Below are 58,067 nucleotides of genomic sequence, written 5' to 3'. Positions count from 1 at the left end.
TATATATATATACATTCATGCATGCATATATTGTATTTTAGAGACAGAGTTCTCTGTAGCTTTTGGAGCTTGTCCTGGAACTTGCTCTGTAGATCAAGCTGGCCTTAAACTCACAGAGATCTGCCTGTCTCTGCCTCCCGAGTGCTGGGATTAAAGGTGTGCATCACCACTACCCAGCTCAAAAATAATTTTTTTTTAATTAAAATGGCACTGCATGGTGGTGCATGCCTTTAATCCCAGCACTTGGAAATAGAAGCAGACAGATCTCTATGAGTTTGAGGCCAGCCTGGTCAATACAGTGAGTTCAAAGCCTTCAAACCCTATGTAGTAAGACCATTTCAAAACAACAAACAAACAAAATTTTAAATGTCACAGTTCTTCCTCTGGGGTCACTAAGAAAGGTGAGTGTAAGAAAGGGTAGAAGGACAGAGTTCCAAAGAAGATCAGGCAGTGCCCCAGAAACCCCAGAGCTGGGCAAGAGTCAACCCTTGTAGGAGATGAAGTGAGGGCTTTGGCTGAAGAACCAGCCGAGTGGTGTTGACACACCGGCTGTCAAGGTAGACAGGGCTGAGGGCTGAGGGTCCCAGCACGGGGCATCTCCCACTCCATCCCCAGGTTTTACTATACAGGGCAGTGTTGGGGGGAGCTGGGGCTAAGGAGCACAGCCTTTCCCCGGGGCCATGAGTTCTCATGCTCTGAAATTCCAGGAATTTGCTCAGTCTAAAAGTGAAGATGTCTTCCTGAGAATTGGGTGCAGTGAGTGATGTTCCAGCCCAGATGCTGCAAATGGCCAGCTCAGTACCCTTCTGTGGTGTGGCGGGGGCAGGGGGCTGACTGGGGAGACTAGGCTCCTCACAGAGGAGAGCCCGGAGTAATGAAAGTCTTCACCCAGTTCAACTACCTCAGATAACCCTGACCATCAAGTGGGCATTGTAGCCTCTGCAATGGAATACATAACAGGGACAGGAATCCTGAGGTCAAAGTCAGCCAGAACTGCATGAGACCCTATCCCAAAAAAATCGAGATTGAGCTGGGAAGATAAAAGAAAATGAGAATAAATCCCCCCTCTCTCAGGATTGATATATTTTAGATGTATGGGTCTTTGGCCTGCATGTATTTGCATGTATGTCTGTGTACCACATGAATGCCTGGTACCCACAGAGTCCAGAAGAGGGCATCAGATCCCCTGAACTGGAGTTCCAGACAGTTGTGAGCCACCATGTGGGTGCTAAGAATTGAGTCTGGGTCCTCTGGAAGAGCAGCCAGTTCTCAACTGCAGAGCCCTCTCTTTAGCCCCCAAACATGCTAGATTTTGAAGGAAGCCTGTAAAGTAAGACTTGAGATCGTTTCAAAGGCTTAAATATCTGTATTTAAGCAGAATCAGCCAGGCACTCTGGGGCACACCCGTAGTCCTGACATAGGGAAATCATTTGAGCCAGGGTTGATGTTTCCTTTTTAAATTAATTTCCGTGTTTAGGTGTTTTGCCTACCTGTACATATGTGCACCGTGTGTGTGTGTGTGTGTGTGTGTGTGTGTGTGTGGTGCCCTTGGAAGCTAGAAGAGGACTTTGGATCCTCTGGGACTGGCTGGTTTTGAGTCCCCATGTGTGTGCTGAGATTCAAACCCAGGTTTTCTGCAAGAAGAGTCAGGGCTCCTGAATTCTAGGGTTAAGTCAGGTGGTGGTGATACATGACTTTAATACAGCAGGTAGCCAGATCTCTTGAGTTCCAAGACAACCGGGGCTACACAGAGAAACCAGGTCTTGGAGAAAGAAAGGAAAGAAGGGAAGGAGGGAGGGAAGGAGGGAGGGAGGGAGAGGAAAAGAGGTGAGGGGAGAAAAAAAGAGAATTCTAGAGTACAGATATGTGCCATCGCACAAAATAGGTACTTTTTTTTTTTTTATGTTCTCGTGCAACCCAAGGTGGCTTTGAATTTGCTTTATAACCTTGAACTCCTGGTCCTCTGGGACCCTACCTGGTTTTATGCCATGCTGTGAGTGGAACTCAGGGCTTGGCACATTCTAGACAAGCATTCTACCAACCGAGCTACAGCCCCATCCCCAGAATAAATAATTTTTAAAAGAACAAATGACAGATGCTGGAGAAATGGTTCAGTGGTTAAGAGCCCTGGCTGCTTTTCCAGAGGTCCTGAGTTCAATTCCCAGCAACCACATGGTGGCTCACAACCATCTGTAATGAAGACTGAAACGCTCTTCTGGCCTGCAGGCAGACATGCAGACAGAGAACTCATACATAAAATTAAAAGTACATAAATAAAAGAACAAATGGTTTCAACAGATGCAAAAAACATCAACCCTTAAACTGGGAGAAGAATGGATACTCTGTCAGTGGTAAAGAAATTCCAAGAACATATAACGCTAACATGATAGTGATTTAGGGACTCAAGGTTTTCCCAGGCAGCCAGATGTTAGACATGAACGTCAGCCCTCCCTACATCCATCCCACCTGATTCCGGAGGTGCTACAGTCTGTATGTTCACAGAGTGCTCGGGTAGGAAGCCTAGAGACTCCCTCCACAGGCCTGGCTCTACAGAGGAAGCAGGAAGCGTTGAATGGGCCATTGAGAGGCCTGGGAATGCTGCAGGCTAGCTGAGAACAGACTCATCCGGAAGCCCGCTATCTCAGGGCTACTGCGCCTGTGCCGTGCCTACTCTGCAAGGAAACCTGAAAGCAGCCTCTGAAGACAGATTGCTGGCAGGCTGCCTGGCCACAGCCTTCGTCACTAATCCCACCCTGGGGCACAGGATGTGGATGAGTTGGGGGGGGGGGGGGGGGGAGGCTGTCTGCCAGGCTTTCGGAGTATACACAGAGAAGGGATCTGGCTGGGAGCAAAGAGGCTCGGCCCAGGATTCTTTATCCCCAAGTTCTAAGCCTCAGGGTGGGGGAGGAACAGTTGCCAGCCAGAGTTGTTCCCATGAGGAGGGATGAAGGAAGGGCAACCCTGGGTCTAGGGACTTGGGGAGTGGGTTTGGTCTACCTAGGAAGCCCCGAGGTCCTGACCCTGCTCACCCTCTCAGGCTCTTCTGTGGGGACTCAGGGACTACCCTGAAGTCCAAGCTCTGCATTGGTAGGGCCTGAGACTCAGAGACAGCTGGGGACCGCAGGTAAGCACTCTCTCGGGAATTGCAGGTCTGTGGTTCCCACCCACTTCTTGAGGGGCACTTTGAACAAACTCCAAAGAGGACAGAAGCAGCTCAGCCTCCTGTTCCCTAGAGCATCTGTGGCAGTGGTTCTCAACCTGTGGGTCGCACCCATGGGGATTAGCATATTGGATGGCCACATTACAATTCATAACAGTAGCAAAATAACAGTTATGAAGTAGCAATAAAAATAAGTTTATGGTTGGGGGTAGTCACAACAACATGAGGAGCCAAAGGGTTGCAGCATTAGGAAGGTTGAGAATTGCATGGGCTTCCAATATTACAACCTTGATCATAACAAGTGGCAGGATTAGTGTTGGGGTCTAGCTCTCCCTGACCTGCAAGCTCTTCAGAACAGCGGTGGCTCCTTCTGTACCCCAACCCCAACTCCCCAACCGCTAGGACTCCCCGTGGGTTTGTTACCCAAGTTAAAGTCTGGGCCCTGGCAGCCCCACAACAAGCCAAACTCAGCAAACTGTCTTCAACAGGCCAATTAAAGACAAGCGGAAAGGAGAAAAAGGTGTATTCAATGTGGCCACAGTGGGAAGATGAGCAAAGAGGTCCAGTGACTGTCTTGCATTCAAGTCCATCTGTGTCCTACCATGACATTTAGGATGACATAGAGGGGAAGAGGCATGCATAGCAAAGCAGCCCTGGTCAGTGTGTGGCCCTGGCCCTCATCACAGGCTACAACCAGTCTACAAAGTGGTCTGATAACCTATGAGAACTGTGTGAAGTCTCTTCCTGGGAGGCAAGCTCCTCCTCTGGCCAACCCCAGACTTCAGCCTTTTTCTTTTCTTCCCAGCATGAGATGCCTGGGACTATTCCAGAATCTTGGGGTGCAGTATCTCCATAGTCTGGCAGCCAAAGGGAGGGCCGCAGGAGTCTGTTCAGAATAGTTTTATCCCTGCCAGATTGTTGCAGGTTCAGGGAAGCCTTCGGAAGCCCTGCTCCGGAGGACTGGATAAGATTTACCCAACATGTGAGGTGTGGGTTGTGTCAGAAGGAAAAAACCTCCTGGTACAAACTCATCTAGGTGTGGTTCATTCAACTGCACCCCAAGATGCAGCCATGTTACTAAAAGTCCTTCGCTGGGGGAATGTGAATTGTGTCTATCTTCCCCTTCTCACAGGTCCCAATGGCAAATCATGGGTGTACGGAGCCTAGCGGACCTTAACGCAGCCCCGCTGGGAGGTCCACACCCAGCATGGATGATGGATGGTGGCCCTCTATGTCTATGAGGAGGGAAACCTTTCCACCTGTGTGCTGTTTTTTGTTTGTTAGCTTGTTTGTTTTTTGTTTGTCAACTTGGCATACGCTAGGGTCATCTTGGAAGAGGGAACTTCAATTAAGAAAGTGCCTCTATCAAATTGGCCTGTAGGCATGTCCTGCAACAGTAAGGTAAAATAAGCTCTTTCCTCCCCAATTTGCTTTTTTAGTTTTGGTATTTATCCCATCAACAGAAACCTAAGTAGGACAAAAATTGGTCCCAGAAACATGGGGTACTGCTGTGACCAACCTGACCATGTTGTTTTGGGAAGGACTGCAGAAGTGGTCAGAACTTTGGGTTAGAAAAGCCATTTAGTGCTCCGAACTTGGTGGGAAGCTCTATGGGAGCTTGAATGATAGGAATGCGAGAGCAACGCAGATGGCAGAGGCCTGACTGTGAAGGAACCTTTGAGAGTCCCTCAAAGACTCATTCATATATCCAATGCTCCTTTCTAGCTTCAGGGGGCACTGCATACATGTGGTGCATAGACATGTATGCAAGCAAAACATATACATATAAAAACAAAAATATATAAATCTATAAAGTGAGAGAGAGAATTTGTATTTTCTGATCAGTGCAGGCTGAAGAATCAGCTGCAGTTAGCAAGAGCCCACAGCACCCTAATCCACCACAGCATATCCTAGCCCCATCCTGAGATCCCAAAGGCACATGCAATTAGAATAGAATTGCATACAAGCAGCTTGATACTTAGTGGAGGCTCCAATGTCCTTCCCTACCCCCTCCTTCTAGAATAGCAAGAGTCAACAGGCCCAGCTGTGATGGTCTGTACAGACAGAACCCTTTCTAAGAAAATAACAGTTGTTTTCTTCAGAAGATGGTGTTGTCCAGCAAGCCTGTACCTCCAGAACCCAAGGATGAGCCCAGAACTTTCAGAGAGACATGGCCAGAGGCTGCCCTGGCCTAGAAACAGAATACGGAGCCCTCAGGTCTGGCTGAACTCCAGAATTATTCTCGTTCTCACAGGCCTTCTGCTCCTCTCACCAACATGGATCTGGCACACAGGTGAGATGTGCAAGGGTGGACCACACGAGTGAGGGACAGTTGCAAGGCACAGGCATGAAGCATTCACACAGAACACATGTGTGACACACAGGGGCAGGACACAGGCATGGAGCACAGGTGTGGGACACAGGTATAAGGAGCAGATGTGAAACACAGGTGCAGGGCACAGGTCTGGTGGACAATTGCAGGACCCTGGTGTGATGCACAGCTGTGGGGCACAGGTGCAGAGCACAGGCATGATGCACAGATGCGGAAGGCAGGTGCAGGGCACAGGTCTGGAGGACAATTGCAGGGCCCTGGTGTGATGCATAGCAGGTGCAGAGTGCAGGCATGATGCACAGATGCGCAGGGCACAAGTGCAGAGGGCAGGTGCAGGGCACAGGTGAGGAGGGCAGGTGCAGGGCACAGGTGCTATGCTCCAGTGTGAGCACCAGCTGTGTATTTCACGAAACTGCAGAGTGGGATCATTCAGCAGCATCCTTCCAAGCATCTACCACGCAGTCTGCAGAGACACAGCAGAAAAGCAGGCTGTCTGCTTTCAAGGACTTGCCATTCTAGGAGAGGAGGAAGAGAGGAGAGCATCTCAATAGCCACTCCTCTTCATTATGTTGCAGAACTCACAGGATGGCTGCACAGCCAGGACTGAGGCAGGCCTTCCCCTCAACCCCTCCACATAAAAAAAGGCCAAACCAAAGCCAGCCAATGAAACCACGGTCAAGACTCACAGGTTGAAGTGCAGAGGTCAGGCAGAGTGAGGAGGCAGATTTGCACAGACACTCCTTCCTCATCCACCGAGCCTTAGGGTCCCAGCATGCTTCATGGCAGCCGCCTTTTCATCTCAGACCCCTTGAGTGGAGAGGAGGGACTCCGCGGCAGGAAGGAAACCAGGAAACGGGAAGTGAGGTTGAGCGCTGCAGTGGTCACATTTGCCTCCCGATGATGAAGGAGTTCTGCCCGGAGAGAAGCATACGATGGGTCTAGAGGGTTCCAGTCCTCCCACTGGGTACCGGGAACACTTGGGAAATCAGCCATGCTTCCTCCTGTATCACTTTCCTCCTTTAAATAGCTTGTAAGCCCCAAGGGAAGGGGATCCAACTGATCTCGTCAATGCAGAGTTCTCAACAGGAGGCCACGGGGCAGAGACCCAGACACAGCATGGCTGGGCTTCAGGATCAGCAGTGTCTAGTCCAGCTTGAGTCCTGTATCCAGGATTCTCTGGCTGCTCCTACCAATGACCACACTTTGGGGCTCAAACCATCCAATTTTGGAGACTCTCCAGAGACTATCAGCAGGGCCACATTTCTCTTCTGGCTCTTATTTCCTTTGTCAGCTACTAGAGACACCTGCAGCCCTTGTCCCTCGTGTCACTTCCTTTCTGTTGTGCTGTCACTAGACTGTTGCCCTCCTCTCCTGAGGGCCCTGGTGATGGCTTCAATCCCAGTGTGATAATCTGGGCCAGGAGTCCCACCTCAACATCCCTGTGCACAGTCACGAAGTCTCTCCTGCTGTAAGGACCATGCTAGGTCAAAGGGACTGAGATGAGACCATCTCTGGGAGAAGATACCAGCACCGAGTGTGGCCCTGGCAGATCTCCTACCGTGGGCCTGTCTCCCTGACCCCAGCACACAGAGATATCAGTCCACCAGCTTCTACCCACTTTACAGAGGACCAAAGGTCCCGCTGGCCAAATGGGGTATTAGTAGACCCTCAGAGTCTGTGGAGGAAGTCAGGAGAAGGAAGCTTTGCACTTGAGGTAAGATACACCACACAATACTCATGAGGTGGAGGCAGGTGGATTGCTGTACATTTGAGGCCAGCATGAGCCACATGGAGAGTTCCAGGCCAGTCAGGACTGCATAGTCTCTCTCTCTCTCTCTCTCTCTCTCTCTCTCTCTCTCTCTCTCTCTCCATCTCCTATCTCTCTCTCTCATGCTCTCTCTCTCTTCCCCCTCTTTCTTTCACACACACACATACACAATGTATATCCTTCACACAAAAGCAATGAGCAAACTCAAAGATTCCTCCAATCCTCAGGCAGCCAGTGAACCAAACAAAATAAAGTCATGTGACCAACAGGAGCAATTGGCCTCTTGTAAGGGACAAAGCCTGAGAATCAGAGTGGATGGATCCTTAATCTGGCTGCAGGACCTAAACCATATGCTGTTTAGACAAAGAGTAACGTGAGGAAAGAGAACAGTCATGGACCGTGATGAGGTCAGTGAGTAGAGTGTTTGCCTACCATGCATGAGGCCTCCCTGCAATTTATCCCCAAAGAGCATAAAACTGGTATGGCGGCCTACCCACAATCCCAGCAATGGGGAGATGGAGCCAGGAGAGCTGGAAGACAAGGTCACCCTCAGCTACATAAGGATCTGAGTCCAGCCTGGAATACAGAAGATGGTCTCACAAAACAAATACATAGCCACACACAGGCCTGTCATTCCAGCACTTGAAAGAGAGATGCAGGAGGATTTCTATAAGTTTGAAACCAGCCAGGTATACTACACAGCAAGTTCCAGGCCAGTCTGGACAACATAGTGAGATTCTGTCTCTAAAAAACAAAACAAAATAATAAACAAAAAAAAAAGAGTAGAATAGAACAGAATAGGAAAAAGTACAATACAGAAGCTGGACAGTGGTGGAACACGTCTTTAATCCCAGCACTCGGGAGGCAGAGGCAAGTAGATCTCTGTGAGTTCAAGACCAGCCTGGTCTACAGAGCTAGTTCCAGGACAGGCTCCAAAGCTACAGAGAAACCTTGTCTCGAAAAACAAACAAACAAAAAAGGGAAAATACAGTGTCCGCATGAAATGCTGGGGAAGGGAAGCAGTGACTTTCATTGTGGGTGGGGATGGAAGTGGCAAAACAACCTGGAACACAGACGGTTCCTTACACCCTAAGCATATACGTACGCCATAACCCAGCAATCACACTCCTGGGCACTTTCCCAGACAAATGAAAACATATGTTCACACGAAAACCTATATACGAATGTTTATAGCAGCTTTGTTTTGCACTTTCCTCAAACTAGAAGCAATCCAGCTGTCCTTTAGCCAGGGATTGGCTAAATAAACAGTGTGTGCCCGTCCCCTGGAAGACAACTCCAAAAGCAAAACGAGGCAGGTTCTTGACACCTGAACCCAGTTTGAAGGAACACAAAGAGGGCCGTTGACTTCGAAATAACCTCACAACTGTTGGACGGATGATTTTCTTTTATATTTTTATTTACATTGTCATGGGGGAGGGCATGCTGGTCCATGGTCCATGCGTGGAGGCAACATCTTAGGAAGTGGATTTTCTCCATCTGCTTTACTGCAAAGCTGAATCTCGTTTCTGCCTCCAGACTACAGGATTCCAGGCTAGCTAGCTCTGTGAGTGCTGGGATTACAGATGCCATCCATGGGAATGGAACTCAGGTCTCAGGCTTGTGGGACAAGTGCTGTGAGCCACCTCCCTGGGCCAACATGTGACCTCTCTGAGCTGACAAGTTGTAGAAGTGGAGAACAAGGAAGGAAACAATGGCGTAAGAAACACAGGGTGTTCTTGCAGTGACCGAATGTCCTCTATCTTGATGGTAGCTTTTGTCTGTGTGCTGGTTATGACCAGCAGGGGAAATGGGTCCAAGAGAATTCTCCACTGTGTATCTTGTCTTTTTCTTTATTTTTATTAAACAGGGTCTCATGGAGCCCAGCTACATGCCCCTATTCCTTCTGCCTCTACTTCCCAAGTGCTCAAAGTGTACACCAACATGCCCAGTTCATTTTTTAAAAATATTTATTTGTTATGTATACAATATTCTGTCTGTGTATATGTCTGCAGGCCAGAAGAGGGCACCAGACCTCATTACAGATGGTTGTGAGCCACCATGTGGTTGCCGGGAATTGAATTCAGGACCTTTGGAAGGGCAGGCAATGCTCTTAACCACTGAGCTATCTCTCCAGCCCCCCCCCCCAGTTCATTTTTTTAACACTTATTTATTTATTGGAGATGAGGGATGTGACATGATGCCCTGTGTAAGTCAAAAGATAATTTTCCAATGGTGGTGCATGCCTTTAATCCTAGCACTCAGGAAGCAGAGGCAAGTGGATGTCTGTGAATTTGAGACCAGTCTGGTCTACAAAGCAAGTTCCAGGAGAGTCAAAGTTGTTACACAATGAAACTGTCTCGAAAAAAAATAAATAACTCTCAGGAGTTGGTTCTCTTCTTCCACTGCGGAGGTTTTGGGGTTCAGACTAAGGTCAGGCATAGTGGCAAGTGCATTCACTACTGAGCCATGGTGACAGCTGTGTTCTTTTTTTTTTTTTTAAGATATTCTTTATGTGCATGACTGTTTTGCCTGGGTGTATATGTGTGTGTACCATGTGTGTGCCTGGTGCCAGTGGAGACCAGAAGAGGATATCAGATACCCTGGAGAAGCGAAGCTACAGGCAGTTGTGATCCACCATGTGGGTGCTAGTGACTGAGCCTGGATCCTCTGCAAGAGCAGCCAGTGTTTTTAACTTTGGAGCCATCTCTCTAGGCCCCTGCATTATTTCTTATAACTTCATGTTATATCTACAAAAATCTCAAAATGATCCAGGCACGGTGGCACATGCCTTTAATCCCAGCACTGTGGAGGCAAAGACAGACAAATCTCTGTGAGTTTGTGGCCCGGGCTGCTGGACAGTTCCAGGCAAGCCAGGGCTACGTGGGTAAACTAAAAAGAACGTTTAATTTGAAAGAGAGGTGGTGAATGTGTGTGGTATCACACTTAGAGGGCACCTGGATGGCCTTAAGGTCCAGCATCACCATAACCTTTGCCCCCATGTCCCCATAGCACCTCGGGGACCTCAACCCCACCTCAGAACCCCTTTAAACACAGCCTACTCAGGCTAGATGCCTCATAAACACTTAGGTCCCAGGTTTTGCTCCAGCCTGGACCCTGCCATGTGAACCTTCCTCTGCCCTTCAGGAGCTTCCCTTACTCCTGGGCTGTGTGAACCCCTGAGTCTACTCAGGGTTTGTCTGGGTCAACCCCTCCTAGGGTGTGGTCACCAAGAAAGCTGGTACCTCAGCCGTACCAGAGGACACTAACATCTAAGTCTGGGTGATTTCATTCCAAATGAGCAAATGATGGGAGAGGAAATGTGTTGTGAGGAAGGACACAGATGGGCACAACTGCGTTCTAGAACTTTCAACCATATCTACACATGAAATACAATAACCAGGGACAGTCTGCACTGAGTCTCGCACCAGGAAGCCAGGACCCTGGATAGCTTGTTGAGCTGCAAAATGGGAATGGCACAGAGCCGTGGGACTGTGCTGGGTCCCCGGTAGACGAGGCAATCCGTGTTTTTCTTCTAATCAAGAGGATACTGGTGTCGCCAGATCGCTACAAGCTTTAAAAATCTTAGCCGGGATATTTGCAAATATGCCCGTGACTCAGGACAAGGACTGTCAGCTCACAGCTGGGAGATCTCCGAGGGCATTTATGTACCATCAGTGGGTGTGTTCTAGGGGGTTCTGGCCCAAGGGTGACCCGGGAAGCCCCCTACTGGAACACACAGCTTGCGCAATGCACGCAGTGGTATACCGGGAGGAGCCCGCGCTGCCCGGATGATGGGCGTGTCCGCAGCCCCTTAAGCGCCCTATTTCTTCTAGCTAGAGACAGAGCCTTCGCCGGCTGGGCGGGGCCTCTCAGGGGCGCGGGATCCGCGGGCGTGGTCTCTGGTGGGCGTGGTCTCTGCAGTTCCTCCCCCCCCCCCCCCAACCCCCCAGCCTGTCCTGGCTCTGCGCTGTGGTGGCTGCTGCGGCGGCGGCTCGGGGACCCAGGTGAGCGGCGGTCGGTTCTCGAGGCCGGGATGGAGGGAGGGTCCCGGGTCTGGCAGAGGGGGCGGCACGCTCGGTTGGAGAAAGCGAGGCCGGGGCGGCGCCGCGAGTGCATGTGTGCGTGTGCTCGAGAGTCCCGCCGAGCGCCCGAAGGTGGGATAGGGGTGGGGGCGACCTCTAGGCAGAAGCGGCCCCTGGAGAAGTATAGCCTCCCCGTTAACCTCCTGGGACCTTCCTCGTTCGTCTCTCAGAGGCCCCCGCCCCGCCCCCTTCTCTCGGTGTCTTGAGTTTCTCTCCATCTGTGTGGGTGGGTCCCGTTGGGGTCGGTACAGCCCTCTGCCCAGACGCCTAGCCATCCTATCAACCTCCCTCCATCCGAGCGTGTCTCCTCCCTATCGCAGCTGCCTCTTCCTCTCCATTGCCCCCCTTAATAGAGCAAACAAAGATGGTCGAGGGAGGGGGACTCTTGTTTCCAAGCTATTCCTGGCTCAGGTTGTGACCCCCCCCACACACACACATCCTCTGGTCTCTGGCCTGGGCCTCCAGCCACCTCCTGGCAGGGAGCTGGACAAGAGCAGTAGATAATCCCACACAGGCAGAGGCCCCAGGGTAGGAGCCCTTAGGGGGGTCTGTCACCCTCACTGGCCATTGACAGCAGGTAGGGACACCTGGCAGATCAGCCTGACCAAGGTCTGAGCCAGTGACCAAATATCACATGATTTCTGCATGCCATCTCATATGAGCAGGCCCTAATGCTTTCCAAGATTTTCCTTGCCAGAGCCAGGGTGAACAAGAAGCACAGGGCTGTGGGAGAGTCCCTGGCCTGCAAGCCCCAGGAAACCGACTCACTCCATCCTGCCCCCTGAGCTTCCAGATCGCCGTCTGGCATGGGTAGGAGTGACGCTATAAGGGACTGTGGAGATTGTGGCTTGATCTCAAAGTTAGGTGATTAGAGATACACTTGGCTAAGAGCGAGCCTGCACCTGCCTCTGTGTCCAGGATCCCAAAGGCTTGGGCCTGTTCCCTGGACTGCATACAGAGAGGCCAGCATCTCCCTGTGGCCCTCCTAGGATAGGCTTGGGGTTCTTCCAGTCAGGTCTCTAGCCATCCCTGGTCCTCTCTGAGGATGCTTGATTCACAGACTGCAAGCTCTTGGGTTATCCTGGGATGTTGCTGGGGCCCTAGGAATCTGCGTTTATCACATGGTCCCTCAACCCTGGTCAGGTGCACATTGAGGTGTGAGCCTCGTTGAGAGAAGGCTGGTGGACAATGGCTCAGTCTCAAGAAGGGTCCCTGTTAGTGGCCAAGGCTCGGCTGTGTCCCTGAGCTGGCCATTGCTCTCTGAGAACTTAAGTCCCGTTGTCAGGGGCTATGACCTCCTGAGTGCTCCTGCACTCAGTATCCACTGCTCTTTGTTGAATTGTGGGGCACAGGTTGCTATGAAACCAGGTGAAACTGAGCAAACTCTGAGGCCCACTGCCGAGTGAGTGTGTGGCTCTAGGCAAGTCGCTCTGCTTCTCTGATCCTCAGTGTCTCCATCTGAAAACAAGGAGTGTTTCTACCCACACTGGGTCCCTCAGGAGGATCCAGTGATGTGCCCAGAAGGTGGAGGTACCAGCCACCGGGTGGGTGGTGATTGTTTTCGGGATAACTGTGTTAATGGAGGGTACTAGGGACAGTTGCATTTCCTCAGCAGCAGGGAAAGTGTTTGTGCAGATGCTTGCTGGCGAATGGCTTTTGTTTCTAATGGGTAGCTTGAAAGGCCAGGGCTGGCCTGGCCGGAAATGCCTGGGGAGGCAGAGCAGGAGCTCAGTGTGATGCCAGCCACTGTGAGTAAAGCGGGGCCCGAGGGGTGACAGTGGAGCCACCTAGACGACGCCCCACCCAGTCAGAGAATCAACCCCAGGCCCCCTCTAGACGTCCCACATTCCAGAATGCCCATGAGACCTCCCTTAGGAAAGCGATCGGTTCTTAAAGACCTTCCCCAACCCCGCAGGTGGCTGGAGGGATGGGGGATGGGGCTGAGACCTACAGAGGGAGCAAGCCACACATGACAAAAGGATGCAGAGCTGGAGATTCAGAGGAGACTAACCCTGGTCCCCTGGGTTAAGCAGCAGGATCAGGGAATCCTGCCCTGAAGCTCAGGGTGGCCACAGGGACCCTCACTCCCCATCAGAGGCGGGAGATGGGAAGTCAGAGTTTGTCTGGAATGAGGAAGTGGCTCCATAATGGCAACGTGATGCTCCTCTCTGTTAACCGCATTCCTCTTTCGTGTCTCAAAACTGGATCTGGATGCGGGACTTTCTAAGAGACAGCAACTCAGCTGGGGCTGGGGCTCAATTAGTGGGTGCTTGCCTAGCATTGACAAGGCCCTGGGTTCGATGCCCCGCACCACAGAAGTCAGGCATGATGGTGCATACCTGTTACCCCAGCACTAGGGGGTCGGGGGGGGGGCAGAATGATCAGAACTCTACAGCTGCGAAGTGAGATTGAGACCCTGACATGTCTCCAAAGGGGCAAGGGGGGATGGAGTCACCTGCCCCAGGAAACTGCCTGGCCTCCCCCCACCCCCCACCCCCCATTCCCATGAGCTGTGGTCCTCTCCTGCAGAGAGCTGGAGTAGATGGTTTTGGGACTAAGTGGAGGCTCTGACCCGACTGTCGGGATCTAGTCTGCACACCTTCACTAGCCCCGGCCTTGGCATATTTCCCAGCCTCTGGCTGCCTCCTGTTTTGTCTATCAAGTGATAAGAATGGCCACCACATGCCTTATGTTCATCACGAGAACTAAAGGGTAGTCCCAGCCCAAGTCGTAGTGTTGTTGTGGATCTTGATATCGGTGCTGAGGTTGATGTAGGTGAGAGAAAGGAACACATATCCATGTAGTACAGGTACAAGGAACCTTCCGCAGCTCTGTGCCATCTGTCACCCCCCCCCCTCCCCAGGAGCTTCACTGCCCTGAGCCTACTATAAGCCTGGGTCTGACTCGAATGAACCAAAGCCATCCATCATGGTCACTTCTTGGTGGAGAGACATGGCTCCAGCTTGATTATGCCAGGTGTGAGGGAGCTCTCTTCCCTGTGATTGTTAGTCTAGGACTTGTCCGGATACCAATCCCTGTCTCCGTTCCCTGGACGGTGGCTGCTGCCGCCTGCGGGCATGCTGGATGTCAGCAACATCCTCAGTTCTTTATAGCACTGGTTATATCTGGTGTCCAGATATAACGTAACCTACGCATACCTTGTAGCTGCAAGGGAGTCCGAGAGACTGAGGGTCTGTTGCTCCTCTTTTAAAAGATGAATGGTGTTTCACAGAGATGAAATTCTCCAACTACATAGTGAGGCATGTGAGGAGGCCCCTTATTAGAAGATTGTCCAGTAGGCATACAGAGACTTTGTCCCATTTGGTTCTGCCCCAAAGCTTGACTCACCCTGAAAGGAACAAGTGTCCCTGTGTCTTGATCATCTGCTCTGAGCTAGGCTCCATGGGAGCTTCCCTGGCCTCTCTGCTCTCCCGACAGTCCATGAGGTTGTTGTGACTCTGCCCAGTTAGCAGATGGGCAAACTGAGACCCAGGGCCAACAAGGAGAAGGGCCAGGGCTTAGACCCAGATCTCTATAGCCAGCCACGTGACACTTGCCATACTGATATGCTTAAAGATAAGAACATGAAGCCTTGCTGTCAGGGGCCACCTTGTTGGCTCCTTGGATCCCAGCATGAGTCATATGCATTTTTCTAAAAGGTTCTCAAAGTTTGCCTACTAGATTGAGGCCATCATTAAATTATAAAAGCATTTCGTCAAGCAGAATGAATGAACCTGCATCCACGGGACAGTCCAGGAAGAAGACACAAGAGAATACCCAGCCTAGAAGACAGCCCTCCTCAACTCTAGGTCTGAGTTCGAGACCTGGCTCCATGCTGGACATGCTCTTTGAGTCTGAGGGGTTACTGCCTGTGCTTTAGTTTTCTCGTCTATAAAACAAGCTTTCTCCTCCATGTAGCTGCAGAGAGTGTGGTGAGCAGCCTGCAACACTGGGAGCCAGCATAGCCACTCTTGTCCTTAGGCATGCCCTAGCGAGGCAAATCACAGGCACACAGACCTGCCTCCGTCTTGCCCTCTGTAGGCCCTGGGAGGTTGCGCTATGGTGACCCCACTGTCCAGATGCAGGTGAGGTAGTGAGGTCATTATCCAGGACCCAGGTCACACAGCTGTAAGACAGTCTGACTCAGATGGGCCGAAAGCCATCTGTCATGGCTACGTCGTGGTCGGGAGATATGGCTTCTGCTTGGTTTTTCCAGATGTGAGGGAGCTCACGCCCCTCTGACTGTTAGTCTAGCACTTGGATTGTGGTGGTCACAGCCCCTGGTGCATGGTCTCAACTGTGCTAGGGGAAGACAGAGCTTTGATCTTGTATCTTGGGAGGGGCTGCAAGGCTCCTGTAGAGAGGGGAGACGCCCCCACTTATCGTTCATAGCTGTGTTCATCCTGCTCCTCTTCAGCCAGCGCCGGGACTGAGAGGAGAGAAGACCCTCCGGTGGGCCAGTCCTGTGTCCCCCATGACACCAGCCCAACTGTACACAGCCTGGAAGGAGACTCCAGCCTCACGCACCCATACCCTCAGACCTATGCCATTATTCTGAGAGTTTGAGTTTGGGCTCAAAACGGGGTCATACTCTGTAACCCAAGCTGGCCTGGAACTTGTTATATAATATAGTCCAGGCTGACTTCAACATCTGAGCAGTTCCCCTGCCTCAGACTCCTGTGTGCTGGGGTTAAGGATGAGCAACCACCACGCCCAGCTTCTGTTTTCATTTTTGGCATTTTTTCCCCCAATAGATTCTATCGTGGGGTTGTGTCTACAGTCCCCAGCCTAAATATGTCACCAGGTGGCACATGAATATGTGTCCTGCTTTTTCATAGGATGTCACTCTAACTTCTTCACTATTTCCTAGGCAATGCCCGGTTCCTACCACTCCTGAGTTCTTAGCCATGCAACACCCTGCACTGTGCACACCCTCTTCTGCAGATAGCCCTTTGCAGGATTCTCAGGGCACACAGATGTGACAGTCCTCTGCGTCTGTCAAGTGAGACCTAGAACACTGTATCTCGGTGGCCTTGGAAGGAGTGAGCCTTTGATGGGGTGTGATGGGAGGTGCCTGGCAAGCTGTGAAGGATCGCATGGTGGCTGAGTTGTTGGGATAGCCTTTCTTCTTACAAAAGTGGTTGTCCCTGCAAGAGGGGACCAGGTCTTACTTTCTGAGCCCACCTGACTTGATCTTCTATGGTTTCCCCGCTTAGATGAACCTCTGTATGGACAAAGGTCCAAGGATCACTGCATTCCACGACCTCATCTTGTCCCCCACGAGTGGGGAACACTAACCCCACTGTAGAGCCAGGTGCCAAGATAGGCCTTCCCAGGATTACGTGACAGGAAGGGACATGCAGGAAGGCTTCCTGAAGGAGGTGGCTAGCACGGAGCCAGCAGGTCGGAAGGTCAGAGTCTAGCTGGTATTCTAGGTAGAGTGAAGAAGGGGGTTTTATGTGAGGGGCGTGGCTAGGCCTCGCATCAGCAGGGTGCAGCCGGGTAGTGGAGTGGTGGGGTTGTATGCTGAGCTGCACTAAGATGCCCTGATGTCTCCTTGGATCAGGAATGAAAGGAGCTGTCCAGCTGCTCATCCTGGCACCCGCCTCTCTCATGACTTCAGGCCTGGACAGGAAGGGGTGTAGTATGGGCTCCACGGCTGTAGTCGCCCGCCTGGGACCTCTTCCATAAGCATGATAAAATATTTATCAGGAGGCAGGCAGCTGGGTTTCCCTGCACAGACTGCCATGGGCAGCTCCCACCGAAGCTGCCTGCAGCCTGCCCAAGTTCCGCTGAGTCACAGCCCAGGAGCCCTCTGCCCAGCCCTCCTGCTCGCTGTCCTCTGGCCTCATGGATTCTTCATAATATGTAAGCCATTGGGTAGCCCCATGACCAGGGCACCCAGCACAGTGAAAATGCTGACCCAACTTCAGGCCTCTCTGGACTGTGCAGGCCTCAGCCAAGGTCACGAGCAGACAGGCTACGGGCACCCCATCCCTCGCCCACCCTGCAGCCTCTGACTCCTGAGCAAGGTAGGTCCTTAGCCTCTGTAGGATGGAGACACTGAGGCCGTGTGCAGGTCAGATGGGTCGGATCTTTCAGGACCTGGTGGCCAGAGGAGACTTGGCATTATCTGTCTGACCCCAAGTCTGTCTCTGAGGAGTCGGACTCCGACAGGACCAGTTTCTGTGTCCATCCTGATGTGACAGTATTGGGACTTTCCTTTGGGATCAGCGACGACAGAAACAGCGGCAGATGGTGCCTTCCCTCTGGTGTGAGGAGTGGGAGCGTGCCCAGGCTGCTGAATCTTCTGTTCACCCATTCATAAAACTGTCTGCACATCCGGGCCAACCAGCTAGCTTGTGTCGTGTGTGCACACTGAGCTGTGTGACCTTGGATAGGCTGCTCTGCCTCTCCGAGGCTCAGTCTCAGATCTGTGACTTTTGGGGGATACATCTGGATCTCCTTCATGTCCTCATATCCCCGAGACCGGATAGTCCTCAGTGGGCCTTTGGAAAGGCTCCACTTGCCAGAAAGGCCCTGGCAAGGCCTGAGGTAGGTTTGCCAAGCAGCAGACCAGAGGCTTGAGGACAGAATTTGTTGGGCTGGATGGAAATGTCTCCGAGGTTGTCAAGTTCCCCAGGGAAAGTCTGTGGTCCCTGGAGCTGTTGCCACAGCATCTGGGGGTGAGACAGGGAGCTGGCCACACCAGCCACTAGTGGGGACCCTGTGGGCTGCCAAGCCAGCACCATGCCCCAGCTCTGGCCAGGCCATCACGCCCCTGGCTCCCTGTGGTGTCTGCTAACCCCATTCCCGCCTCCTCAGCTGCCCTTTGTAGCCCTCCCTCTGCTGCTGCGGCTTCTGTCTGTTCCTCCTCCAGAAGGGCACCGTATCTTCAAGCTTCTGCAGGAAGCTGTCCTGCTCCAGGGAGCCCTCCTGGCTGTTCAACTCCCCCTGCCCAGTCATGTGACCCAGTGCCCTCCCATGCCAGCCACGGGGTCCTTCTCCTGGCTATAAGAGATGATTGCTACAGCCCTCCCGTGCCACACAGGGCTCTGCGTGAAAGCACCTGGCCCTAGTAGCTCCGTGTGGGTTTCCTAGAGTGTCTGTTAGGTGAAGACAGGGACTGCGGGTGGCAGGTGTGCAGTGAAGGCATCGTGGAGCACAGTGAACCCCTGCCTGTCTGTACAGGCCCCAGCAAATGGCCTCTGTTGGCCTGGTTTTCAAGGGTAGAAGCTGGTGGTGGGTTGAGAATAAGGGCCTGGGAAGGCAGGTGGGCTTGGGGCAGAAGATTACCTTGCCCGATGTCCAGTGGGCAGGCCCAGTGTTGTCCACTCTAAGTAGCAGGCAGGGGAAGGGCAGGCTGGGCCTGTCACACCCCTAGTGGTGACTAACACATATGCTCAGCCTGGCATGGAAAAGTACGACAAGGAAATGCCCTGGTGGGGGCAAAGCTTTCTCTTGTGGCTCCTTTCTCTTCCATCTGCTTTTGAAAAATATCCTAGAGTTCCTTCGGTGACTTTGGATGCATTGAAAGTCCTGTGACAAACCCTGAATTCAGTGTCCACAAGGACATTCGGGGACACAACCTGACCACAACCTGATGGCCGAGACCGGCAAGCCGGGGTGTCAGGTCAGGTTCACCAGACGCAGCCTGATGGGAGAAGCTGGGCAGATAAACTGATGGAGGAAGCTAACCACCAGCCAATCTGATGGGAGGGGGTGACTGATGGTCTGACAAAGCCTAGTGGCTTGCCAAGGTGGCCCTGCAGATGAATTCCTGGAGCAGCAGTTCCACCCGCAGAACTGGGCATTTATCCCAGCATCCACATAAGGGACCTGTGCCTGTCGCTTCCAGATGTCTGCTCGAGAGAACTGCACAACCGAGGGCCAGCTCCCCTCAGTTAGGCCCCCAGGAGCCCTGTGCTTTGCAGAACACAGGCACAGTAGGTGTGGGATGCTCTTTCCCTGCGTGGAGAGACCAGCAGGCTCTGCTCAGCTCTGGGGAGGTGAGGGCCTGATTTAGCTAGCCTGCTTCAGCAGTCCAGCCTGGAGGGGAGGACCCTGAACTGCTTGGGAACGCACTGAGCTGTGCCGTTGCGTGTGATGGCTATACAGGTGGTTGGCCAGTAGGTGGCAGCCTATTTCAAGGTGTGTAATCACCGACCCCCCCCCCCCCACACACACACAAGCACCTACACTGTGAGGAGTGGGTCAGGGCAGAGGCCAGCGCAGACCACTTTGCTATGGCTACTGAGCAACCCCATCTGGTCCAGATGGTGTTAGGCTTTTTTTCACTTGGCAGCTCTGGGCCTCAGAATTACCTGGCTAGCACCGTGCAGCATAGGAGCCCCGCTGAGTATCACTGCCCATCTAGAGCTTATCCTCGGAGCTGGAGCCTGGCTCCTCCTGTTGGCCTGCTGACTTATTCATCCTCAGTACTCCAGTAGGGTGAGGAGGAGTGGCGCTACAGGGCTGTCACAGCATCTGTTAGATGGCAGATATACCCAAGTGAGTGTACCTCGGCGAAATGTACTCGGAGTGGGGAAATGAGGACTGTGCCTCATGGAACACCATGGGGGCTCCACTCTCAGAGGGAGCACTGTGAGGCTCCATGCTCAGAGGGAGCACTGCGGTGCTCCACCCTCAGAGCGAGCACTGGGGGGTCACCACTCTCAGAGGCACTATTGTTGGGGTTCTACCCTCAGAGGGAGCACTGTAGGGGCTGGTCATAGGAACTTTTCTGGACCATTTTGTCAGAGGAGCAGGAACAGGTGGTGCTGGCTAAGGTGTCTGGGGACAGGGAGCAGAGCATATCCCATGGAGGGAGGGAAGTGGAGAGGGAAGAAGATCATGTGACCAGTGACCAGGAGGAGGGATGAGAGCCAGAGGAGAAGAGGCCTAGCATGAGGAAGCCCTGCTCTGCAGTAGTTCAGAGTGGACCCTGGCCATCTACTTCCCTTCTCAGAGAACAGGAGCCCTGGCCCCAGGGGCACCCAGCCCAAGATCCTCAAAAAGCCAAGGGGGAGGAGGCCTGAAAAGAAGGCTGAACTGGGTCAAGGAGTCAGAGGGCTTCTGCCAAAACAGAGCCTGGCGGTTGGGCAAGCTGGAGCCAGAGGTGGCAGAAGTGGGCAGGCCAGCTGCATTAATGGTGTCAAAGTCAAATTGCACCGTATTTCTTTGCAGTGCTCAAATCCATGACACCCCAGTCCATAAAAATCAAAGGTATGGGGCCAACAAAGTGATTCTGTGCGTAAAAGTGGGGACCGTAGTTCGATTCCTGGAATCCACATGGTGGAAAGAGAGAATGTATTCCCACAAGCTGGCCTCTGACTTCTACATGTGTGTCAAGGTGTATGAGTATGCCCACACAATAAATAATTAAATTTAATAAAAATGTTTAAATTAAGAAGTATTTTGGCCAGGCTGCCATGGTACATGCCTTTAATCCCAGAATTTAGGATGATCTCTGTGAGTTCGAGGCCAGCCTGGTCTACAGAGTGAGTTCCAGGACAGGCTCCAAAGCTACAGAGAAATCCTGTCTCAAAAAAAAAAAAAAAAAAAAAAAAAAAAATGCTCTGATGAGCTAAGGACAAGACTTGGTCACAACCACATTGACCCCAGGCTGGGTCCTTTCCTTCTCAGAATCCCAGAATTCTTCAGTGAGGCCTAGCTGGACTGAGCAGAACCAAAAGCATGGAGTCACAGGATTAAAAATGCCAGACCTCGTGACCCGTGCATATGATACTTTTTGAGGCAAGAGAAGCACTAAGAGTTTGAATTCTGCTAGCCAAGGCTACCTAGCGAGTTCCAGCCTAGCCTGCACTACACTGTGAGATCATGTTTCATTAGAAAGATTTTACCTTATTTTTTACTTGTGTATGAGCATCATATGCAGGTGCTCACAGAGGCCAGTAGAGGGCGTCAGATCCCCTAGACTTCCAGGTGGTTATGCGTCCTCACCATGTGAGTAGTGGGAATTGAACTGTCTTCTGCATGAGCACCAAGTGCTCTTAACGGCTGAGCCATCGCTCTAGCTCTCCTGCAAAATGATTTAAACACATAAATAAGTAGCCCTGATCACAGTGTAGCCTGGGTGATCGCTTCTGTTCTGCAAGGTGGTCCCAAACTATTCCTGTTATGTGGGAAATGATCTCATTCCCGTAAGACATTAACTCCTGGTCCAGTATATGACCTGGCCACTCTAGAGGAGGCTCTCCTTTGGGGGTGTCCTGTCCCTTGAAGCTCTGAGTTTGCCATTGCTTGGGGTGCTTCTGTACCTTGTCATAACGATGGTTGTCTCTCAATGTTGTTGGGATTCAAGGTGACTGCAGGTTTAGGGCAGCGGTTGGGGACCTTTGGGTACCTTTCAAGGTCTGGAACAGGACATCGTAAAAGTTAACTATATCTGCCTTTGTTTGTGCTTTTAGCCTTGAAGTAAGATTTCTAAGGGAAAGGGTACAGCTTTTTGGCAACCCTTGAGTGACTGGCGTATCTATGCAGAGAAGTGAGCAGGTGACCCTGAGCGAAGGAGACAGACGAACCGAAACAAGGGATGCTGTACTTCCTTCCGCCTGTGTGCTTGTCAGCAAAAGTAGCTCTCGGGTGCCTGTTGCAAGGCTATGTCCCTGACATTAATGATTACTGTCTCAAAAACAAACAAACAAACAACCCTCCCCCCAAACATAGTCAGTGAGAGGTGGGGCCAAAGAGAGACCACTGCTCAATTCTGTGTATGTTTAATTGTTTTTCAGGGCAGAGTCTGGACAGTGCTGGGTGGGAAGCAGGCAGGATTCTGAGGACCCGGTGGAAATGGAGAACAGGGACTGGAGGGTTCAGGGGAGGAAACAGGATCCAAAGAATGCATACTGGGCCCTGCTTACCAGGCTTTGGAATTTGGAGTTTTCTGAGAAGGCACGGGACCTGATCTCAGGATTAGGCAGGCCGGGCAGGGGCCCATCTGGACGGGGCCAGGAATCCAAGCAGGTGGCAGAGGAAGTCCTGAGGCCAGAGGCTGCTGGTCCCTATAAAAACTCTGGGGGGCAGCAGAGAGCCAGGACCCCTAGAGCCCCAGCCACATTGCTTAGGCATCAGTGGTGGGTCCAGCTGTCCTCAAGTGAGTTCTGGTCTCACTGCCTGATATTAGGGAAGTTGGGGACAGAACGGGCAACAGGAACTCCAGCAGCAGTCCTAGCCCTGCCTCTCACCAGCTTGTGACCCTGTGGTGACCTCAGGATTTGGAACCTCAGATGGGCTTAAGTGGCTGGGGCTGGGTGTGGCAGGTAGCTGGGTAAATATTACTGCTTTTCTTGACCTTGGTGCCCAGATCCACTGGGGATCCCACCCTCCAGGGATTTTCTCCTTTACGGAGATTTTGAAGGACCCTAGTTTTGACTGCTGGGTTTGTCTCCACCTCTCCCCACCATGTGACTTGACCCCTCCCCCAACTCAGGGATCTCTAATCAGAAGAGCTTTTCTCAGATAATCATTTCTTGGGTGTGGAAGTCCAGGAGTGGGTGGCTTGGGGAACACCACTCTGTAAAGCAGCACCCTGCCCCTGGGAGGCCCCGGGTGGCATCAAGACAACCCCGGGTTGGCTCTTTGCGCTACAACCAGGAAGTGAGGGATACCGGTCAAGGGTTGGTTCTCCCTGTTCCTATCGCCCACGTTGGATCTGGATCCCTGACAGGGAGCAGCTCTTCCTACCTCGCAGGGCTGGGTACAAGGTTCAAACAGCCAGAGAGGAAACGGACTTTCTCCATTCAGAGCTCCTACCACGCCTGCGCCTGCGTGCTGTGTCTGCGCTCCTCTCCGGTAGCGCCAGCAGGAGCTGATTCCTAAGTCACTTTCATTCTTTCCAAGAATTCTTCTAAGAAAAAGCTACTGGCAAGAAGGTGCCTTGAGGAGAGCACAGAGCAGGAAGGCAAGCTGGCAACCTGCCGGTCCCCACTGCTGGCATGGGGCCTTCGTCCACGGAGTGGGGACAAGCCCCGTAGTCAAGCACCCACATGAAGCAGGGTCGCCATGTCCAAGGCTAATAGTTGCGGTGCGTTTGGCAGGGCAGGAGCAGATCTCCCTAAGGGAATCAAACCTTAACTTTCTGCCACTTCCAGATTCAGCTCCATGGGGAACCTCACTTCCCTCGGGGTGCTGAGGGACGGATCAGAACCAGGGTTCAAAACCACTCTCCCCAAAGAACCTTTGAAAACTGATGTCCAAGACCTTCACTGAGGATTAGAGGCAGAGAGTGTCTTGGGGTCACATGGTTATAGTGACGGTGGTGTCAGATCCGAGGGATCTCTGCTGGTCAGAATCCCACAGCAGCCAGCAACACAGGAGGGAAGACATATTTAGGACAGAGGACCAGGACCAGCCAGGCGAGGTTTCAGGAGGACCTGAGGGAAGGTAGCATGGAGTGAGGAGGCAGATGGCACTGTCTGTTGCTTCTCACAAGCCCAGTGGACGCCTGTCCTGTCTAGAACGCTGACTGGTCAGCTGGCTTTGGGGTACAGAGAGAAGGGCCTCCAAGAGCCTAGCTTCGTCTTACCCTATGGTGACAGGTTCCTGGACTTCTGCAGCCCTGGCTCACTGCCCCTTCCCATTGTTCCTCTCTAACAGGAGTTTCCAAGCTCCTGGAATGACGTACAACTTGTAATTTTCCTGTTTCACCATCTTCTGCACACCAAGGAAAGGATGAGACATGGCCCCGGGGGCACAGGCCAGAGAGGCAGAGCCAGGCATGTTCTTTAGCTACCTACTGGTCCTCTCCTGGGTATGTGGGACCCCGGGGTTAGGAGCCAACTCTGCCACGGCTGCTAGAGACATGGTACTAGTCAGCTTTGGGGAACTGCCAGGCCTTGCTAACGGGGCAAGTGCTCCCTCTAGGAACTCTCGGGAGGAGAGCCTAGTGAGGGTGTGTTTGGGGTGGGTAGGTAACCATGACTGAGCTGGGGCTCTGTCTCTCCTGCTCACCAGGCCAGGCTCCAGCTTCAGCCATGCCTCTTCGGCCACACAGATTTTGCTCATGTGTCCCAAAGCCTCCATTTCTCTCCTGGGACATGGGATCCCCTCACCTCCAGAGAACAGCACAGCCTTTGGAGCACCAGATGGGGCAGTGTGTTCAAGTCTTGCCTCTCTGCCCTGTCTCTTGTCCTTCCCACCCCTGGCAGGGACCCATCTTCAACTGGTTTCTTCAAATAAGCTCTCTGTCCCCTGTCATTGTCACGAGCAGGTGAAAGTGCACTGTGATCTTGTCCTAGTGGACAGAGGTCTGGATTGGAGAGTACTCCGCCCTGAGTGTGAACCATCTGGGCCAGCCCCTCAGTACCTTCATACCCCATCAGTTGGAGAGGGCTGTGGGGAGTGCGGGACCCTTACAGGCTTCAGTTTCTTCCTTGACCCTCACATTCTGAGAAGCTGCCCATCTCCCAAATGGATTCCCTGAGTCCCTAGAGGTCAGCTGACCTGGCAGCAAAATTAGATGGGCCCCAACCCCGGCTGCTCACTTGGGGTTCACTCCCAGCAAGACAGCCCTGATGTTCTTAGAGTCTCACTTCGTGGGCAGGATCCTGTCTCAGAGTCCTTGCTGGCCAGTTGGAGGTTGGATAACACTTGGATCCCATGAGAGGAAGCTGTGGTTCTGAGGTGGGGACACTGGCATCTTAGGGGATGTGTGAATGCCCTTTGCTGCCTACCGCCAACTCTCATCCGCGCTTCCTACCACCAGCCCCAACACGCGGCAGCACTGCACCCCCGCGTCTCTGTCACACTTCTGCATTGGGTGTGGGTGTAGCCAGTGTAAGTCTGCTGGGGCGGAGACAGCTCATTTCTTCACTCTCTCCGGAGATATTTTCTCTCCTCTTTTCCTTTCCTTGAGACATTGTCGCCTAAGAGTCTGTGATTCACTATGGAGCCCAGACTGGCTGCAAACTCAAGGCAATTCTCCTGTCTCAGCCTTCCAACTACCAAGATTACAGAGGAGCACCCCTACCCTTGGCTCTAGATATGTCTTCTGATTCTCACAACCGTGTACCCCATACCCCTATTCAGCATGTTATTTGTCCTTTTAGACCCTGGCTGTTCTCTAACCTCTTCCTCAGGACCCCCTGTAGCTCACTCCCCACCCCACACCCCTGTGGTCTCCCCTCACCTCTTCTTTTCCTCTGGTTGCTCTTTCAGAGCAGCCCAGACTGCCTCCCTGTTCCCAGCCAGCCACTCCTTCCAGGCAGGTAGCCAGAGGTCAGTCCTGCACCTTACCCTGCCCATCTGTGCTGGGTACAAGGTCAGGCTTCTCTGAAGAGCCCAGGGTTCTTCTGCAGTTACATCAGCGGTAGAGACAGGGCTGCCTCACGTCTGTCTATGCGTCTTGATTTCCACCAATATGGCCTAAAATATGAAATGAGTATATCTAGCCATTCCTATGGAGCACCTACTGTGTGCTAAGGATGGAGAATGGGGTTATGAGCATGTCACAGCCCCTGGCTCTGATAGGAAATGTCTAGAAAGCCATCCTAAGTCTGAACAAGGGCAGAGGCAGTCAGAAGGGGGAGATGACCTTGATCTTTGGTGTTCACTGAAGGATGTTCTGGAGATCAGGGAGACATGGAGGTCTTGTAGGCATCTCATGGATTGGCAGCTTCAGACTTGCTCTTCGGCACAGTGGGAACTCAGGAGGGCAGCGTGTGCCACGAGCAGCTCCAGCTACTGTTCGTGAGGGCAACAGGTGTGACTTGGAGAGAATGGTCGGGAGGGGTCTGTAGTCCAGGCTAGAGAAGCTAAGGACTAGGGATAGGGAGGAGAGGAACAGGTAGAGTCAAGAGGAGGGTCTAGGAAGTGTTTCTAACCTCTTTTTTATTATTTACAATGTTAATTACGAGTCTATGTGTGTATCTGAGTGTGGACTTGTGTACTTGCATGCAGTGCCCGAGTGTGTCAGATTCCTAGAGCTGGAGTTACAGATAGTTGTGAGCTACCGTATGCAGGTGCTGAGTTAGGCTTGCAAGTTGATATTGTCCGACATCTATAGCTATCCCCATAAAGAGTGTTCGTGGCCAGCAGATTGGACACCCCTGATACAGGTTGAAAAATCCTCAGGGCCTGGCCTGCGTGTCCTGAAGCGACAGGGTGAAGCCAAGATTTTGTGGCCTTCACTTTCCACACAGGAAACCGAGACCCTAGAGAAGTGACTTACCCCAAGGCTCCAGCTAGTCCAAGGGCTGAGAGCAGCCACCCAGCTCTCTCAAGGCTAGTGCAATGGGGTAGCAACTGCTCTCTGCCCCAGCCATGTTGGCCACCACTGCACACCAGCATGGGCCGACGGGTCAGTAATTCATTTGGGATTTTCCCCGAAGTATTTTTTTTTTATAATAAGTTGGGAAATCCTTGTCCAGCTATGACAGTGCTCCGTGCATGTCAGTACGGCTGGAAAGTGTGCAAGCTGGCTTCTTCCTGCTTCCTGGAGCAGAGCTCCTGGCCAGTATGCCCTGCGCTCCATAGTTGGTTGAGTGCTTTACACCTTTCTGGGTGAGCAGTTTCAACCCTGCTTTGATGAGGAGTCGAAGCTCTCTGAACACCCCCACGCCCCACCCCGACACACACACACCTGAATGTCTCATCCTTCCAGACTTGGGTTCTCTGACATGGACCACGGATCAATGGTGCCTACCATGTCTCCTCCACCCTTGTCTGGGGGCTGGTGAGCTCCATTGCTGTTGGCCCCCCACCCCCAATGGGGTCCTCGCTGGCATGGGCAGACAGCCTGGAGCCATTGACTGTGAGGAAGGCTGGGAAGCCCAGCCTTTCCCAGTCAGTCATTTCACAGTAGTTTGAGTGGCCTTAGGCTCGGTGACAGTTCTTGTGAACAAGGAATTGTCTGTTTATCGCTGCCTCCTACCACAGGAATGTGGGGGTGTCCAGTATACAGTGGGTACTTAGGAAATGCTGGCTGGTTGTAGCTGAACCTGATTCTGCTCTCCTGAATGCTGCTCAGGGCCATGCCTGTCCCCCTGTGCTTGGAGATGGCAGGCAAAACTAGTGGGACTCCCAGAAGCCCCTGTGTGAAGGGTTGGGCACTCTGTGTTCATGAGACCTGGGTTAGGTTCATCTTGGCATATTTGAGTGGCAGAACCCTGGAGAGGTTATCTGGGTGCCACAACATCCCCAACAGGTAGAATTTAAATTGCTCTTAGTGCCCCCAAGGCTTTGGCATTGTGTCCCAGGAGCATATCGCCCAAGCACAAGGATTTAGGATACTCTGACTTCTACCAGACCGTGGAACCTAGGATTCAGGGGGTGCCACTGTCCTCCATTCCTTCAGCTCCCACTGCAGCAACCCCTCTGGCCAGTCAATCATCCAAGATCCCTGCCTGAGAGGACCCTAGTCCCTGGCCCATCCCCTAAGAAAGGGGTCTAGGACAGACTGGTTCATGCTGGACTCTGGTGGGGTGGGGCTGATGGTTGAGGCACCGGCTGAAAGCTTTGATCCGCAGTGGGAGGAGCTTGTGTCGACGTGAAGGGGTCTGGATGGATCTCTGTGGGCACAGCTTTTTCTCCTGGGACGGATGGCTGGCGAGGGAGTGACTTCAGGAGACATTGATGGGAGACCATGGGTCCCTGTGCATGGGGTGTGTGTGTATGTGTGTGTGACTATAATGTTGGGTGGCGGGTGGGCAGTTGGACTGCTGTGTGGCTCTTGTATGGTGGCTTCCGAAGGGAAGGAAGGAGGCGCCTGAGAGCGCCCCCAGAACTGGCCCTTTGGCCGTTGAGGGCTCAAGACGCCAGCCCCGCCCTCCCAACGCTAGACCACGCCCACCACCGCCCCGCCCAGAGGGAGGCCCCACCCCCGGCCTGCTTTTGCGCTCCGAGCGCTCCACGCTGCGCCGCCGCGAGCAATGGTTCACAGAGCCCGGCGCTGGGCGCGCGGCCCCGGGCGGAGGCGCGGGGCCGGGGTGGGACCCCACGGGGTCGCCGGGCTTGCTGCTAGCAGCCGAGTATAGTCGTAGGGGACGCGGGGCGCGCGTGAGCCGGGGTGAGCATGAGGACTCTTCGCAGGTTGAAGTTCATGAGTTCGCCCAGCCTCAGTGACCTGGGCAAGAGGGAGCCGGGCGCGGCGAGTGCGGACGAGCGGGGCACGCAGCAGCGCCGAGCCTGCGCCAACGCCACCTGGAACAGGTAAGGCGCGCAGCCCGGAGCGGCGTGGCCGGAGACGGTACCGCGCCACTTTGCGCGCAGCTCGCCCCGCCGCCGGGCCGCGCGCGGGGAGGGAAGCGAGTGCAACGTGTCGGCGGCTCGAGCCCGCGATCGCGCCCCGGGGGCGGGTGGCCCCGAGCAGGAACTGCCTCTGCGCCCCCACTTCGCAGGGGCGCACTTGAGCTTCGTGGGGCCCCAGCGGGGCGCCGCTGCACTTCCTGTATGCGTGTCGGGCTCTCGACGCGGGGTGGGCGGTGGCTTCCCCCTAGTTGGACCCCGGGCCTCCCAGCTGTCCGTGGGGGTGCGGCAGCTGCCAGACATTCCTTACCGGACCCTTCCGGAGGCCCATCCCGGACCAGCCGGGCGTGGGAAGCCCCTCCCCCAGCTGTACTTTAAGAGCCAGAGTCACAGATAGTTCTTTTAGCCGAGTTCCCCAATGGGTCTCCTCTTGGCCCCTTTAAAAATAAGTATTTCTACCCAGAGTAAAATACGGATCGAGGGAGTGTGAGGCAGGCTGTTGAGGGAGGTCTATGGATGCTGGCTCTCCTCTCCACCCCTCCACCTGGCGGTGAAATCCTGCCAGGTGCTTCGCCCGCTGTGGTCTGCCACCAGGGACTCGGCTGTCACTTGGACACACGTCTTCTGTTCATCTAGTCTTCTGTTCATCTAGTAAGCAGCCCGGGGAAGATAGGGCTGCCAACTGGGACCCTATCTTCCACCCTCCGCTAAGCTGCAGATCGCTTGAGAGCCAAGACTACCTTCCTGCCTCGGTTTCCCTCTATCTTAGGCCTGCACAATTCTCCTCACTGGGCTGGGAGCAGAACAGTAAGAAGGAAGGTTCCTTTTGCCCCAGAGCTGCTCACTGGTGTCTTCACCCTCTTCCTTGTCTCTGGCCAGGGTTTAGTGGAGCCACGCTAACCTTGGCTCAGATTTCAACTCTTCTCTGCTGGGTGACCTTAAGTGGTTTGCTTACTACCTCTGGTCCTCAGTTTCTCTATCAATGATATGGGTGAGTGGCTGTTGTTGGATTAACTATAAAAATGTGTAATAAAGCCTCTGGACATGGCTTCTGGCACAGTAGGAACCCTGTGACTCAGAACTCAGGTCAGAGCACATTGAGAGAACGCCTATAGGTGTGTTGTCTGGGAACTTAAATAAAAGTGACTTTGTGGGGACTCTTTCACTCCCACCTGGGGGGCCTCTAGCTCAGAGGACTTAGATGGCTCCTCACCTTGTGTGGTTGTGAGGGGATCTGCTTTTTGCCAGAGCTCTGGGGGGCCTTGCAAGTAGAGATCACTTGAGTCTCCCCAGGGCTTTTCCTTTGGTGGCCTGTCAGAGTGCAGAGGCTTGATTGGAGTTCCCACAGTACCTGAACAGCTCCTATGTCCATCCTTTAGGGTGGAGGCTCCCCCTGCCTGCGGCAGCGGGGCTCTGCTGTGTTCTGTTCACCTATCATGTGCCAGCCTGTTCAGGGCCCTCAGTTCACCTTGTCATGATCTTAGCCAACAAGGAAAATTCTACCCTCTACCCCAGATGAGAGACACAGGGTTACCCAGAGCACCCAGGACCCGTACTGCACACCATTGCATGACTTGGTTCCAGGTCCGTTCCCAGACAGGTGTCCACTCAGACACAAAGTAGTGATGGGCTTGAGACAGTGTGCCCAGAGTTCCCTTCCAGAGTCCCCTCCCAGCCCCTGCCTGACTTCCTGCTCCTCTCCCAGTGTACAGCCTGCAAGGGCTCCAGGACATTAGCCTCAAGCAGGGTCACAACAGCAGTATCAGCCTGTGGATCCTGGCTAGCCCTCCAAGCTGTGGCCCTCATTCTGAGCCCAGGCATGACCCCCTTTTACCTCCGTGACCTCATTAGTGTCCTGGGACTGTAGAGTCATGCCACACTGGACCACCCCAAATAACAGGAGTGTGTTCTGGCACAGCTAGATGTGGGGGGTGACCTGGCTGCCTCCCTCTAGGGACTCCAGAGAGGGTTCTGGCTTTGCCTCTACTGGCTCTGTTGTCCTTGGTTCATGGCAGACTTCTTTTAGTTCCGTCTCTGTCTTCAGAGCTTTTTTTTAGCCAGGTCTCTGAGTTTTGAGTTTTGGATGGAGTAGTTTTTCTTTTTTTTCTGTTGTTTCTTGAGATTTCATGTGTATGAGTGCCCCCTTCCCTCTCCCCCCTTCCCCCTCCCCCCGTGTGTGACTAGTGTCTGCAGAGGACAGAAAAGGGTGTTGGATGCCCTAGAACTGTAGTTACAGGTAGGTGCTGGGAACCGAACCCAGGTCCTCTGCCCGAGCAGCCCAGTGCTCTCAACTCAACTGCTGAGCCACCTCTCCAGCTCCCTAGGTTTTTGTTTTGTTTTGTTTTGTTTTGTTTGAGACAAGATCCCAACATATCCCAGGATGGCCTGGAATTCACTAGGTAGCCAAAGATGATCTTGAACTTCTAGTCCTCCGACCTCCACCTCTCCTAAGGTTAAGGTTTCTATGATTGCAGGCGCGTGCCACCACACCTGACCCAAGTTTCTTTTGTGTATGAGGCCATCAGCCACCAATTGAGGGCCACCTCAACCCAGGACCACTTCATCTCTAGGTTTTAGCCCATTATAGCTGTAAAGAGCCTCTTTCCCTGTCAGATTTGAGGTTTCAGCTATACACAAACACCTGGGGACAGTGTCCAGCCCACTATAGTGACAGTGAATACATCCCCCAAATTCCCTGCAAAGTCTTTGCCGTGTCCTAAGATAGTCCACACACTCAGTCATGTATTCATTCATTCATTCATTCATTCATTCATTCATTTTCTCAGTGTTGGCTGGACCAGGCTAAGATCTTGGTTTAGCAGCAAGCAGCCTGTTCAGAGCCGGAGACCCTAGACCGAGTCAGAAAGTAAACAAAGGGGCTGCCAGAGCAGGAGGTAATTACTGGTGGCACTTAGCACTTGGAGGATGTAAACCAGGGGACACTGGACTGCTGGCTATCAGGCCTGCCCCTGCTATCTGTGTCTGTTGGGTGTGCAGGAGCTTGGGGCGTTCTCGGAAAGAGGCATGGCATGCTGCCTTGTCCCTCACAAGCACCTGGAATTTTGGAGCTGTTTCCGAAGCACCTGCTGCTGCCTTCCCAGAGCTCAGGGCCACAACAGGCCTCCCCACCTGCCAAAGATATGCCCTGTTGTCCCTAACCTCGCAACCCAGGGGTTCCAGAAAAACTCCCCAAAGATGTCAAGGCTCCACAATAGTGGGGGCTGGGGAGATGGCTCAGCAGTTAAGAGCACTGCTGTTCTTCCAGAGGACCCAGGTTCAATTTCCAGCACCCACGTGGCAGCTCACAACTCCAGTCACTCCAGTTCCAAGGGATCTGATAAAATAAAGTTGAATAAATTATTAAAAAATAAAAGAATTTTAAAAAATCCACAGTAGTCCCAAAGTGCTTGGGGAACACAGGGGGTCTCCTCTTAGCCTTCTGAGCCATCACTCAACCAGTGCCTCACTCACCTCTGTCCCCCAGCAAGTGGAAGCCCTGGGCAGGCAGGAGCAGAAGGGAGTATACCCCAAAGTGTGGGACACTCTCCCCCCCCCACCAAGCAAGGTGTGCGTCCCTGCCCCCAGCCCTCCTCCCAAGGGGGCTGTCCTTGTCAGTAAAGAGAATGAGATACCCTGACGGCAGTGTCTGGGACCTGAACCCGGCTCACCCAGGAACCCAGTGTCGGGGATGCCTCCAGGGATGCTTCCTGTCTCTGCTGGGGCAGGGTAAAGCAAGCATTAGATAGAGCTGTCTTTCCAGGGAACTCTGGTGGGAACAAGGAGCAGGACCGTCGGGAACCTTAGGAGGAGCTTTAATATACTTGATGTACAGAAGAGAAAATTGGGATTAGGAGAACTACAGGGACCACATAGGCCCAAAGTGTGAGAGGAATCAGAGACCAGATCCCACCCAGGCTCGACTCTGAAATATTCAGAGCCCCTCATGGTGTCTTTAAGGACCAGAGGACTGAGCCAGAGCTTCCAGGCGAGGGTCCTAGGGCTCCAGGCCTTCACTCACCCTGCCTTACTCTGTCCTGGGCCCCAGTGTAGGTGTGGTCAACTGAACAGTGGCCCCAAAGTGGCCCCGCCCTAGTTCTCAGCCTATGGGTGTGGGCTTTCACGTGGCTAGGAGGCTTAGCAGATGTGGTTACACTGCAGTTGCTGGGCCTGAGAAGATGGCCCCCAGACTGTCTAGGTGGTTTTATGCAGACTGTGTGATGGGCGGGACATCTCCGAGAAGGAGATGCGACCAGAGAGCTGAGACCTAGAGTCCTCCCTCGCCATTCTTGAAGATGAGGAAGGACCTGGAGCCAAGGGACACAGGTGCTTCTAGAAGCTGGACAATGCAGAGCATTTCATCTGGAGCCTCCCTAGGAGGGGTCCGTGCTGTGCTGGACTTTAGTCCAGTCTGGTGAGTGACGGGTCCGCCGCCTCCCAGATGTCAGAGCAGATCTGACTTGCTGTAGACCACTAAGTGGTTTTAGCAGTCATGAGATACTCCTGGTTCTTCTTCCCTACTTGGGCCAGGGCGTTAAGAACCAGGTCTGAGGTGGGGGGCATGGCCTGTCATCCAGCTTCCTGGTGCATTAAGGAGGGCCCCTGGCAAATAAGAAACAAGCATTCATTTCCGTGTCCCCAGATGCCTCCGAGGAGTCCAGAGCAGGCTGGTATCTGGGAGAGATAGTGCCCCCACCCCTCCCTGCAGGAATCAGCCCCCTGGTGCCAGTCCTCAGTGGAACCAGGGTAGCCATGGGTGAGTGTCCTGGAGCCTCAGGACTGGGCTGTTCCTCCTCCGGTGGCAGTCTGCCTCAGGCTGAGCTTCTGCATCTCCCTGTGTTCACACAGTGAGGTGATACAGGCTCCAAGGCTAGGGCCTGGCCTGCCTGCACTGAGAACCTGGTTTTTTAGTGGAGGCTAGAGAGGGGTGGGGATCTACACCTGAGGATGCCCTTCCCTGTCCACCACCCGGAAATCCCTCTGTTCCTGTGGTTTCCTGGGGACTGACCCTCTGCAGATGTCCTGACTGGGCTTGTCACTCTGGCCAGGAGGCTGTTGCTGAGATAGGAAGGGTTTCGCTTCTGTGTTTCAGGGTGGCAGATCACATGGGGTCCTCTTGCCCTCTCTATTCTCCCTCTCTCCAAACTGACAAGGGCCCACAGAGCCTCATAGAACTGAGAGTCAAAAGGAGCAGGTTCTAACCTGTGTACCCCTAAAAATAGGATTGGGAGGACTGTGAGCCATTGCTTCATCTCAATTCTGGTCCTACTGAACAGAAATGTGTTTTCTTCTCTAATTGTGGTCTGACTGTCCCCACCTCTTGTTGGTGGGGACCACATACAGTGAGTGGCCCCTGGGTTGGATGTGGCCAAGGTGTCCTGAGTACCCATCCCTAAAAGGCTTTGTAGGCCCCCAGGAGGTGGCCAGCTGTGTTCACTCAGTTTATGTATGGAAAAGAACACCAAGGTCTGGAACCTAGAGCAGGATTCATCCCAGGCTTTTTCCTTCGGGCTGTCCATCAGGCTGGAGTTAGTGAAGGGCCTGAGGGCGGGGGGGGGGGGGGGGGGGGGGGGGGGGGGGGGGGGCGGGGGGGGTGGCGGGGGGGGGGGGGGGGGGGGGGGGGGGGGGGGGGGGGGGGGGGGGGGGGGGGGGGGGGGGGGGGGGGGGGGGGGGGGAACTGAGCAGCCCGGACTGGCCTAGGAAATGGTCAGCTGGCTATGTTAGGGGTGTCAGGGGGAACTGTTGGCTCAGCCATGGCAGCCTAGGTTAATTCCTAGGTAGGTTCAGTTCAGGGGTTCCCTGACATCTATGCAGGGCTGCTGAAGCAAGCTCATGAGCCAAACCCAATCCATCATCTGATGTATGAATAATAAAGTTTTATTGGTAAACATTCCCAACTTCACAATTTTGAAGCAGATAGCTGACTAGCTGTGGGAGACTGGGTAGACCTCAGACCTTTAACAGCTAACCCTCTGGCCCGTTAGAGAAAAGTGTTTGCAGCTTCCTGCTTCAGAGAGTTATAATCAGCAGGGCCTGGACAGGGTCAGTTTCACTGTTGACATTAGAAAGGGCTTGGGGGCTGGGCCCCCAGTAACTATTGGGGCTCCATCATAGGGGCTGGAAGTCTTGGGATGTGGAGGCAAAGTTAGGAGGACGTAAGGAAAGCAGAGAGAGAAGAGATGTAAAGGGACCCCAATATCTGTCCTGGCCGGGAGGATTAAAAGCATGCAGGAAGGAAGGGAAGGTCTACCCAGGTTGGACTTGAGGGCGTGCAGGATGCCTGGCAAGTTCCGGTGAGCCAGACTTTGTATCAGGAGCCCAGACCTGGAGTCTTAGCAGGGCATGGGCACACCCATGATTTCAGGAGGGGCTGAGGAGAACTGGATGGGACCGGAAAGGCAGGAGAGGACAGGCCCAGAAGGAAGCGAGAAGCCCCATGCCTCTGGGTGACCATTCTCCTGTCTGCCCCACAGCATCCATAACGGCGTGATCGCTGTCTTCCAGCGCAAGGGGCTGCCTGACCAGGAGCTCTTCATCCTCAACGAGGGTGTCCGGTGAGTGCAAGCCAGTCCTGCCTGGGAAACCCATCTGTGTGACTGGGGTGAGGGAGGGAAGGCCCACACCCCACCCTCCTGGAGACACCCTTCTAGGGCCAGCAGGGTGGAACTTAGTGGCTTGAGATAATGTCCACATTCCCTGCTGCCCCGTGCCTTCCAGAGGATATTTACTCTGTCGGAGAGGAAGGGCCCACCTGCTTAATGACCCAGTGCCATTCAGGAAACTGTCCAGCCGCGAACACCCCTCATTTCCTGCGACTAGCTGGGAACCAAGCTGCGAGGGAGCTGAGGACAGAGGAACACTCTCGTGGCTTTGAGAGAGCTCGCAGCTGCCATACAGTCCAGGGTAGCCATGCTACCTCCCAACAGCCACGCAGCTGGCTCAGTGAAGTGTTACCACCCTGTGCTGTTAACCTCTAGCCCTGACACAGAGCATCCTGTCCTTAGACTCAAAAGTATATCTGGGAAAGTCAGCCGCGAACCTTCCCCTCGGTTGTGAAGGCAGGGTGTGAGGATAAACCCACAGGAGTCAACAACCCCACACCCACCTGAAAGGGCCCTTGTGTGGGTAAACTGAGGCCCGGGACACGAAGGGGGCTGGCCAGAGTCAAATAGAGAACGGAGCAAGGTGAGTCCCCAGGCCCTGTGCTTATTGCTTACTTGTGGCACCCCGGTGTCCCTAGCGCATCTGGCCAGCCCAGGGTCCCCATTTTCCTCAAGGTTTCTTATAACAAATCTAACCAAATCTGCTGGTTGGTCTGGTGTTGGCCGGTGAAGATCTCTTGCCTGGCATGTGTGAGGCCCTGGTTCTGTTGCCAGCACTACACACAGGGAAAGACTGTGCTGAATGCAGAGGGCAAAGAGGACATCTTTAAATCCAGAGTAGGCGGGGCCCAGCACTCTTGACCCTTTAATTGTGGCTGCCATCTCCTCTCTAAGAGGCCTCCAGCTCTACTGGTTACCCTACTCCCTAGGATGGATTGGGAGGTAAGGTTTAGAGAAGACACCCTGTGTCCCAGCTCCTGATTAGAAAGTAGGTAAAAGTCAGGGTGATGGGAGATGCTGGGTTCAGCGCCGAGCAAAATGCCAGAAATCCTTACATAATGGCAGTAGACAAGCCTATTGCTGTGCTGGCTGTGGACTCTAGGGTCCACGGCCGTTCAGAACTATCTCTTTCCACTCTAGCTCTCCTCCGCAGTAAATCAGCTAGGTCAAGGGCATCCTCAGCTATATATCGGGTTTAAGCCCATCCTGATGTATCTTGACCTTGCCTCAAATGAAAATTAACTGCAGCTGATTGTGCTTCCAATGCATAGCTGGTCATTGGTCTTGATCCGGCAAGAGAGTCTATGGATGGAGCCATTGATGGCTACATACAATAGTTACCCACCACCTCGTAAGGGCTCGTCAGTGACGTGAGCAGGGGTCTGTCCACCCCACCTAGGAGGGACAGTCACAGTTGAAGTCTGCCATTTGCATCACACCTTTCTCCCTTTATATGTGTGTGTGTGTGTGTGTGCACGCACATACGCATGCCCGTGTACATAGAGCCTCATGCATTTTGGTCACAGGACACCTAGGCATCCCTAGACACTTCCACCATGTGAGGTAATCACAGAGTGTGCCTTTATAAGCCTAGATTGTTGATCCAACTGCACACCTGTGGTGCAGAGTGTAGCCTTCCCCGTGCTCCCCGGCACCAGCAGGTCACTGCCCTGAGCACTCAGATACTGTGACACGGTGCTGTGTGTGATGGAGAAAGTACAGGCACGCTCAGTGAATTTCCAGCCCCACGATGTACCTGCACCGCCACCATCCTTGAGGGACCTGCCGCTTGTGCACTGGCTGTATGAACTTTTATTCACATGTAACTCATATACCATAAAATTCCCCATAAAATGCCCTGGTAAGTCTCGAGTGTGCCTATGTGGTTATATGACCATCACCAAACTTTCAGTTCATTTGCATCACCCCAAAAGAGTGATGCAACAACCGCCCGTTATTCACCCCACTTGGCAAGCATGTCCACTTCCTGTCCCTGCTGACTCCCTCTTCTGGACATTTCATATGAATGGCATTTCATGACAGCCTGCGGTCGTTCCCTTGGTGCTTTTGAGGTCTGGCTGTGGTGGAGCCAGATTTGCACTGATTCTGCTCCATCTGATTGCCTGTGTGGCCTGTGACTGACGGGGTGCTGGGTGCTGCTGTTGGGAGAATCCTTGTACAAAGGGTTTGGGCGTTTTCATTCAGTTCTGGGTTTTGTTTTGTTATCTATTTGTTCTTTTGAGACAATGTCTCATTATGTATCAGTGACTGGTCTGGAACTGTCCATTTATCCCTAGCAGGCCTTGAACTCATAGAGATCCTCCTGTCTCTGCCTCCTGGATTTTGGATGTGGGCCACCTGCCTATGTTTTGTTTTGTTATTGTTGTTTTGCTTCATGTTTTTGAGACTGGGTTTCTTTGTGTAGCCCTGGCTGTCCTGAAACTCTCTCTGTAAACCAGCCTGACCTCGAACTTGCAGAGATCTTTCTGCCTCTGCCTCCCGAGTGCTGCAGTTAAAGGTGTGAGCAATCACCGCCCGCTTGGTTTCGGTTTTAAAGAGTGGATCTGGTGACTTCTATAACCTAGGCTGACATTGAACTTGAGATTCTCCTCCTTCAGCTTCATGAGTGTCAGGATTGTAGGTGTATATCCAGATTCTATGTTAAGATTCTACAAGGATGTATAGTATTATTTCTCTTAGCATATGCCTGGATCTTCTAGGTGCCAGGGTTTCAGTTTGGAGCAACTCCTGCTGCCTGCAGTGTGAGCTGTGAGTTTGGTCCCCGCCTCTCACTACATTTCTTTCTGGTTGAGATTCTCACAGCACTGTGGCTGCCACAGTGGCTCCTTGTGGCTTTGGTTGGCATTTCTAATGGCGTTAGGCATCTTTTGGGTGCTTGCTGTCTGCTCATGCATCTTCTTTGGAGAAACATTGGTTTGTATCCTTGGCCACTGAGCTGTCTTGACTGTGAGTTGGCCTTTTGTTTTTCAGTGTTTCTTGGTCTACTAGGTGTATCCAGCCTGCAGCCTGTAAATGGAGGTTTGTCTCGTGCCCACCTGTTCCTGAATAAGCCTCACTAAGAGGCTTATATTAATTATAAAAGTTTGGCCAGTGTCTCAGGCTTATTACTAACTAGCTCTTACAACTTAAATTAGCCCATTTCTATTAGTTTATATTTTGCCACGAGGTTTGTGGCTTATTACCTCACATCTTGCTTCCCCGATGGTTGCTGGAGTTTCCCTCAACTCTACCTTCTTCTCCTTGTATTCAGTTTGGCTTTCCTGTCTAGCTATATTCTACTCTGCCATAGGCCAAAGCAACTTCTTTATTAACCAGTGATAATAAACACATTTACAGCATACAGAGGAACATTCCACTTTAGCAGCCCTGAGGCCTCATGCATCCCTGGATAACTGTGAGTGCAGCTCAACACATTCATGACGAAACCCCCGTAGTACACTGTCAAGTGACTGGAGGCCTCTGGTGAAGTCTAAGCCCTCATTGGGCACCACCTTCTCAGTCTTTCCTCCACATCCCATATCCCTTCACCTTCTCATTGGCTTCCTTCAGGGCGCAGAGGGGTTTCTATTGAGGAAAGCTGATTACCTCCCCATCTTCCTTTTTCTTTCTGTAGCAATCCTCCTGTCTCTGCCTGCCCCCAAGTGCTCGCATTACAACTGGCATCTGTGTGCCTGACCATTCCATTTTTAATCCACAAGACTAGGGAGCAACTTTGAGTCCCGGGGCCTGACTCTGCCCACATTGTGTGCCTTCTGAATTTCAGTGTCTCGTTCTGACAACTGGTCACTGTGAGTTTAAGACCAGCCTAGGTCTCATAGTGAGCTGGAGGCCAGCCTGAGCTGCATAGCAAGACCCTTGTCTAAAACCAGCAGATGAACAAAGCTTACAGGGACGGCTCTGCAGTGTGACTTGTTCAGAGCTTCCCACTTGGCGCACAGTCATTGTTTTTCAATGCTCCGGACAAGATTGGTACAATTGCCTGAGTCAGCGCTTCATGTAGGTTTGCACCAAGGGGAGACTGAGTGTGTTCTGAACCTGTCCAAGGTGGGTCCAGCCATGCTGTTGTGTTCATTAAATGGAGTACATGCATTTATTTGCTTTTTGAGACACAGGATCTCTTGTAGCCCAAACTGGCCTACAGACTCACTATAGCCAAGGATGACCGTGATGTCCTGACATGTGTTCCTCTGGACCTGGTTTTGTAGGTGTATTTTGGATGTGGATATTTTCAGCTTCCTGTTCGTGTGTGGAAACAGCGCCCGGTCCACCTGGCTGCGCTTGCTTTGCTTCTGTTGGTCACTTCCTCTTTTTGTTAGGTTTTGTGCTTGTGTTTGAAGTTTCAGCCCTCATGTGTTTCCAGTTCCTGTGTGGCTTGTCCTTATTTCTGTTGTTTGCTGTTCTGGGTATGGAGCCCAGGGCCTTGTACATGCAAGGCAAGTGCTCTACCCCTGATCCAGCACCTGGTTTGCCTGTTTTTATAAAGCGTCTTGTGCAGGTTGTTACTGGGAGACAAGGAGAGGATGGAGCCACGTGCTGGGTTGAGTGTGAGCGGAAGGACAGGTGACGGTGGCCAATCACAGAGCAGCTTTGAAGGAAACGCCATGCTCGGCCACCAGCCAGGATGGAGAGGAGCTTACGCTGGCTGTAGTCAGTCACTGCGGCAGCTGACAGAGGACCATGCTGCTGGGGGCGGGGGTTCAAGCCCAAGTAACCAGGATTTGTGTGTATCGGAGCCGTGTGATGAGGGCTGTCTGTAATTCAGGACAAGTTACATCTCCCAAGTAGCCAGAAAAGTTAGGACTCCTGCTTGGTTTGGCTCAGCACGTGAGGACTCTGGATGTCGGGCTGTATCTGTTTCCTTTCTGGTGCTGTGATTAAATACTGTGACCAAGAGAGCAGCTACCAGAAGGAAGAGTTTACTTGACTTGCACTCTAGGATAAGAAGCCATCATGGGGGCTGGAGAGATGGCTCAGAGGTTAGGAGCAATGACTGCTCTTCCAGAGGTCCTGAGTTCAATTCCCAGCAACCACATGGGGACTCCCAACCATTTGTAGTGAGATCTGGGGCCCTCTTCTGGTGTTGCAAGCAGAATACTGTACACATAAAATATATATATATATGCCATCATGGTGGGGAAGCATCAAGGGGTGGGCCTGGAGGCAGGAGCAGGAAGCTGAGAGCTCACATCTTCAAACCTAAGGGTAAGCAGAAAGTAAACAGGAAGTGGGCCCAGCCCCAGTGACTTAATTCCTCTGCCAAAGCTCCACCTCCAAAAGGTTCCACAGCCTCAAATAGCGGCACCTTCTGGGGCCCCCAGTGTTCAAGGACCCTAGCCCATGGGGGGACAGTCTCATTCAAACCCTCACAGTAGCCATGCTTTCTCAGAATAGGATCAGAGCGGAAATGACTCCACAAGACAGAAGCAGCTCTGTTCACAAAATGGAGATTCCTTTGTTAATCTGGCATGGGTGTGGACCCCAGGCCAGTAGTTGACTCTCTGAGCTACTCCTGCCTCAGCTGTATACGGGAGCCTCAGTCAGTGCCTGCCTGCCACTCTATGAAGACTCAGTTCGCTACTTAGAATAAAGGGGAAGCCACTTGGGAAAGGAGGACTCTGCCCGCTGTGGGATTCGAGCAGGTAGAAAGTGGATGGAGCCTAGTGTTGCAGGGTCAGGCCTGTAGGTGTTTGTTTGAGGAAGTAGAAGACGTCATGGTCCCTCTAGGACCCTCAGGCTTCCCTTCCGTAAGATACATAGTGAGCCAGCCATTCTGTGGGTCACAGAGGGCAAATGTTCTCTTGGGCCGCTTGTGTTGCTGTGCTGAGCAGGTTGGTCCCTGGCTGCCCGGATGTTGCCAGCCCTTACTAGCAATGCATGGCCTCAACTCATTCTCATCTCCCCTCCCCCACAGGCAGCTGTTGAAGACGGAGCTGGGGTCCTTCTTCACTGAGTACCTGCAGGTGTGTGGGCCTTGCCACGGAGGAAGGTTTGGTCTGGCTCTCAAAGGATGTCTTTATGTCATATGACCTGTGACAGCCCGAGCAGCTTGCCTCTCAGGGTGGATGGGGTTTTGACTGTGGCAGGAAGGGGTCTCATGTCTCAACTGCTTATTGGTGGAGTCATGGGGGTCCTGTGGGCCAGACCACCCTGGAATAGCTGCAGGCCAGTGATGGCGCCTCTGCTCACTTTCAGAACCAGCTGCTCACAAAGGGCATGGTGATCCTTCGTGACAAGATACGCTTCTACGAGGGTGAGTCTGAGGGCTGAGGGTAATCAGCCTGGCTGAGGCCCTTGTGGTTGACATTCTGGAACGGTGGTGTGGCAGGTGCTGGGAGGGAGGGGTGGCTCGCTGGTTAAGATGGCTGAAAAGGAAAGAAAAGAAAGGTGGTTTCTTGAGCAACAGGACTAAGAGGGGACCTTGGAGAGTCTGTCCCCCACACTTGGGAGCCCAGGAAGACTGGACAACCCCAGGGAGAGGCCCTCTGCTTCGTCTCACTGTGCCCCTCAGCTTTTCGTCACCGTGACAAAGCCAGCGCTTTAGAAGGGTGTCCTGTCCTAGTTTCCTTTCTGTCGCTGTGGTCAAACACCCTGCAAAAAAGCAACTTAGGGGAGAAAGGGTTTATTCAGCTTATAACTCCGGGGACTAGGCCCTCATAGCAGGGACATCACACAGTCACGGTCAAGATCAGAGAGAGATGAACACATTTGTGCTGCTGTCTGCCATGCTCAGCTCTCTTACGCAGTTTAGGACCCACTGCCTAGGGATTGGTGCCACCCACAGCAGGCTGGGTCTTCTCATATCAGTTAGTAATCCGGGCAATGCCCCACAGTCATACCCAGAAGCCAGCCTGATCTAGATAATTTATGATTGCGTCTCTTGCTGTGAGATTGTAGGTTGTATCAAGTTGACAAAGCTAACCATCACAAAGGGACAGGGCTGATTTTGTCTCACAGAGGTCCAGAGACATGAGGCCTCATCACGCTGAGCCTGGGATGAAGCCAATGTCCTGATGGAGAGGGCATGTGGCTCAGCAAAGCTATTGTCCAGGAACAACTTCTGGCCAGGAAGAGACCAGAGGCAACGTGTAGCTTTCATAGGCACTCTGACAGTGCATGTTATGTTTCTTGTTGCCATGGCAAAAGCAGCTTATGGAAGGGGACTTTTCGCTCACAGTCAGAGCCTGCAGCCCATCATGGTGGGGAAAGCGTGGTGGCAGAAACAGGAGACAGGTCACATGGCACCCACAGCCAGGAAGCAGAGAGATGAATGATGATGCTCAGCTCATGTTCTCCGTGTTGCTCGGCCCAGGACCCCAGCATCTACATCCAGGGCAGGTCTTCTCACCTCAGTTAACCCAGTCTGGAGACTCCCTCGCACCCAGGGCGGATAGATCTCCTGTTCAGAATCCTGTCACGTTGACGATATTAACCATCACACCTTCAACCCACTTCCTCCCACCAAGCCCCGCCTCCTAAAGCACATTCAGCTCTGATCCATCCTGTGATGGAGCCAGTGTCCTCACGATCCAGTCACCTCCACAGCGCTGCTGGCTGTGGACCACACCATCAACACACAAGCTATTTCAGGGGCCACCTTATAGCCAGACCCTAACAGGAACCCCATCTAAATATCCAAAGACCAGAGAACTAGATTATGGCAGGTCATTGTTCCCACACGGGGACATCAGAGACAGAAGGCAATTTGTTCATAGCCACAATACAGGGAAAGCCGAGGCAGAATTCGAACCGTGGTGTGATACCAGGCACTGCTAGTCCTTTCTCGGGCTTCACGGCTCGGCCCACATCGTGAAGCAGAGGACTTTGATTGACTTCCTGGTCACAGCACTTGAGGCCCCTGGCGTCTGATAGTCTTGGGGTCCTGAGAGGGGCTTGGTACTATGGTGAGGCTAGTGTCCAGGGGACTTGGCATATACAGAAAGAAAGAAAGTGATTAACTGCTCGCTGACTGTGGTGAACATTAGTTGAGTGCCTCACAAGCACTCAGTCCCGCTGGGGTCGCCCTCGATGCGTGGCAGCCCAGGAGCAGAGCAGGATAACCCTGCAGCCCACTCAAGCCGCTCACTGCTCCGGGTTCCTCTTCCAAGTGCCAGGCTGGGCCCTGTGCAAATGGCTGTCAGTCCCCTTCAGAGTCCTGCCTCATTCCAAGGGACCCCCGTTCCCCAACATCTTCCTCTATGTATCAGCTAAGGCAGGCCGAGGCAAGAATGAGAAAGCCTGAAAACTGGGTGTGGGCAGGAGGCCCAGGGCAGGGGGCTTCCTGGAGGAGGCAACAGCCAAGCCCTAAGAGGGTGAATGTTTGGCACCTGAGGAAGAGGCCTCCCACACCCTCCTGACCCGCCTGACTCAGCACATTCCTTGAGGTGCCTGTGCCTCCCACCAACGCAGCCCAGGGGAGCCAGGTCCTGGGAGAAGGGCAGCTTTGTGAGGCCCGTGGAGCCTCATGCTTGTGACTTAGGGCCTCCCAGGGAAAGGGGAAAGGCTGCCCTGACGAGCACTGTCCACCTCGGCCCAGGGAAAGCCGCAGTCTGTGAATACATCTTGGGTGTAACATATTGTGGCCGCCCTGCCCTCAGGGCCCCTTTCTTAACTACTGTAGCAAAGAACCAACCACGTTCAGGCCAGGACTCCGGGGAATTCTCCCTCAACCTGGAGATAGAAAAGATACAGGCCCTGCCCTGCAGGGACTTATGAGGACTGAGACATAAACCAGATGCTGACAGGCCAGTGTGGTGAATGTCAGGTGAAGGGAAACTCCGGAGCAGGAAGCGTGACTCCATCCTCGCAACAGGGAGAGCTGTGTGGAGCTGTGGAGCTGCCGCTGAATATGGCCTCCAAGTGTGGTCGGCTGAGCAGTTTATCTGTCCCTTACAGCCGCACTGCTACCCTGTGGGTCAGCCATCCCAGCCCCTCTCCACCTCAGGAAATCCATCCCCTGTTCCCTGAAGCCAGCTGTGCCCTCAAGCCTGTAGCTGCTGGAGGGGGCACATTGGAGGTGGTAGCCTCCAGAGGGCAGTCCAAAGCCTGGCACCTGCCCCCTTCTCTGCAGCCTCCTGTGAGGCCTTCGTCGTCATCTAGTTTAGGTGGTTCCAGGGGTGGTTCCAGGAAGCCAGTTGGAACAGGAGTGCTCTCTGCAGGGGAATAGCTTGACACCTCACAGAAGGTTCCCAGCTCAACACCCAAGAGGCCACAGAGGTCCGGGGCTGCTGAGGCCGGGGTCTGTGTCTTCTCACCCAGAAGCCAACCTCAGCGTAGCTGATGTGTCTGTGCACCCAGCAGCCTCTCCTCTCTCCCTGGCTGCCTGCCTGCTTGTGCCCCTGCCCCTGCTGTACAACGTTAGCCCTCACCTCCATTATTTCTCTGTGGTCATTGCCATCCCTGGAGCCTGTGAATTGGAGCTGTACCCGCCTACCTCTCTCCTGTTCTTACCACCCTGTGGCCACATAAAGGGGAGACTGACTGCCCAGTGAAAGCCTTTATGGATCCTCAACCTGGCCTTTCCCCAAAGCTCTCTGCTCCACCTCTGACTGGGGCCTAGGCAGGGTACACACATTGGCTGGCTGTGTCATGCCAGCAGTAAACACAGGGTACCTTGTCGTCAATCCCTAGGGACTTACCCTGTTCCTTACATAGAGGGTGCCGCTAGGTCTGGTTGGAAGAACTTTCCAGGGCTCCTCTACAGCCACAGAGCAAGGCATCAGCCTTTGTGTCTGACTTTAGCCTCTGCTGACCCCACTCCTCAGCACACAGCCCAGTCCGCAGTCCCAGGCAAGAGCCTAGCCAGGGATCAGGCTATCCTTCCGGGTCCCTGACAGCACATGGCTCCAGCTGGGGCCTGGATTCTGTGTCTTACAACATCTGCTTTCTGTGGGGTGTCCGCCCTGTGGGCTGGAGGACGACCTTCACTTGGTGGCACACTGCCCTGGCCGGCGCCCAGGGCCACCCCACAGCCAGCCAGGACTGAACAGTCTTTCTTCTTGTATGATGGCAGGAACTGAAGGGACTTTGTGTTCAGGCAGGGCTCTGAGGGGCTGTGAGCATCCGCCTGCCCCGGGCATTCCTGCAGCCTCCTAGCCCCTGGAGCCAGGTGTGGGCCACCCGGGACCTCCGGCAGGCAGCCCTGGGCGGCCACACACAGAGGCCAGCCTGCTCCTGAGGCCAGCTCTCTGTGCCCCCCATGTCCTCACTCTGTATGAACTTGGGGCTTTCCATGAGGGAAAGTTCCACAAGTACTGGAAAGCTGGGCAAAGACTTTGACAGGCTTCCTTCATAGAAACCTGGAGACAGGCAGGGTGGTTAGTAGTCAAGGACCCTCCCCACCCCCCACTCAGACCCACATGGCACCAGAGGCCTATGGGACACATGCTGGACCTGTTCATTCCTAGTCCCAGAGACCATTTGTCTCAGCCGTCTACCCTGGTGACCACAGTTAGGTGCCCCATTCCCCAATGGCAGGCAGTACCACTCTGCCAGAGGCCAGCTGAGTCCCTGCAACCTACCCAGTTCCCCACACAGCTGCTCCTTTCTCTTGGTAGAGGTGGGAAAAGGGTGGGGTAGGGGGAAGATGTCACATGCCCAACATATATCCATCTGAGAAGCCAGCTCAGACGCCAGACAACTCCAAGGAACCCTCCCTGCCAGTCCTTGGCTCCATGTCCTACAAGTAGGCCTGGGCCCTCGAGGGGGAGCCAAAGACTGCACCCCGGGTCACTGGCCCTGGAGCTACCCTTTACCCACTGTCTCCCCATGGTTGTTCTGTATCCTGCTTCTCTGCCACATAGTAGGGGGTATCCAGAGCCACTCGGGGCTTGACTGTCCCCAGTGCCCAAGATTGGGCCTGTACCAGTTAGGGGTTCTCCAAGTGGATGGGTGGGGAAGAGGGAAACTGATGAAGGGTTTGTGCCAATGCCTGAGTATGTGCAGGCATACTCAGGACAGGAATGAGTGCCAACCTTCACCGTCACCCAGGCTGAGCACCTTCATGGGTTAGTCTCATTGTGTCCCATCTGCTCTAGATTGTAAGCGTTGTCCTGTACCTATTTCACAGGGGCTCAGGGCGACAGAGCTGCCCTATGCTGGGGGCCTCAGGGTCCTCCCACTCCTACTTAGCTTCTTGTCCTGGATGGGTCCGCGGTGTGTTCAGGACAAGCTGTAATGGCTCCTCTCGCCCACAGGACAGAAGCTGCTAGACTCGCTGGCGGAGACCTGGGATTTCTTCTTCAGTGACGTGCTGCCCACGCTGCAGGCCATCTTCTACCCTGTGCAGGTATATGGCTGAGTGCATGGGCGTTAGGGGCGTCTCAGTTGTCCATACACACTGCGGGTACCTGAAATAGCTCCAAGAAGAAGGACTCCTGGCCTGGAGAGGGGAAGCCTAGTGGCGGAGCTGGGCCCTGCATCTTACATCTTTGTGGCAGGGTTCGTGTGGGAAATAGAATGGGGGAAGGGCTTTGTGTCTCTAGGGTCTGTTCCCTCATCCCACCCCTGGCCTGGGAAAGAGGATAAAACTGCATGCTAAAAACGGGGCTACCGTGCCTCTGCCTGTGTCCACAGGGCAAGGAGCCGTCGGTGCGCCAGCTTGCCCTGCTGCATTTCCGGAACACCATCACCCTCAGTGTGAAGCTGGAGGACGCACTGGCCCGCTCCCACGCACGCGTCCCCCCTGCCATCGCACAGATGCTGCTGGTACTGCAGGTGGGACGAGGGTTTGGGGACCCAGGACCCCAAGACTGGGAGATGATAGAGACCAACTGGGTAGGAAGTGGGCAAGTAAGGCCTTCGGGCCAGGGTGTGAACCAGACCAGAACTACTTACTCATGACAGCAGCTGGCTTTTGTGTGTTCAGTCCCCGGGGCTGGACAAGGGCGTTTGCGCCTGTGTATGTGCGCACACACACACTAACACACACATACTAACACACACACTGGTTTCCGGAGCTGGACATACAGATAGACAGACAGACACACAGACACACACACAAACATGCACACTGGTTTCCAGGGCTGGACAGATAGACACACACCCACACTGGTTTCAGATACTTGGTACAGATGAACTTCATCAACAAGACTGGCTCTGGAGGAGGGACAGTGGGCAGCTAGTTCAGCTGGAGTAAAGGGACGTGCCCCAGGACAGAGAAGAGACATCTGATATATCCCCTTACAGTTGGCCAGCTCACCTTACTGAGTTCTCACAACGTGCAGTCCTTACAGGACTTTAGAGGGACCAACTGCCCTGTTTTACTGACAGGGAAACATTTTACTGTTCGCAGGTATGCGGCCTCACTTGGATGCTCACAGGCATCAAAAGCCTTGTAATGAGTCCCCCATATGTGTGGAAATCCTTTTAAAGTTAGGGTTTGTGGGGTGGGGCCTAGAGCAAGGAACAGGCTGCTGTTTTCAGGGTCTGCAGGGTCCAGGGCCTGCCCTGGGTTGGAGGCTGTGGTCACCTTGGAATGAAGCCAAGTGCAAGCCTTTGGGTGGGATTTTCATAGACTGGATCCAGCCAGGCAGGGTGACTGAGAAATGGAAGGAAGTTCAGGTCTCTCTGGTGTTGTGGCCAAGGAGGCAACCAATGCTCAGGGCGGTGCTGCCACCTGCTGGCTACTGTGCCTCCTGCAGCTTTCCCGCTATGGTCTGCATCCCAGCATAGCCTCTCTGCCACAGAGGCTTCCATTGTCCCACCTGCCACCTCTCCCCAGACTGAGTGACCTTACCCTAAGGTTGCTGTGAACTTGTCTGCTGACCTCACGTCGGTTCCCAGGTGAATCTGGCCCTCACTGTTTCAAGTCTTGAGTTGTTTGGAGGTCACAGTTGCTGGTCAGTGTGTATTGAGGGCCTACTCTGTCTCCCCTGCCTCACAACCCAGGATCACAGCTTCTGCGGGGAGTCCTAGTGGTGGGGTGCCAGTCACACTAGCAACCAGGTGTGGGTCAGATTTGTACCATAGGCGGGGGAGATGTGACTTCATAAAATTTCAGAAGTGTGTGGGCAGGGCATAGGGGCACACACCTGCAGTCCCAACCCTCAGGAGCAGAAGCAAGAGGATCTCATAATCAAGGCAGCCTAGGACACATCATGAGATCTTATCTCAAAAAGATCCATGGGCTGGGGTCCTGTCTAACCCTATGAGCATCCTCGCCTGCCTGTGTCTGCCCTTCCCCAGCCCCCGGGCGTGAGCAGTGAGAGTAGGACCTCCGGTGGTGAACTTGATGCGCCTGGCTATGGCCAGCTGTCTCTCAGAGGACCACCCAGGACACCAATGCCCGTGACTTTGGTGTAAATCACCTTATGCGACTATAGGGCACCCAGCCATGGAGGAGACTGCAGCAGCATCTGCCTCTCTGGGGTCCTCCTGGGGAAAATGGGGCAGAGACAAGCTGCTTCTGGGCCAGGGGATGACCTCCGTTCTCTTGCAGGGGGTACATGAGTCCCGGGGTGTGACCGAAGACTACCTGCGTCTGGAGACACTGATCCAGAAGGTGGTGTCACCGTACCTGGGCACCTATGGCCTCTACTCCAGCGAGGGGCCCTGCACCCATTCCTGCATCCTCGGTGGGTACCGCCTGGGGCAATGGTGTAGGCAAAACCAGGAACCCGCAGGGGCCCAGCTACAGTTATCAGCCAATCTGTCCCATGAACCTGCCTGGCCCTGCCGTGTGCAGACCTTGACCTCCAGTGGAGAGGGGGTGTTGGGGGGTAGCAGGCAGTCCCCAGAACAGTGTGGCTCTCCCACAAAGACCTACCATGCAGAGAGCCACCTGCATTTCCTAGATGTCACATCTGTACTAGCTCAGGGAGGGATGAGGTGACGGCAGGCCCTAAAGAGCCTGGTGCATCCCTCAGAAGCCAGCTTTGCCATCCCTTGTTCATTCACCAATGTCATTTGGGCACCTGCTGTGTATCAGCCCAGAGACCAAGCCACACCCTCCTCCACAGTTCTGGTCTAGCAGGGAAATGTGTCAGTGAGTCCCTGTGATGACCACTGGCCTGCAGGAAGAGATGCAAACTAGATCATAGGAACAGACCACATGGGTTCACTTGGAAGGCTCCCCTTCATCCGGGCTGCTACCTAGGGTGTAAAGTCTTAATACTTGGGAGTGTCTCAGCTCAGGCAAGTTAGAGCGGGAGAGCTTTCCACCTTCAAGGACCAGCAGGATACCTGGTGGTCAAGAAGGCAACCCCTCCTGATCCAGAGAGGCTCCCTGACAGCTTGCTGTACTCAGGAGTGCCACCTCATGGTCACTATGGGGCATTGCAGGGTCCTGCATGGAAGCCTTTCTCCTACATGGTCAAGTCTGTGTCTCCACAGCCAGGGAGGCCTGTAAAAAACTGCTTCATAGCACTGCCCACCCTGCAGCTCCTCCATATAGGTTTGTCCCCTGGGTGCCAGCCTGTGAGAATAGGAGCCCAGTCTAACCTAGGAAAGCACTGGTACCTAAGATCCGTGGGCTTCCATGGGTGAGGACAATGAGACATGACTATGACTGACGTGGGGTCATTCACAGGTCACTGGAAGCTTGCAGATTTGAACTGGGGCAGCTGAGGTCCCACTGCCTGTTCAGGTCAAGGCTGGGAATGTTAAAGTTCTCTCCAGCCTTGGCAGGAGGCTTGTATCCTGGGCTGGTGAGGCCGATCCAGAACTAGCAGCCACTGAGCCTTTACTGGGTTAGACACTTGACCCGAAGCTTCTACCCAAGTGGGACTTGGGACATGTAGGGACCATGTGGGTCAGCAGCCGCCATCCTGGTATGTGACTGTGTCTGTTCCTGCAGAGAAACGGCTCCTGCGCCGCTCCCGCTCTGGGGACGTCCTCGCCAAGAACCCGGTGGTGCGCTCCAAAAGCTACAACACGCCCCTGCTCAATCCCGTGGCTGAGCACGAAGCGGAAGGCACAGCGGCTGGTGGTACAAGTATCCGCAGGCACTCCGTCTCTGAGATGACATCTTGTCCTGAGCCCCAGGGCTTTGTGGACACACCTGGCCAGGGCCCTTCGGGGACCTACAGGTCCTCTCCAACGCCCCACTCGGGGCCTTGCCCCAGCAGACTGTACCCCCCTGCTCGTTCCCCCGAGCAGGACCTGGCCCACGGCTCCCCACCCACCTCCAGCCCTGAGACACTGGTGGACCAGATCCTGGAGTCCGTGGACTCAGACTCTGAAGGAATATTCATTGACTTTGGGCGGGGTAGTCGCTCCAGTGTGTCTGACTTTGGTGCAACCGGAAGCCGGCCGAGTGTTGTGTGATGGCCTGAGGTTAGTTCATGTTTTTACTGAACCCTGCCTGTGTGCGCGTCTGTGGGTGTGTGTCTGAGAGAGAGACTTGTTTGTTACTCTTTCCTAATTTCACCAGCCCCCTTGTCACTGCCTTGGTCACTGTATGCTCCCAGTCTGTTGGAAAATCTACCCACCTCCCCTGCTCACCCCAGGTCTGATTAGGATGTCCAGTTGGCACCGCCCAGATGCACACTGAACCACCTCAAGGATGGGGCCACCATGTGCCCTTCTGCCTGCCCCACCCTTGGTGCCCACACCTACCCAGAAAAATGTGAAACCAGTGGGTTCTGCCTATGCCAGCCCAGCTTGGCCCCCACAGTGACGGGACTCCAGCCACAGCCAGACCTGCCTCCCTCTGCCCTGGGTAGCCACAGGAAGGCTTGAAATAAAGTTACAACTCCAGGCTCCTGTCTTCCCCCTGGTGTCCTTCTGGGACCGCCACCTCATTCACCGCTCCCTCCTGCCAGGGCACATTCCCAAGTTGAGGGCATGGCCACTTGCCCATTGTCCACTCCTCCACTTGCTTTCAGGTCCAATGTCGCTATGTCTTCTTGATGGAAGGACCTAGAAAGCATATAAAGAAGGCCTGACACCTTAGTGGATGGTATAAGACAGGCCCTACTGCGGTCCCTGGTTCCAGCCCCAGACATGGGCTGGGAGGGACCCACTGCAGCCAGGGAGGGAAGGGGGTTGCTTGCCCTTTGTTCGGAGGGGGTTGCTGAAGACCCTGGTGGTAGGGCAGCCCAGCCTTCCCAGCTGCCCTAGGAGTGGTTTGCTCAGAGTCTGAGGGTGGTTAGGACCTCCCTGGTCCTCAGTGAGCTGGTTCTACCACCTGGTAAATGGACGTAAGTGTTCTTGAGTGCTGGCAGGGTGGCTACAGGCTTGTACCGGCCCAGTAGCTTACCCCGACATGCCATCCCTGGAGTAGGCCTCTGTCGTGTTGAGATGCTCTTTAGAGAGCCAGCAGGAATATGGTCCTCTTTGATCACATGCTGACCCCTGCCCCAGACACTCAGGCCTTGATGGTCTGCTGGGAGTGACCAGCAAATAGCAGCCCCAGGGGCAGGGTGACCAGATCTGGCCAGGACACAGGATAGGAAGCAGCTATTTCATTCTTGGGCTGCAAGGCCTTGTGGATCCAGGGGATCTGCTGGAGATGTTAGGATGAAGGCTCCCCCGCCCCCCAGGGTGGGAGAAACAGCCTGTTCCAGCGAGGGGTGGCCTGCTTGAGTTTCCGTGCTGCCCGTGGCGAGGGCACACAATGGACTCCAAGGCTGTCTCAGTGTCACTGTCGCTGTGAAGAGACAGGCGCAGAAGCAGCTTGGAGAGGAGAGGGTTTGGTTTACAACCCAGACTCACAGTTCATTGCAGGAAGCCAAGGCACGAACTTGGAGTCAAGGGCCGATGTGGAGGCCATGGAGGATTTCTGCTTGCCTTTTGTGATTTGTTCAGCCTCTTTTCTTTCTTTCTTTCTTTCTTTCTTTCTTTCTTTCTTTCTTTCTTCCTTCCTTCCTTCCTTCCTTCCTTCCTTCCTTCCTTTCTTCTTTCTTTTTCTTTTTCTTTTTTTTTTGTTGCTGTTTCATTTTGAGACAAGTCTCTGTATATAGGCCTGGCTATCTCAGAACTATGTAGACCAGGCTGGCCTCCAACTCACAGAGATCCACCTGCCTCTAACTCCTGGGTGCTAGGCTAGGATTAGAGGCATGGGCGACCATTTCCTCTTTGCTTATAGAACCCAGGACCACCAGCCTAGGGGTGGCCCCCTCCCACAGTGGGCTGCTTCCCACCTCAAAGAATCTGGAGAGAATGCTCGGTGCCCTGGCTAGAAGCTGTCTGCATTGCTTCAGGCACTCAGGGAAGTGAGATAGGCCCGTGACCTGGCTAGGCTGTGCCACCCTGTCTCCCTCAACACCAGCAAAGTTGAATCCTTTGAAGGGTGAAAGTGGGATTATGGGCAGAGGGCTTCCACTGTGTGGGGGGGGTGGGGCAGGAACGGGGGGATTCTACTGTAAGCGGAGCAATGATAATCAGGTGTATTAGGATTCTCTAGAGGACAGAACCAACAGGCTATATATAAAAAGTAGGCTCTAATGTCAGTGAAGGGATGGGCTTGCCAGCAGGAGTGAAAGCAAGCAGCCCAAAGCGAGCGAACCTTCTTCCATATCGTTATATAGGCTGCTACCAGTCAGTGTAGCCCAGATTGAAGGTGGTGGATCTTCCCACCTCAAAGATCCATACTAAAAGTGAGTCTTCCCACTTCAAATGATTTAATTAAGAAAAAAAAATCCCTCACGGGTGTGTCCAACTTCATGCGTTTTAGTTAACTCCAGATGTAATCAAGTTGACCACAGACCAATCTTTGTGTGCAAAGATTGGCACACAAGGATGCACCGTACACGAATTTATGGCTAGGATGCCCCCCCCACTCCCTGGGAGACCTCTGAGCCAGGGGGCCCAAGTCCCTGGCTGAAAATTCATAGTTTCATGGTTTGTAGCTCCCCACTCCAGGCAGCTCCATTGCTCTTTTTCCGAGCTCCCAGATCTGTCCTAAGGCCAGCCCCGTGTCCTACTGCTAGTTAGCTACTGCTGGATCAGCACGGGGCTCCAGGGACTTCCCGGTGGAGGTCTCTCGATGTCCTAGGTGGGTTCCATTGGTTCCCTGGGCCCACCTCCCTCTGCATACCTGCATGTGTGTTTCTGCCCACCATGGGCTGGGAAACAGATGTTTGTCACAAATGACAAGCCCTACTACTTGATCAACACACAGGGAAAGCGTGAAGAAGGGCTGTGCACTGCTGACTGTCACAGGGTGGGACACCAGGCCCTGCCTGTTGACCGTCCACTCTGACCCTCAATTCACTCTCCTGAGGGGAGATGTGGGGGTAGGGAACACACAGCAAACAGCTCTTGGAGATTTTTATTTTTTTTTTTAATGTCGAGTGGGCTATGATGGCATTTTGCCCTTAATACCAGTACTTGGAGGCCAAGGTAGATGGATCTCTGTGAGTTCAAGGCCAGCCTGGTCTATATAGCCAGTTCTAAGTCAGCTAGAGTTACATGATAAAATAATGTCCCAAAACAATAATAAGATGACGTTGAAAGCATGTTTCAACTGGAGTGAGTGACTCCTGGTAACTGACACTGCTCGGTGAGGCTTCCACTCCCATCCAAGGCTCTTACCTTGTTCTGTGCTAACTCCCGAAGGCTTCTGGGACAATAAACAGCACTGCACCTCTCTATGGAGAGGATGCTGTCTTGGCCTTTAGAAGCTTGGCCTGTTGGAATGTGTGTCCATCTTTCTTTTTTAAAAACCTTTTTACTGATTTTTTGTGATTTTCATATCATGTCCCCCAATCCCACTCCTCTCCCCATCCTTCCATATCCACCCTCCACCCTTGCAACCCCCACAAAAGAAAACAAAAATAAATAAATAAAAAGTAAAAATGAAAATCTTGCAGCTCTTTTGCCCGAATGGTTTTGTTTGCAAATGTCCATTGTGTTGAGTCATTGGACGGGTTCGAGGCCTCTGTCTTCTGCTACACTATCGATACCGGATCCTCATGGGGACTCCTCTCAAACGTCCTGTTGTTGCCCTGTGTTATGGAGATCCTGTAACTTTGGTTCTTCAGGAGCTCCAGCAGATCTTAGATGGGGCAGATGAGATGTCAGTGAGCCCTGGGAACTCAATCAGGGTAGGTTTCACCCTTTGCAAGCCAAGCCCTCGTCTCTGTTCCCATCACTGGGGTTTGCTCATGCAAAGACACCGACACCACTGCTTCAGGCTGAAGGTATGGGTCAGTGGGCAGAGTGCTGGCTTAATAGGCACAAGGCTCTGGGTTCGATTGCATGGTGACAAGTTATCCTTAGCTACACAGTGAGTCTGGAGCCAGCTTGAGCTACATGGAACCCTATCTTTTATGTTTTGCTGTTTTGAGACAAGGTCTCACTATGTAGCCCTGGCTGGCCTGGAACTCACTATGTATACCAGGCTGGCTTCTAACTCAGAGATCCCTTGCATCTGCCACTTAAGTGCTAAGATTAAAAAGGTGTGTGCCACCATCCCCCACTGGACCTCTGTCTTTAAAAGACCCACCACTTTTCCATCAAGTTATCAGACACCCGGGTTTTATCGCCTTTATCTGCTTGCTGTTTGGAGGTAAAGGCAAGCCAGGTCATGAGTCTCAAGGAGGCTGATGGGAAATTGAGGGCCTTTATGGTCTCACTTGGGAGCTCCTTACTGTTAATATGAGAATCCTGCTTCCCGCCTGGCCCCTCCCTCACACCCACAGGACCTAGGATCTATCAGGTCAGAGGGCCTTGTTACCTGGCTTCAGCTGCTTCCTCTGTCCCCACCCTGTCCCAAGTCCAGTCACCTGTGACTCCTGCACTCAGCCCTCAGCAGCCTGGCACAGATGGCACACACAGAGGGATTAGGGCACAGTGCTGCTTTGTCCCCCCCCCCCCCCCCCGTTCTGCAACGTTCCTTCGGTGCCCTTGGGATAAAAGCCGCTCTGGTGTCTTCGTGGTGAAGGTCATTCCATTCACAGAGATGTGCGCTGGCTTTCCCCCCAGCTCCTTCACCAACGTGCTCACAAAGCACAGGATTGAACAGTCTGTCCACCTGGCTAATGCCTCAACTGGAACTCCCAGGTTTCCCTGCGCCCGTGCACGGGGAGGGGTGGAAGGGTGGGAGTGGGACTGGGTCCCTTCCTCTCCCTCCATTACTCTCAAAACCTTTGAAGCTTCTTTCAGGGATCTACCTGGGGCATTAGCACCTGCTTCCTAAAGCTCGGGGCTCTTCCCACCCACTCTGCTGGAAGCCTCGCTGTCCCTGTCTCTACAAGGACACTGGGACCCTTCACACACACAGCCCTCACACACGTCTCCACTCCCATGTTCATAAAGAAAGGGAGCTCATGCAATACTAAAACTTGGGATTGGCCTTGAAGACAGTAAAGGAGAGAGATAGACTCAAAAATTCTTAGTCTCCTATGGGATATGGAATGTGACTCTTGCAAGTCTGGGTGCTAAAGACTAAGAAGGGACACCCATTCCAGCAGGAGAACTTGGTCTCTGGGCTCCAAGAGGGCCCACTGGTCAATTGGTCATGTCTTAAGGGCATAGAAAGGAATTGGGGTCCTGGGTAGAGAAGCCTACACAGGATCTCAGACACATTTCTTGACAATGAGCCTCAAAAAGCCACAGAGCATCTCCCAGTGACCTCTGTGTTCGCTTTCTGAGTGCATCCATGTCTTGTGGACTCCTTATGTAGAGCAGGGTAATGGGACTGACTCTACCCAGGGAGCTCTCAGGGCTTAGATTGGGGAGCCTCCTGGAGCAGCATCGAGTCATTGGGTGGAAACCCACATGGGCTGTCTCTCCCTCGCTCTTGGGACCAGCAGCACTCCAGGTAGGCTGCAGATGTGCGGCCTGCATGAGGTGTGCACGAAGCTAGGGGAAGATGCTAAGCCTTGGGAGTTGGGGGATGGGAGATGGGATGCTGTCATTTTAGCGGTATCACTCAGTGTGACCTGAGTACACATGTCTCCTTCCAGGAGTCCTGAGGCTTATGGGGTCTCCAGCTGAAGAGAAGGCTGATGGGGGAATACTACACTCTATTCATGTATCCCTCACACCCCTTCTGGAGACAGCCAGTACCACTAGCATGAGTCTGAGATGGCGGGTATGAGCTATCTATCAGGCAGACCAAACAGCCTCAGTTTCTCCATTTGAAGCAAGGATCTTTGCAGATAACGACATCGTGTTGTGGTGATTTTGCTTGTCTGTGCCCGTGACTCATATACAGGGTCATAAAGCTGGAGGGTTATAAAGCCACACCACTGGGAGCGCTGCACAAAAGGCTGCGTTCAGCAGCAGATGGGTCCTCAGTGGGCTGTGACCTGAAGGAGGTAAGGGCTCAATACTAAAGCACTGACTTTGCCCCAGGACCCTTTTCCTCATTGGTGTTTACGTTTGTAGAGAGGGCAAACCAGCCCTAACCAACTGTAAAAGGCTATTAAAAGACACATTACTGCAGAGACAATCTCTCCTCGGGAGACTCTCTGGGACTCTCCTCACCTTGTGTTTGGTGGAGATGAAGGCAACGTGAGGATGCGGATCAGGGAAGGGTCTCGTGTGTTAGCCACTTCAGCAGCCCGTTACTGAGGCAATGCTGATTGCCTGGTCGTAGGAGCTTCCCAAGTTGTCAGGAGTGAGGAGCCACACACTGCTGCCAGAAACAGTGTCTAAAACCAACCCACAGTGGAGAGTAGCCCTAAGGGCAAAGCAGTGACTAACTAGTATAGCAACCCATAGGAGACTCCACTCACAGGAGGCTCCACCCACAGTAGACTCCACCCCCACAGGAGGCTCCACCCCCAGGAGACTCCACCCCACAGGAGACCCCACCCTACAGGAGGCACCACCCACAGTAGACTCCACCCCACAGGAGACTCCACCTCACAGGAGATGACACTCCACAGGGGAGCCTATTCCACAGGAGACTCCAGTTGTACTGATCCAAAATCAGTAGACACAGTAGCCATACCCAGAAGGCCCCACCCCATTACAAGGGTCTCTGCTAACACCCCTACCAGCAGAGAGGCAAGAAGGCAGTGGGTTCAACACGCTTCAGTAACTGGTGTTGGTTCAAGCTTTGACTGTCTGACCTTGAGTAGTTTATTTAAGCAGAGTTAAATTGTTTGTTTGTTTGTTTGTTTGTTCTTTGAAACTGGGTTTCTCTGTGCAACAGCCCTGGCAGTCCTGGAACTAGCTCTGTAGACCAAGTTGGCCTCAAACTCACAGAGATCGCCTGCTTTTGCCTCCCGAGTGCTGGGATTAAAGGCGTGTGCCACCACTGTCTGGCAGTACAACACAATTTGATAAAAGTTTCCTAGTAATGATGAACTCAGTGTGCACTGTTGCAATAGAAGCGGCAGGGCTGCGTCCCCAACACCCCGGCCGCTTGGCTAGCTTATGCCCGAAATAATTACACGGAAACTGTATTCTTTCAAACACTGCCTGGCCCGGCTAGTTCCAGCTTCTTATTGGCTAGCTCTTACATATTGTTCTAACCCATTTCTAATATTCTGTGTAGCCCGAGAGCTGGCTTACCAGGGAGGATCTTAACCTGTGTCTGTCCGGAGCAGGAGAATCATGGCGACTCCTCCTCTAACCTTCTTTCTCCCAGAATTCTCTTCTGTATACTCCGCCTACCTAATTTTCTATCCAATAAAATGGGCCAAGGCAGTTTCTTTATTAATAAGAAACCATTCCCACATCAGTGCACAACAAAGTTTAAGACATGACTACGTCAAAACTCTTTGTAAAGTGGCATCTTTTGTAAAGACAGGTTCTGCAGATTGAGAAAACCAGCTCAAGATAAGGGTCTGGGGGAGGAAAGCTTGGCCACACAGACAGCACAAAGGTCACCAGGCTATTAACCATGTTTGCTCCCAGCCTTCTGGACAGAAAACAGGTTGTACATCTCCCCCCTTGAAGAGACAACCCTGTGTGTTTAACATTTCTGGTCCCCTTAGTGTTTATCTGTGAGCACAAGGGCCTGCTACACACACACACACACCCAGGCTGGACGCAGTGGTCCTAGTAA

At 53.3% G+C, this 58,067-nt stretch overlaps 1 protein-coding gene and 1 long non-coding RNA gene across 3 annotated transcripts; one reads left to right on the top strand and one right to left on the bottom strand.

Moving 5' to 3' along the window:
- Positions 1-11,226: 11,226 nt before the first annotated feature.
- Prr5 (proline rich 5) lies at positions 11,227-50,860 on the top strand. Of its 2 annotated transcripts, XM_050130044.1 has the most exons (9): positions 11,227-11,264; positions 28,392-28,511; positions 35,018-35,098; positions 41,079-41,127; positions 41,360-41,417; positions 46,360-46,451; positions 46,739-46,879; positions 48,603-48,738; positions 49,959-50,860. In XM_050130044.1, exons 2-9 carry the CDS (start codon positions 28,402-28,404, stop codon positions 50,426-50,428), a joined length of 1,137 nt encoding a protein of 378 aa, XP_049986001.1. In that variant the 5' UTR covers positions 11,227-11,264; positions 28,392-28,401; the 3' UTR covers positions 50,429-50,860. The 2 variants fall into 2 exon arrangements, with proteins under 2 accessions (XP_049986001.1, XP_049985992.1); XM_050130035.1 differs by lacking the exon at positions 11,227-11,264 and having other exon boundaries at positions 28,175-28,511.
- Positions 50,861-52,002: 1,142 nt separating this feature from the next.
- Positions 52,003-57,624, bottom strand: LOC126493206 (uncharacterized). The gene is made up of 2 exons (XR_007589775.1): positions 57,572-57,624; positions 52,003-54,101 (listed from the first exon to the last, which is right to left on the bottom strand). It is a non-coding gene; the product is annotated as an uncharacterized lncRNA (long non-coding RNA).
- Between the last annotated feature and the right edge of the window lie 443 nt (positions 57,625-58,067).

This window comes from Alexandromys fortis, unplaced genomic scaffold (assembly GCF_014885135.2).
Source record: "Alexandromys fortis isolate MF-2015 unplaced genomic scaffold, M_Fortis_MF-2015_v1.1 scaffold_28, whole genome shotgun sequence".
Classification (NCBI taxonomy): Eukaryota; Metazoa; Chordata; class Mammalia; order Rodentia; family Cricetidae; genus Alexandromys; species Alexandromys fortis.
Note: the sequence above shows the minus strand (reverse complement) of the source record. Positions and strands in the feature narration are given on the sequence as shown.

Coding starts and splice junctions, on each gene's coding strand:
- Prr5 (XM_050130035.1), top strand. CDS start 28,375: ATGAGGACTCTTCGCAGGTTGAAGTTCATGAGTTCGCCCAGCCTCAGT. Junction 35,099..41,078: donor ATCCTCAACGAGGGTGTCCG/GTGAGTGCAAGC, acceptor CCTCCCCCACAG/GCAGCTGTTGAAGACGGAGC. Junction 41,128..41,359: donor TCTTCACTGAGTACCTGCAG/GTGTGTGGGCCT, acceptor GCTCACTTTCAG/AACCAGCTGCTCACAAAGGG.